We start from the raw sequence: 72,089 nt of genomic DNA, 5'->3' as shown, positions 1-72,089 counted from the left end.
TTTCTTCTATTATTACTCTGAAATGTTAATATAATCAAGCTCACCAGTCTCTGTGTCTACCACTAGAGACAATAAATAAATTAGATACAGAAAAATGATGTTTAAATAATATTATGATTGAGTCATAAAACAATAATAGCACAGAAATTCCAGTTAAGGCCACAGAGTGTTGCCAAAGACATTTGCTGTACATATGGGTGGTTGTTTCTCAGAATCCCAGAAAAGGCCATGCCATAGACCCTGGGTGCCTCATTAGCAACACATTACTGGCCTAATAGAGTCAAGTGAAACAGAAAATCATTTTACAGTGGTCATTATTTTTAATGTCAATCTTTACTGACAGTCCTTATCCTGAAGTATCTAAAATACATGGATCAGAAGATGTTGACAAATGTTGGCTCTTCAGTGGAATCTTCTTGCCTTAATTATCTTGTTTGTTTATAAATTGTTTTAAAATGCTTTTATTTGTGGTCGGTCTTTGTCTAATGGCCTTTTATAAAGGTAGTTGCACCAAATTAATGCCCTCAGAAGACAGAAGTAGCAATCAAAAATAGAATTGCTGTAAATGAGCCATTTCTGTGAGGAGCAATCAAGTCAATATAAACATTGGATATTTTAATTTTAAATGCCCGGAATATTTTTTCTCTTCCTTATTGGTTTTTAGCTACTATCACCACCAGCCCAACCTCAATATGTCACTATTTCCTACATTCAGCATTTTCCTTCTCCTGTGGTGTCTGTTTATTCTGGTCCCTAGTCAGTCCCAAGCACATGTCTGAGTACATGCACACATGGGCACATGCGGTGCTACTTTGACTGTAAATGCACTTGAGGGTGGTCAGATGCATCTCATTCCGCCTCAAAAGCTACAGCATGCAGATCAGCGGGCCCAGCTGAACAGCAAACTTCAAAAGTATCCATGCACTTTTTGTCTTTTCCTAATCTGAAATGTTACCCTATGTTTTTAATGATGATTGTATTAGCTGCCTGGTTTCAGCAGGCCTTTTCAGTGAGAAGTGTAGAAAAGAAGAGCAACAAACACACTGGCCTTACCAGAGACACATGTTGAAAATTTTCCATCCTTGCAGACTGAACCACAGAACAATGTAACAACTAATATTATTATTACCTGAATCCCTCACCTTCTTCCAGCCCTGATCCATGTTTTGGGGCTTGCTGTAAATTTCCATAACCTCAAAAAAAATTCACACTTTGCTTTACGTCTCCTCCAAGCTGGTCCCACAGGCAGAAATTTTATTTTGTTAAGATCTCTTGAGACATCAGAATAAAACATGAGAAGTTTTAGGTTTATAAGTTACTTGAGGTTATTTCCAGATACTTTTATCGTTTATTTTCAGCACCCTATAGTTAAATTCATACCAGCTATAATCAACTTGGTTTTTAAAAATAAAGTCAGTGAAGATTAATGGCGGATTTACAGGAGATTTTTATATCTTGGTGTGAAGGTAATTTGCTTATGCAAGTTGACAAAGACCTTGGAACACCAAGCCATGCTGCTGTCTTCCCTCCCAGCCAGTGGTACTGTGGATGCAGCTGGTACTGAAATGTCCCTCATGCAATGCTGTCCATCTCATTCCCACTGGCTTTCTGTCACATGTGCAGCATTATGAGCTTCAAAAATAACTTTGTCTCCTGAGAGACCTGCATGTCCCATCCTTGTCTCTTGATCCCTTGTCCCTGATATGGCCACAGTAAGTTGTGGGCTCAGCCAACTCAAAATCCTTTGACACATTTGCCAAAATAAATTTCACAGGGTCCTTAGACAGCATTAAGACACCAGTGAAAATGTAGGAAGCAGCAATTGTAGTCTGTCTTTTACAGCACAGACTTTTTTCCCTAAGTAGGGCTATATTTAGCTTGCATGAGGAGAAGAAGAGATCTCTTGGGAAAATTGTACCATATTTCTGTTTCATCCCAGCATTATCAGCCTCTAAATCTAAATGCTTTGGGAAAAGGTTTCTGACTTTAAAAAAAGGGTAAGTGCCCTTAAGACTTGCCTGACCTTTTTCCTCTCACAGGGTTGTATACCATGTGTACCTTCCAGGGACTCCAGCCCATTTCCCACAGCTGGAATCATTCTTGTGGACATGCCACTTAGCCCATCTGCTCCTTAATTTAAGACTGTGCTGCTTCATGAATGCACCAACTATAATAATCTTTAATTAGTATTGATTACATAGATATTACATAGCTACCCCCTATTGCTTAAAGTATATACACTATTTTATGCTTCCTCTTAGAACTCTTAGAACTAAGAATCTGATGTGTTCATTGCTAAAAACCTTCACAGGCAAAAAACCAGCAAAACCCAAAATACAGACAAAAGAACTGAGACAAAGCCACTGGTGTGAGAATTCAGATCCAAGTTTTCAACTCTGTGCCCAAGACCTCCAGTAGTAATAACTGAAAACAAAAATGATAGATCACATAGAAATTAATCCATCTTCCCCAGTAAATGGAGAGGAGGCCAATGCCTTATCCTCAAAACAAAAACAAAAGAAAATTGGAAGAGCTCTACTTTTACAGCAGTTTGTAGTCCAAGACTTGATTTTCATAGTAGACCAGCTGCTAGCTGGAAGAGAGTTATTATGTGATTTCATCTATATAATATTTATAATGGAACAGATGCTTATAATGTCTTTCTATTTATTAAATCTTTACCATGATAGTATACAAGACATGGGGTCATTCAAATGGTAATTGAGACACAATGAAAGCAAATTTTGCAAAGCTTACATGGAAAGTTTATCAGATTAGAATCTTTGAACTACAACGCAAAACACAGCTCTTTCCCTTCCTCCCTGATTTCCATGAATACCTGATTAAGACAGGTATTTGAAACTGCCTTGAAAAATTTTGGCAGACATGAAACCTAATGTTGAAATGAGATTTTGGCTTTTAGTTTTTTCAATTCTAATCTGCAGTTTCTTTGTTTACATTTTCAGCCTCTCTATGATGTAGGGCAGGTTGTCCTTATTAGTCGCTGACTGTAGAAGAAGCTCTTGATGGAAGATACATGCACACTCACTTAGGATAGGTGGGATTATATTTCTTCTTGAACACTTTTTCTCAAATCAATTCTCCCATGACACCAGAGTAAAATGTGAAGTTTACACAAACAAATGCTGGACAGTTTGCAGAAAAGAAAATTCCAATATATTGCTCAAGTCTGTGGAATTCCTTCCACCTTTGGCCTGTAAAATACTGCTACTTTGAGGTTATAGCACCTACTTTGTGTATTACTCAAAAAAAATCTCTAAGATTCCATTATCAAAAGCACAACCATAAATATGCAGAAAAGTAAACTTCAGGAAGTGCAATTACTGCAGCATACCTTTTAAATTCTAGAGGAGCTGGCTGATGAAAGCAGGAGAAAAACAATCAATTTAACTTGAGTCCTTGACTATACATGCAACTATTTTTTATTCCCTCCTCTAAAAATATCAAGTTTCTCCTAAATTAGACATATTAAGACAAAATACTCCAAGTCAGGCTTTCAGAATTTCCTAAGCATTCTGCTGTTGTCTTTAATCAACATTTGTCAAAACGGAGTGCAGAACTACCTTCTGCAGGGCATAGCCACATTTTGTGGATAGTTTGGATTGCATGGAATTGGGCTTAGTTATAACTTCACTGACAGTTGAACATGCTTTAGATTTTCTAAATATTTGTTTTCATTGCTTTTATTTACTTTGAAGTTTTATTCTTTTGTTCAGAATCACAAAAATAACATCTTCTCTAACAGTTGCAATTAATATCAACATCTGAATATTGAATGAATTAGCTGGGAAAGACAATATTCATTTGTTCTGGTCAAGATCTGAATTGTTTTCATTTGTCAGAAGCATCACCTTTATTCCCTTGGAGAGTGCAAGAGAACTGCTGGACACATCTCCTTCATGCAGGATTGAGTAGAAGTTTCTATTTTGCTTGCAGGAGGAGATAGCAATCCAAAACAAGCCTGCACAAGGCTGCTCAGAATTTGAGCCACATGAGATGGGTCCTGTTAGAGAACAATGTGTGCATCTGCAAACAGACAGCAACAGGAAAGCTTACAGAAAACAAAACACCAAATAACATGAAAAGGAAATAGTGCCCTCAAAGAAAATAAGCATTTGGATACAGTGTTGCCTCTACAGAAGCTTGAAATTGTAAATTAATAAATTGTTTCACTTTTATTTTTTCTCTGTTCAGGTGAGATCTGGTGAATATTTTTTCTCAAGAAAGAGGACTGGGCAATTCCTCTTTTCAGGCAGAGCTGCCCACAAACCCTGGACTCCGGCTACCTGCAGGAGTCACAGGGAGCACCAGTGCAACAGAACACGACAAACACCTGTGTTCCTGGCAGGACAATCCAAAGAAATACATTTCACAACCATTCAACAAACAGGGATATAGACTGGCAGTTGTGAGCCCTCCTGCTGAAGTGCTCGTATGGATCTCATGAGAAAAGAGAAAGCTCCATCCAGTTCACTAACTGGTCATAAGTCAATAGCATATCCCAGCTGCAGCCTCTCTGCCAGGCCTAGGCATAGATCCCAGGCAGATCAACAGAGCTAAATTTACAGTGAAACTGCTTGGAATAACAAATTAAGAGAAAGAAATCAGGATATGCTCAAAATTATATTCCACGAACGTAAAGGGAGGTCATGTGTTGCATATGTTATTTTTTGCAGAAAGTCATTCTATCCCAGCTCTAAATTAATCATGTTTCATCAGAATGGTTTTGCATATCAATAAAGCTGCATTGCTTAGGAATTCAGGTATTTCATAAGAATTTCATAAGAAAGTGCAAATTTTTAGCATCTAGACTTCCACATCAGAATAAGATTTTAGAGTTTCATAAGGCAAGATTAAATTTATAATTGCAAGTTGCAATCACAGTGCTGAAAAAAATATCAAGCTTAAAGCCTACCTGCGCTGTAATATTGCAGGAAGGATTTCTTAGCCTGGAGCTAAAGTGCTGAAGTGATTGATCTGTTGTTTAAATGCCAGGGAGAGCTTTGAGGACTGGAGAGAGAACAATAATGCAGGGTGGTGTTTCTTTGAAATGGGGCTGCTCAACAGAGATAATTCAAAATGCTTATCCTTTTGCAACTTTAGTTACATCTCACTCTAAACTTTTATTTTGCTGCTATAGTACAGCCAGAGAGGAAAAATAAAAACCAGAAATGATAAAGTTCTCATTTCATTCCTAAAGTGTTTTTAGGGAATGGTCATAACTTTTTTACTGCCTGGGGCTTCCTTTACTGCATTAATGCAAACATGAAACTCTAAGGTCACGAATGAACAGCACCATCCAGAATATGCTAGTCATATGTAACAGAACATCCTGATGCAAAGGTAGATCACACAGAAAAAGCAGACTGATGACATGACCTCGCTGGATCAATTGTCAAAAATATTGAACTGTCCCAGCTCCTCTTCCAGAAGATACAGATGGAGCAGATTTTAGTCCTTAATATGCTGCCTTCCACACCCCACTTTACTTTGCAAGTTCTATTTCCAGCAGGTTTTTAGAGCATAGTGAGCTCAGATCAGGCTCTTTCATATTTCCTTCTGCTTTTTGTTGAGGAGCTGTTTTTTCCTCCCAAAAAAGAGTTATATTGTGAAGTGGGGAAAATGTCAGGTGCCTTTGACCTCCTAAAGCCTGTTAATGGTGTCCAAACAGCCCTAACTTTTGTAGCCCTGCTGATTTAAAGCAATAGGTCCCATAAAAGGGACACATGGGTTGTAAGCTGAGACACGGGAGAATGGTGGGAATGCTGGCTGTAAGTGTATCCTGCCCAGCATATAAAGGATGGATATTGAAGCTATTAGAGAGGCTGTCAGACAGAGCAGAGTATGCAGTGGTATGAGTATGGGAACAGCTAGGGGAGAGAGGCAGACAGCAAGGCTCAGAGGCCAGAAGAAAGCCAAGGCAAAGGGGGTTCCAGCAGGGCAGCCTGCAGGAGAAGGAGCAGAGTTGGAACACCAACATACTGGCTCACTTTAAATGAAGCCTTCCCATGCAGCAAGACTTAAAACTGTAGACTGCAGCCAAAAGTTACTGCAGATGGGGAAAGGCCACCAGCTGGACAACCCTATGGAGGAAAGACTGCAAAGGTCAGTTAATGTAACACCATCTCAAATTTGCTGTCATTCTGTTCATCTATCAATCAGAATAAAGTTTTCCATCCCGTAACAAAAATATTGGTGATGAAGGCGTTTGACTTATATTTGCAAGTGAATACAATTATTTCACTCATCACCAGGGTATTAGTGTAATCTTCCTAGACCTCTGGTAAGCACTGAAATACTACTTTTATGGTGGAACCCTTCATCTTGAATTTATCCCTTTTTGCTGCCAAGCAAATCCTGAGGAAAAGCGTGCACATGCATGCTGTCCACTCCATCAGGGAGTAAGGCAGTGCACCAGTAACACAAGGTTTCCAGCCAGAAGACAGGTTTTCCTGGCCAGCAGACTGAGAACTGTGCACCTCTTCTGTACTGGCAGGCAGCTGACTGGCAGGTCAAAGGACATGTGCAGGTTCTCCTCAGAATCACAAATTGCCAAGGGCAAACTCCTCTCCAAAAACAGCCAACAGCACACAGCAAGGAACAGGGAAATGTCTCACACTCTAGTGGGAACATGGAAGTGCCAGAGGAGGGAATGGGGAGACCCTGGAGAAGGGAAATGCAGAGGACCACAGGGTAGGCTGGGGTATCATAGGATCAATGAGAAATAACAGAAAAATACAGCAATTTTACAGGAAGAAATTACAAGAGGAATTGGATCAAGGAGGACCTTCACTGGCATCAGTGATCTAGAGGTATGATGGTGAAGGGTGTTTAAGACATGCCAGCATTGAAAGCATAGTGGTGGCGACAGGCTGCATGGAGGGAACAAGAAAATAGAGGTGGAAAAACAGGGGCAAAAAGAACCTGGTGAGGGAGCACAGGGAACTGAAGGTGGAAGAAAAGTAGCAGGAAGACATATGGTGATCCATTTTCATTTGAAATTGAAGCTCCTCTTTGGTTAAATTATTACTTAATCAGTGAGATGTAAGCACTGGTCTCAACTAAAAATGAGCAGTGCTGCTGGTTGCAGTGACATTCCTCACACTAACTACAGAGAGTGTTTCCAAACTAGTAAAGCTCTATCAAAAGAGAAGCTTGTTTATGCCTGCAGCATCATCTGCTTTTGCAAAGCAAGAAATGCCTAATTAATTATGTTTGTTAGCTGTTCCTTGGAAAAGGAAAAGGGTAGAGGAGAAATAGTGCTTACCTTGAATGACCACCTTCTGTTTAGGTCAGCAGGAGGAACTTGCTTATGTTTATCCAGATCAATCTTTAGTTGGCAAAATGAGTTTAATGTGCACGTCAGTACTCTGTAGCTCTGTGGGCTAAACAAGGATCTCACCTTAGACTCCAGGTACAAGGCTAGACTCAATCCTCTGTGGAGCAATGGGATGGGGAAAGAAGGTCTAGCCTAAAACCAACTTGCAAAATGCATCTCTCACAAGTAGGAAGGAGTTCACCAAATACTGCATTCAAAATTAGCTACATAAGAGACATAACACAAACAATCCAGAAAATAAGCATTTAAAATTTAAAGAAAACCTTGCTTCCAGTGCTGTCTAATAACAAATTAATACACAAATGCCACTAGAAGGTGAAAAATGAAGGATTCATCTGAAATCTTAGTTAAATTTGACCAGAATTTAATTTGGTGTCAAAACTATCCAAAAGCTGCTCAACAAACATTCTGCAATGTATATTTGTTTAATCAGTCCAAAACTAAAATTAATATTATGATTACTTTAGGTAGAACATTTTCTTCTAACGATTTCAAGTAAAATTTTGTGGCCATTATATTAACTGAAAAGCAATGTAAATTAGTTTTCTTTAACTATCAGAGACAAGCTGAAGTCCCCTGTGAAGTAGGCATATCTAAATTAATGCTTCCCTGTGCAGTGTCACTCCATGATAAACATTTTTGTTGAAGCTGGATGAAGAGAACACTGCAGAAACAAAAAAGCAGAGGTAGTTTAGCACTCATTACAGAAATGGTACTCAGCAGTTGGAAGCCTATGGAGTTTAGTTAAAATCTTGTAAAAGAGAGTGTAACATTGCACACAGATAAAAATGTTCGGATGTTTATTGACAGCCCATACAGATTTCTTTGATGTGCATTCAGATTATAAAACCTCATCTGAAATACCCAGCCCTTCGCGCTTCCAATACAGTGTCCTGGCAATGCACCAGGAGTTGGAATTAGTTCTCCAGTGCCCTCTACTGGGAATAAAAACAGCATCCTGAATCACGTTTTGCCCTTGGGCACTTTACTGAAATTGTGTAAAATGTGCCATTTTCTTATGTAACAATTTGACAAAAACCTAAAGAGATTTGCTTTCCCATCAATAAATTCATAATCAAGACATGGCCTTGGAATCTTTTGCGTTTTTCTGAGTGAAAATTGAAAACTCTTTTTCTTTTTCTTTTTCTTTTTCTTTTTCTTTTTCTTTTTCTTTTTCTTTTTCTTTTTCTTTTTCTTTTTCTTTTTCTTTTTTTCCTTTTTTTCCTTTTTTGTTGCTTGTTTCATTGTTGTGCAAATAATACTCAGCATTTCAACTCTAACAGAGAAGAAGATACTTAACAGATTGAGTCTGCAATCATTCTTCTTCTAATTGTTAAGACAAAAGGAGAATGTGTATTGGTTCCACTGGAGACAGAGATAATAATAATAGTAATAATAATAATAATAATAATAATAGTAGTAGTAGTAGTAGTAGTAGTAGTAGTAAAGAGAAGGGCAGGTGTTTACTAACAGGTCATTTAAACTGTCTCCTGACAAGACAAAAATTCACTCTTCACTGTAAAACAACATAGGAGGGTAGAGTTTTGAAGGCAATTTCAATTTCCTCCCTAGTCTTAAAGCACAAATAGAATAGAGGAGGTTCACTATGAGTTGTTGATCTTCTGTCTAAAATTTATTTTTAAATGCTAAACCGTACTACAAAGGTCAACATATACTTTTTATTACTTAGCAGACTTAAGGCTTAGATGATCTTTTTAATTTTGTATTGCCTAAATAGAATGAGTTTGGAGCCAGCACAGAGATGCAGGGAAGGGAAGCTCTACCTCCAGCAGCTGATCTCACCCTCTTGGCAGCCTGGCCTGGCACAGTTTGGGTGTTTTTCGTTCAAAATTCTCTTCTTAGTCATGGCTTCAGAATTTAGATGTTAGCGTTCATTTCTTGGCTAGTTTTCTGGATACAGTGCCATTATTTCCAGGTACAAAGCAAAGTGGTGCCATGATGACAGTCAAAGTGTGAATTATTAAAGAAAATTAGTGACTGGACTGGACACAAAAAAAAAAAAAAAAAAAAAAACACCCAAAAAAAAACCACAAAAAAAAAAACAACACTAATGTAAATGCTATTAGGCACCAGTGGAACTAATATAATTACCTTTGTATTAATTCCATAGAAACTGAGGCTAGCTTCTGCTTTGCTTGTTTGGGAAAATCAGTATTATTAATGAAATTCCAGAAACATTTTAGAAACATTTTTTATTGAATAATAGAATTTAACAACTGCATAGAGATGGAAAATTAATTACAGAACAATCCTTGGCTGTCATAAAAGTGGAGGCAGTGATGGCCCAAGAAGGTGTGACATGCCAGCTTAGTCAGATTCAGCAAACCAGATACATTTTCAAGGTCTCAATGGATAAAGCTAGAAAAACCTTTCCAAGCCAGCAACTGCCAACAACAGACCCACCCTTCTGGAGCTGACAGTTTTTCTGCCTGTTGGCACTCGGCAAGACAAAGATGCAAAATACTAATGATGAACATTTGCATTTATTCATTGTATTCTGCCAGTTCTCTGTCTTCCCTCAAATGTTCCTGGAAAAAAATCCCCAACTATCCCCCCCACCAAATAAATACAAAATGTATATATATAGAGAGAGAAAGAGAGATGAAAGAAAGCTCTGAATAGAATTCAGTGAAATCCTTTCTGTTTTCCTGTAGTCCCTACAGCTGTCACAGACATCAGCTGTTTTCTGATCCCAGCATGGACTTACCCACCAGGATTCAACCCCAGTAACCCACACTTCTCCCTGAGTGCAGCCCCCCAGCATGGAGTGTGCACAGATGGATATGTCCATCCTGCTCTCTTTCTACTTACCTGCCTTCAGGGCCATTTGCTGTTCATTTTAATCCCTCAGCTCCTGCCCAAGGCCAGGGGATGCCCTAGAGCCTGTAGCTGCTCTTTGGGGGCACAAGCAGTGCTGAATCCCAAATGGGACAGCTTCTAATAACCCACCTTTGTCCATCACTGAGCATTTTGCAGTTCCTACTAATTCAGTTACCAGATAAAGAAACTCCTGGGCAGAACATGAGCTCCACCTTCACTGCAAGAGAACAGTGACCTTGGGGAGAGTGACTGCCAACAAAAACTACGAGCAGAAGAGCATTGACTTGCAGTCCCCAGCGACAATCACAGGAATGTGGGGTTAAAACACAGCCTGTCCTATTTCTTACATGTGAGACAACCTGGGTCTTGTAGGGCTCGTTCCATCAAAAAACTCAATAACAAAAAATGGTGCAAAATATTAATCGTCTGTTCTGAATTTTTAAAAAGAAGACACTGATGGTGTCTCAGAGTGGCAAATGATCAGCTTGTAAAGGTGTGACCTGGGAGGCTGTGAGCCTGGGGAAAGGGTTGCCATGCTTGTAGAGCACTGGCACACCAGGACTTGCAGGGAATGGGCTTCCTCCTGCTGAGGCAGTAGGTAAAAGACAGTGGTCATCTGCCAGCCTTGCTGAAATGGGATGAAAAAATTGAGACAAGCATTGGCAATGCAGATATACAACCACAGCACCATCCCTGTAAGTGGTACCATTTTTCTCCCAGGAAGTGCCACACAAGAGACGCCAGAAATGTAAGACCAAAGTTCTCCGAGTGGGAAACAGCTCTGCAAGGCAAAGCCTCACCTCTGCTCACCTCCAAGAGCAAACAAGTTCAGGTCCCCACAGATTTCCCACCTTTCTTTAGAACTTTTTAACATCTATCATTTGTAGAAAACAACATGACCTGCAAGCAGCAGCTCCTTTCCTGAACTGAGACCTGGCAGAGATTTTATAAAGATTTCCCACAACACAAAGAGCCACATCCAGAGGAGGAGTTATGTCCACAGCAGAGTATGAACTGTACAGTGGTGAGGGAGAGGCCACTGAATATTGAGATTGAAGCAGCTCTCGTTACAGTTTTCCCAGCTTAGACCAAACTCTTAAATATTTCAATGTGATTTTTTAATGTATGAATAAGTACTGCTTTAATAAAAGGAGTAATATGACCGTAACCATAGAATTTTTTTTGTTTGTTTGTACAGCTCCTCTCATGCAATATTCATAAACCTGTTCCTATTTATTTTCTGATAATTTCACTATCACATTGAAAGAGTGCCTGGCAAGTCATAAAACGCAATTGCTGTTTTCACAGCATATTGTGCACTTGCTAAAGAAACTTTTAGCCTCAAATGAATGCTATTCATTGTTTTGTAACAAATTACAATATGCTGGGAGCACACTGAGAAAACAAATGTCAGCCTCCAAAGTATTAGTCTTCCATTTAAAGGTCACATCTTATCTTAATGGGATAACTGGAACGTCTGCTATGATTTCATATCCCTAAAACCACTCTTCTTTGCTCCTGCAGATGTTCTCTTCTGATAGTCCCTTCCCAGTAATATAAACATAGAGACAAATCCACATGGTGCTGCTAGGTAAGGAGAGATCTTCATTGATTTGAAGAAATCAACTGCTTTTTTCTGTTTTTGTCCTTTTAGGAAGAAAATGACACTACACTATAAGGAAGAACACCTTATCAGTGATGGTTTGGACACAATATTGTATTAGTGTGTAGTGTGGTGTGGTGTAGCTCAGTGAAGTGTCTTGTACTGAACTATGGTCGCTACAGTATAGGTATAAAATCTATACTGGTATAATGTAAATCCTTCAGACCATCTCCTGAAAGCTTTTTACAACTTTCAGTATTTTAAAAATACAGCAGAAAGATTCAATTTAAAGTACAGCTGAGCATTTGCAGCATATTAACAAAAATTGTTATAATTCGGTTTTCTTCTGTTTGAAGACATGAAGTTTCTCTCATCCTGCTCATTTCTGTCCAATCAATATAGTCAATATGTTTTGCAATATGATCTCCTATTTGACTATTTACTTATTGTTTGGGGGGGTTTAATTCACAGTTGCGGCAGCATGCCATTTAATCTGGCTTTTCAGCAGAATTGATAATCTTTTAATAAACTATTTCTCATTTGTACATAAGATTTAAAACAGGTATAATTGAATCTCAGTTCCATGCAAGTAAATCACCATCTTAATGGCAATAGAACTATTACTAACTTAATGGCAATAGAACACAGCCGCAGATAATCTCTGCTTACTACAGACTTCATCCATTGCCTCTGTACATGGAATTTCTAAAAGCTTCATGAAATGGGACATAAAATAAATCTGCCACAAATCCATATCCAGACTCAGGAGATTTTACTTCATAGCACTGTCAAAAATACATAAAATCACAGGAGGAAGAATATATTTGTCTGCACTGGAGTCCTGCAAGCTGCTACAGTGCTATAGTTTTACATGTCAAAGCCACCACTAGTTAATGTTATGGTAGATTTTAGCTTCACTTCAGTATTTCATCTATGGCCTTGGGCAAAGATGTGGGTGCTGTCTCTATTGTCCTCTGGCAAATCTAGAAAGAAACACTTTCTAGTGGATAATTACATATTGACAGCAGAAGCCAGGCCAAGGTAAGGGAAGATGTATTGAAGATAGGTGGATCAACAGATGGAACAAGATCAGATCAATCTTTGTCAAAAACTGGGAGATATCTTCGTAACATTATGGAAATAAAAGAGGTTTGCCATTCTGTGTGTGTATGAGGGTGTGTGCACAACACAGGACTTATGTGCCAATCTTTGATATAAGAATACTTGCTAAAGAAAGAATAACCAGTGCAGTCTGGAAGATAATCGATCCCAAAAAATCCCCCGGGTCATCTTCAGACAACTAAGTTCTAATGCTTACATAGAGATTCAGCTAAGAGCTGAATTACTCTTCCCCAAATCAATATTTCCTGTACCTGGGTTTTAGTTCTCACTTTTAGAATTAATGTAATCTAATTGCAATTTAAATACCTATTCCAAATTCAGCAGAATTCATAGGAAGCCTCTTATCTCCAAGGCACATTCCCAGAAACTGCAGGGTCCCAATGTCTCCCTGACTGTACACATCCTCACACTCAACATCAGCCCTGATAAATAATACTTTTGGTAGCCCTTTCTCTAGTGCCATACCAAACAGAGGGACTCCAGTTCTGGTTCTGGAGCCACCACTACTCACAGAAACTGAAACTAACAACTTCTGAGAGTGGACAGGTAAGTTTTTAGAGCCCCACTTCTCTTCCTGACTTTTCAAACAGAGCTCTAGATTAATGACTAGCAACACTAGTCCACTCCAGCACTGAGTGGGATGAAGAGCAGATCCATTAGTGCATTGCAGAAACGTTTCCAAATTTTCAGTTTGCTACTGAGGATGTGAGCTGGAAAAATCAATCTCTGAGCTAACGTACAGATGAGTACAGCTAGCAATTTGTTTCTCTGTAGTGCTTTTGTAATAAGAGAGAGATTTGTAGGAACAAAATACTTTTAAACTGGACAAGAAATTAAACAGATGGAGCAGATTAAACAGTTCTTTACCTAGAGGCACCTGGGTAAAAACAATAAATACCTTACCTCTGACCTGGTCATAAGCGTGCAAACCACACCACCTAAGAAGATCTTAATACTTTTAAAGCTTGCAGCTTACATGCAGGTGTTTCTGGGTGAAGACCAGGATCAAACAATATCACTTGATTTTGTCTTTCAACTCTTCAGCTCGAGAAATTGCTCTTTTTCTTCTTGTAATGGCAGCCAAAGAAACCACTGTTGGAAAACAACTTAATCACGAAAGACAACTCGGAACAACCCATAAGGTTTGCTTGATCTCAGCAGCTGAGAGTATTGATTAGTGTTCACTCTTTGAACTGGCTGCAATGTGAATGGCAATGGGGGAAGGGAGAGAAATGCTGTTGCATCACCTTGAAGAAGCTCCAGTTACTCGATTCATCTCCATGGCTGGGTGGCCTGACTAACCAGGGAAAGATAAGGCAGGATGTGGGGAAAAACACTATTCAGAGACAGCATCAGTCATACTGATGGGACTGTAACTCAGCCTGGGGAGATTAGTGAAGAAGCATGAATGATAAATGCTTCTTTTTTAGAATTCTTCTAAAGATTTATTTCTTCTTTGCAAGTGATTAATTGCTTTGCTCCTTGATTCTCAGGTTAGCTTAATAAGCACAGGAAAAACTTTAATTCAGTAATAAAAAGAAATAAGGCTTGAAGCCTCATTTCATAAATTGTATCTGACATTCAAAATATGCTAACATATCTGTCTTGTATTTGGAGCAGCTTTTGGAACAAAGTGTGTCCTGTGGATCATGAAAACTCTGTTTGCAGGCTCTTGGAGCTCATCTCAACAAGAAATTTGAGGCTCTAATAAGGGAGTGTGGTGGCTCTCACAGACCTTATGGCCTTTTCCACATCTTACCTACTTCCTTTTCTTTTGCTGCTCTATCCACATCCCTGCCTTGTGACAGGGAAAGAAGTGAATTCATTCTTCAGTGTTACTCATCTGGCCACAAGTGTCAGCATCACAGACCACAGATGGATTAAGTATATTTGTTCTACCATCTATGCAAATTAACTCCTGAAGAATTTGAATTTAATTACAACAATAATTCAATATATCTAGAATTTAAACTCCTTTTTAATTAAGCCTAGGCCAGAGCTACAACACAGTTCCCTACAGACAAATGGAAAGGGAGCTACTCTAATCTGTGCATGTTACATCCCAGCCTAGCATATCCTCTCCTTTCGCAGAAGAGTCATTCAAAAATAAACACATAATCTGACAAAAGCCCATGAGTAGGTACAGCCTGTACCAAAGCCCACTTTTGTTGTCCAGATGAGTCTCAGAAAATCCCAGAGAAAAATAAAGTACCTCAGTAGCTGTTGTTTTGAATCCAATCACACCACAATATCAGTAGTATTTCCAGAGATTCACTTGCTTTGGTGCAAGTTACGATGGCAAAAAGGAAAATTTAAAGGACTAAAAAGATAGTTGTAATGATTCATCTGCATGAATATTACTTTCTTGTTAAGAAGGAAATACCTACATCGAAGCTACTGTTTATACAAGGGCTGTGAGAACATTTCCAGCTGAGAAAGATCTCTCACAGTCTCCACTTGCACAAGACATTTCATACCTCAGAAAACCCATGTGTAATATGCTCTTATTCGCAATAATGTCAGTATGGCATAGCAGGCATTTGGGCTATTCCACCCACGTCCCCTGCACTTCCCTGACCACTTTGGTACCTTGGGGCATTCCTGCATCAACTTCTCTTTGTGACACTACACAGTCAGCATTTCTGCCATCCATGATTAGGCATATGACCACAAAAAATACTCAGTGGCAAGACAGGCAAGTGTGAGAGTTTGATAAGACTGTAATTTCTGATATATCCAATTACCCAGATGGAACTGCCATAGTTATAACCAAGGTCTGGAATTCTTATGTGATTTCCTGCCAGTGGTTTGGGGTGGGGGAGAGCTTAAGCCTGCTGGCAGATATTAGAAGTAGAAGGAGAAAAAGTTGCTAATGAAATGAAAAGTTATAAATGTTGTCTTTCTTTAAATGAAAGCTCACTTACCTGTATAGAATATAATTTTCTTTCTTTCCTTCAAGAGTCGAGTTTGATTGACAATCAAAAATTTGTTCTGTCAAGATCAAAATAAAAAATTAGCATCTCAGTTATATGAAAAGGTCCAATTGCAGTGAGCTGTGGTTTAGGGAGTCCATTTCTGCTGTGACAACCCAATAGTGGTTGGACCCTATAGTGGTTGGACCCTATAGTGAACCCACAAGTGGTCCTCTCAGAGACAATGGGAAGGTTGAGAAGTATTAGTTCATCTTTCAGACAGCAAAGCACAGTTCTTAGCCTGTCCAGGCAAGCACCCACCATCTGCAGAGGGATTGCACACAGACTTGTGCACCTCCCATTTCCCCCTCTGTATTACAGCCCAGACCAGTCGTTTTGAACAGTTTAAGGTCTGACAACTCCAGTTTTGGACCAGGTAAAAGTAATCTGAACTGGAACTTGTTACCAATGCTCTTTCAAAGCAGAGCTTTGCATTAAGTAATAAAAATTGTGGTTTAGGTCCATTTCTTTGGGAGCACGGCCCTACCAAGCCTATAAAAATATAACGATTATAATGCTACTACAGTAATATCTTCCTGTTCTGCCATTGCACAGATGCTTCTGACAATGGCCAAAAGTCAAGAAAATTTTCCTTACTGGTAGTCAGAGATGCAAAAATAACACACAGAAAACATAGTTTCAGATCTCTTAAACTATCCAAAGTGTACAACTGTACATATTTCTTCTGAGATTCCAACTGGATGTCTTTTTCTCAGATAAATATGCAGATGCCCTTATCTCTTTTTTAGTAATTTTCTGAGAATATCCAGAGCAAGAAAAACCTTTCTTTTAATTAATCTTTTGAGATGAAGTTCCAGATAAACACTAATCAAGGAGAGGAACAGGAGAACACACTTTGTCAGTCAGGGGTCTCCAAAGGAATGATCAAGACTTGTTTTGCCAACTCAGCTCCATATTTGGGAAGTAATATCAAATTCATCAGGCAGCCAACTATAACTTTAAGGTCTATGTCCACCAAAGCCCTCCAGAGAGACTCCCAGGACAAGAGAACACATCCACCAATGGGTGGGAAAATAGGCTAATTTTCCTGGGGAAATAATTATCATACATATATTATTGGTTTCTTTCGTGAAAACCAATGAATATGTATGTAAAATACATATAGTGTGTGTATATTTATAGGAACTTTTCTATATCCACATGCATTATATTTTGGTGGAAATATCCCCTCATGTATCCAGCGTTGTAATAAAGAATGCCTGATTTCTAATATGAAAATGATAATGTTAGACAGTTTACTCTCTTGCCATTTTTGGTAGGACTATGAGCATAGAATATTAAACACCAAAATTCCCTGTGATGCTGCTTACTCTCAAAAAAAAAAGTAGAGGGCTGAAATTTACTTATTTGAGAAGAAGAATTGCATGGGGTTTTGGTTTTTAATAAATATCTGAAATTATTACCTTCCACAGGCCCTATAAATATTTTTCTTCATGGATTTGTGGTAGGAATTTAAAATGCATCCTGTATCGCAGGAGCCAGAAAAATTACTATGAAGCCATAGACAAGAGTAACTCTTCAGCAGCAAAGCCAGCGTCAACAATGACTTTGAGAATCCATAGGATTTGATATTCTTTCCATTAGGTCATACTTGCATCACATTAATGCTCCCAATTAAAGCCAAGGAAAAGATAGTCTTTCATAGCTTGTTAATACATTGTGGTGGTAAATTGCATTTTAATAGATGTGCTCTCAGACATCTGAGTTGCAGACCACGTCCTGAGAACAATGCCAGATTCCTCTCACCACAGACTCAGGATGAACAAGACTGAACTCTTAATATTGAGCTATTTAAAGGTAAAAAATTGAGCAGGGAATATCGTTGGATGAACTTGTGATTTCTCAAAACTGACCCACCACTTATCACAATAAAATTAATTGGGACACAGCAGCAGAGCAGCCGAGGAGGGCCAGGCTGGAGGAGAGGGCTCAGTGCATTTTGGTGGGTATACAAGTCGAGGGAAGGGATCATTCTCTTCTCATTATCTGGAATATCTCATCTGGAGTACAGATTCCTTTTTCCTAGTAGGAAATTTTGCCTCCTTAGCCCTCATGTCTTCTTCAAGAGCAAGCCTGGTTCTCCCAGGCACCAGCCCTGGCAAAGTCAGAGGCAGGATCTTGGCTTTCCTTCACCATCACAATTCTAGCAGAGCTTACAGACTTACCACAGATGGCTGCCTCTCTGTCTACACTTAAATTGGTCCCACTATTTTTGTTTACTGTGTATATTGGGACTAGCAAATATCAGAATGGTAATGGGTGGCCAGGGAATAAGAGAGAAAATAACAATACCTTATTGTTAGCATGAATCACAGGTAAAAATAGTTCAGCATGTTATCTGTGTTTATAAAAAGAGAATCCAGCCCCAAAGGTATGAATGTGTGTGTGAGTATAAGCCAAGTTTGGCATCTAGTCAGTGTTCTAATTAGTAATTAATTTCTCTGAAGTAATCACAGTGAACTAAAAAGGATGTAAGACAGTAATGAGGGACTGGTACAGATTTTCTGAAGTTCTGGATGCCCTATCCCTAGAAATGTCCAAGATTGGGTTAAATGGGGCTCTGAGCAACCTGGTCTAGTAGAAGGTGTCCTTGGCAGGGAGGTTGGAACAAGATTATCTTTAAGCTTCCTTCCAACCCAAACCATTCTGTGTTTCTGTGACATTGAGTCAGCTGGACAAAGCCAGTGAGGGAACATCCACCAGAAAGCTTCAGACACAGAAGCAAGCAATGTAAACAGGCCTCCATGCTGATGATGTCCAAGTAACAGCTGGCCGATCTTATTCCCTTTTGGTAAAAGAAAAATCACAAATATGAAACAGCCAGTGCATAGAAAGTTGCATAAAATGCTAAATTCATCAGTCAGCCTGTATCCAAAATCCCAGGACACAAAATGGCACTGTTAGTACATAAAAACTGCAGAGCAAAACCATGAGCTCTGTCCACCTCTTGCTGAAACAAGGTCTGTGTGAAGCCAGCCAAACCCAAGAGTTTTCTGGCACTTTCAAATAGGTCAGATCTCCTGGCTGCTGCTTTGGGATCAGATTTAGGGGCATCTGAACTCTGAATACCAGCTGGGCTGACACTGCTAGCCAGCCATTTGTTGTTGAGACAGTGGTGCCAAGTCACTTGGTAGTATGGTTTGGATCACAATCACTCAAGTACTCTCTGTTTTGCTGTTGTTTACCCCGGTTTTCAGACCAAAAGCCTTTCACATAGGTCATATTCAGTCACCTCCCATTCTCTTATGCTGTGAGACTTGCTAGTAAACTCTGTTTGTAAAATAAAGCTGAGTGACATTTCTGAAAACCTTTCTTAATGGACCAGACTCATCATTATAACCTCAGCAGCTGCATGTACAAAGCTCTGAGGGATTTGGGAGCAGTGATCAGCCACTCATTCTCTTCTGCAGAAATCCCTGCAGCCTTACTGTTCCCAGAATGTCAATATCCCTTCTGCTACTGCATTAAGCAACACAGTGTTTGGTGTTTGCTCACTCTCACTTCAGACAAAAGGCACAATTGTGTGCCTAATGCAATAATTAGCTGTGCTTGTAGGGCACATAATGGACTTTAGATGAGGATGGAAGAAGGTAGCAAAGGACAGGTTACTTCCACAGACACTATAATGCTAAAGGAACTGTGTTTACAAACACCTTCTGTCTTTAATGTTCGCACAATCTTTCAGATCAGCTTAAATCCAAGCTTCAAAGAAGCATTTTAAAGATGAGACCAAATATATTAACCAAGATTCAATACATGGAAGAAGTCACTGTGAATATACTGAATCTCCCCACTATGCTTGTGTTAAGCCGGAGTGTTAGTTAAATCATTTGAGTCTGCAGTCTGCAGCAATGGAAAAAAAAAAGTTAATTTTGGTCAATAGGAATGGTCTTCTGCTGTCAAGTCACGGTTCAAATTTAGTTCCTCAAATGGGACAGATGCCAGTATAATTTTGACTGAGATTAGACAATAAAGATATATCTGAGACACTATCTAGCCTTACTGTAACTCTTCCAGTTCCACACTAGTAAATAAATAATGCATGTTTTTTCTTACTTTGATAATTCTATGCTATAGCCATTTATGTTCCTCTGGGACCTGAATCTGCAGCCAGAAGATGCACATCAGCATGAGGCTCTTGAGACTATTGTTACCAAACTGAGAGCTATCCCAGAGCCCTGATTGCTGAAATACCTGTGAGTTTCAGCATTGCATTTAATAGGAAAAGTTTTAGATATTGTACCACAGAAAGCTTGTACCAGAACCAATACAACTGGGTCATTGGCAAACCTCAATAAAGAAAACACAAGTGAAGTCAATAAACAGTTGTTACAAGAAGGAAAAACCACAGCTCAGCCATTAAGAAAAAAATAGATAAAATTATGAGATTCTTTTGGTTTATATATTTTTTAATTAATAAGTCATTAAATGAAAGCCCAAGAAGTAAATAGCATGATGGCTAAATTACTTCATCATTGATTTTTTAATAGGCTCTGGTCATGGCCTTCATCCTTGAATCACCTATTGAAATAACTTATGTGCCAAGTAGGAGGACTTATCAGTCCAAACTCAGAATTATGCCTCACTTACCATGTTGGGGTTTTTTTCTGCTTTTGAGATGCTTGATTTTACTCTGTGCTTCAGTTTGGACAGATGATACTGAATTTGCCGAGAGTGCACTGAAAGGAGTGAAAGATGTCATTGCACAGATATATCTCTTTATTACCACGCTTCTGAAATATATCAAAACATTAAGCACATGATTGAATAGAACACCACTGGGAAATGAACTATATAGCCCTGCTGACTTACGTTTGATTGCACTTGATACTTCAGGGCTGACTCTGCCAGAGACAACTGTCTGCACAAAGCCGTGTGGGCTTCTGCCTGTACAGAACCAAGCCAGCCTCAGGTCAGGGCTGCAAAGCAGAGAGATCTCTTTCCTCAATGTCTCTCTCCAAGGCATTTGGTCTTCCATTGTCCATCAAAGCCAACTGATGGCAATTTGGAGGCACCTTCTGGTGCCAAATGCTTACTTCATCCTAGCTGAGGAGAAAAGTAATTGAATGAGCAGAGTACCAGGGTGGAGGGAAGAAAGGGGGTATTGATGTCAAAGGGTTAAGAGTGACTCTGCTTTCTTGTGAAAAGAGCTCCCAGCAAGCTCCCAGACAATTTGGAAGTTTTAAAGGGTAGCTGAGCTGAAGTTATGGGTGATTCTTCCCAGGAAGTTTTGATGTTCACATGTCTTAGGTGTGCAAAAAAATTGTGGGATGATCAGACCTTAATGTCGGGTGAAAAACTGCAAGACCTCATTCCACAAGCTTCAAAGGATGGAAGAATCAACCAGGAAATTTTTTGTTAATTCTTTCTGATTCTCAGGTCTTTTATCCTCCCTTCTTTGACAGGATGAGAGGCTGTGGATGCTACACTATTTGTGATCTCCAACCTTATGATTCAAACAGAAGCCTCTGAGAAAGAGTTTGCTCATCCCGTATAGACAGAGCTGTCATCAGCTACCAGCTGACTCAGTAGGTGAGACTACTTTGTTTCCAGCTTAGTCAGCTTCTGATTTTACCTAATGTTTGCAGTTAGACAAATTAACACCAAAGAAGGTTTGCTTGCCACTATTTACTAAGTGCACAACTCACCTGCTGGTCTGGAATATTCACCATATTTTACTAAAGCTATGAAAAAGCTCCTGTTTTGTTAGGAATATACAGGTCACAGCTGGGGTTCACAGACAGTATTACTCATTTCAGGACATTGGATAACAAGGCAGGCAGCTGCCATCTAAAAGTACCTCTGAAATCAATGTACCAAATAATACTTCTGCACATTTACTGCAGCTATGCACATACAAAAGGATTCAGCTAGGTTTCCAGCCAGGATCTTGTGCTCCATCTTTTGGACAGTAAACCTTCCTTTCCATCTATTAGCACTTCTTTATTCCAACAGGAAAAAAAAAATGAAGTCAGGTTGTTTTGAATGATTCACTGTGAATAAATCTGACACATTTAGCCATTAACCTCTTTGCAAACAATCCTGTCTTGTCAGTTATTCTTGAGAACAAGAGGAGAAATTTAATACATAAATAAATGCCTGTTTCAGGTAATCCATAAATAGGTAGTTAATCTCTGTGTGACATGTGACTGGCTACATTTCACATGATACTTTAGCTGCTCCCCAGGCAAATCTTTTTAGAGATTCAAGCACAACAGTGGACAAATAAAATCCATCTAAAATAAGCCAGCAATCTTCTTCCTCTGCAGCTATGACTATTTTGACATGAATTCAGACATAGAAAAGACATTTCTTGGCAAGTATCCCTTCTTTGGGTAAGTAAGGAAACCCTTTGTAGGAGCAACCACTTGAAATTTTAAGGGATGTTCACAGTATTTTTTTCCCTATGCTTCTAGTGTGGGCCATTTTTACTTGCTATCATATTTGCTGGTGCATTTTCATCTCTGCTTTTGTTTAATAATGTAGGAAAGGATGTCAGGTGTATTTTCAGTCTGGCCTATTACACATTAATAAGCTGCAAATGCTGACAAATGATGAGGGAGCAAGTACGTGCAGTGTCTGAGGACAATGCTGCACTCCCCAAATTCCTACACTCTTGTCCTGATGAAGGAAATTAATCCCTATAGAAACAAATACTTAGGATGCCCAAATCCTTACATGTGGGGCTTTCTTTGCTAAGACCTCTCAGTGTATCCAGGTTTCAAAACACCACAGAAAACACACCATGACCTCAAGAATGCAGGAGATGACTTTGCTTTTCCAGAGCATTATTTTCTAGGCTCAAATGCAACCTCCTAAAAATTTTGGATGTTTAATTTAGGGTGCTATAAAAAAGATGCTGAACTGAATACTATCAGCCACTTATCAGTCTGAGTAGTGTCAAATGACCTTTATTATGTTCTACTGCCCTCTATGTTCAAGCACCATGTTCTTTTATAGCCTTTCTATTACTCTATAAAGTAAGGGAAGATAACGTGTTTGCAGAACTTTATCCAGAACAAAAGAGTCAGGTGCCTCTAATACAGTCCTATATTTTTTTAAACAACAGATTTTAGAAAGTATGAGCAATTCTCCACTTTCTAAGTGATTTGACATTTTCAATTTCACTCAGATGCACATGAACTTTGATAAGCATTATGATTTAAGAATACTTTCCCACATTATAGCATGTGATTTAATGCAGACTAAAATACTAATAGTTACACTGTAGCTAAAAGGTAAGCAGCATTAATATCTGATATAGCATTATTGCTGCCCTTTATTGGACAGCTGTTTAACCACTCTTCTGTTTGACAACTACTGAGTGTAATTATGTGTTACTATTACATGTTTCTTTTGCAAAGTGCCTCTACAAAAAAAAATCACATTTTTTTATTCTAGAAATACTAGAACACCTAACAAAAAATCAAAAATATCTTGATGAGCTGAATGCTGTATTACAATCAAAAGCAAATCTGCACACTAACTGAATGAATATACAGGGATTGAACTTGGAGAGGAGAAACAATGTCTTCATCATCATTCTCCTAGTGGATGTGGTGGGACAAAGAAGAGAGGAAATGAAGAAGAAAGCAGCATGCTCTGCAGGGCTGAACTCAGGGCTGGAGGCAGAAAAGACAAGTTCTAATTCAAACCTTTCCACTAAATCCTCATGCACGATTGGAGAAAGTGTAACCTCACTGCTGCATCTTCACCAGTTCTGGAGTGGAAATAATAGTTTCTTTTTAGGAGGGTTTTAGGAGGAAGAGCTGGCTAATCCTGTGCCTGTACTAACATGCACTTTTCCCAATTTCAGTCCCAAAAGGCAATTTGGGAATCATTTGAGGCAGGACTGCCTGCAGGCTGTACCCATATCTTTGAGAACCAGCTTATTTGCATGAGCTGTTGTCCAGGGCTGAGCTTGTTCTGCATCCCTTCCCCAGGAGGGAAGTGGAGGCCAGCTGTGCCTCAAGGTACTGTGCTGTCCTTCCTCCAGCCTGAGCACAGCACCCCAGGGACAGAGCTCCTCTGCATTCAGCATTTGGTAATGGGGAACACGAACAGAAATGGAGGAGACCTTTCAGATGCAAAGCAAACCCACTGGTAAAGGTCAGAAAATAAGGTCTGAATATGGTTATTGTGAGTTTCCCTGATCTCTCACTCCAGACCCTTTGCTTCAGGGCTATTTGCAGTTTTTTCTACACCATCTGGTATGAACTGCTGTCTCCACTGGCTTCCAGAATCTCAGCCTCTCACTGATTCTGAGCCTAGATGGTGACTGTGACAGAATGTTGGACAAAGTACCCTGGTCTGATCCAGAAAGAGAATTCTCATTATCCCTACTAGAATTAAATGGTAGCAATATCTAAATTCTAAAGTACAAACACTGAATTACCAACTTGCTTATAGACACATTCAGACTACAGCCCAAGAACTACACTACCTTGAACAAAGATTGCCAGAGCCCCAGGTTTATTTGGTTGAAAAGCCCTCTCCAAGAATTCAAGACAATAAACTTTGGGTCTTTGAAATCAAATGATTATGTGACAGCACCCCCCCTTATTGTATATCCTAATTGAATTTAACATCACACTGCATGTCTATAGAGAAAGACAATGATAAATTTTATTTTGCTGCAGAATCCTCAGAAATATCTTTGCTAGATCGCAACTAGATTACTCTCTTGACAGCAATGATAAATGGCTGTCATTTCCATGTGATAAAGAACTTTTAAAGTAATAAACTAGTGATCCTAGTGCTCCAGTAAATAAGTGCACATTTTGTTAGTCCTCTGTCAAAGCTAACAAAATGGCCACACCAGGATTGCCTTTACCAGAGGCAAAGCCAAGTGGGAAATACATCTGTGTTGGTTGTCACTTTAGATTCCTTGACAGGACACATCTCTCCTAGGAAATTTAAACAGTTATATGTTTTCTGGATGCTTGAACACTGAGGGCAACGTCTATGGAATGGCTTGTCAACATACTTCAAAATTCTCTTTCCCTTATAAATAAGGTAGCATTTAAACTGCATTGGAAATGGCTTAGGCTAATTCCCAAGTGATGCCTGGGGATGGTTCAGGACACTGATACTAGTCCCAGGCCAAACACATTCAAAGGACTATTCCAATGATTTAAGAGCATGGACAATCACAAATTGCTTGAAGATGGCTTAATTCAACTTCCTCTTTGAAACCATCGCCCTCACTTTTTCAGGTCTGTCATTCCTTTGTTGAGCCACATCTTGAAAAGATCCAAGGTTGAAGTCTGACAGCCGCTGTGAGCTGCTTCTCAATGCTTCCAGTGAAGTAATTTTTCTCACAGTTTTACCTGAACCTCTGAACCCAATCTACAGCTATTAACGCACACTGCACTGGCTGGAACTACCGTGAACAGATTTTTGGCAACTGAACACAATTTCACTTACCAATCTATTTACTTTAGGAGATTAGCAGAAGCTCTGGGCCTGGGCTCCAGAAGATGGATGAAGAAGAGATGGAACCATGGCAGAAATAAACTGGGTGCGGTTTCGTGGCAGTTTGGCATGATGTGAGGAGAACACAAACCCTGCCAGGAACAACATCAATGTCCCAGGAAGATGCAAGTCAGGATGTGCAGGATGGCCAGGTTTAGGGCAAGTCAGTGCTCACCGCTCTTCCATCAGCCACAGGCTTTGGCATTAACCCTCCTAGCCCAGGGATTTTTTCAGGCACGTGAGCTATTGCAGTAAATTGATGGGGTGAAGAGAAGAGAGGTCAGACAGAGCAGGCAGCTATGGGTACCCAGCCCTGCACCATGTTCCAGCAGTGCTGAGAGCAAGGAATAAATCACAGTGCTGTCTGGCATGGAGCCTGCTGCTGTAGGAGTTGTGCTGAGCAGTGAGTACTAAGAGCTTTGAGACATGGGCTTAGCTCCTGGTCTTCATATTTAAGCTTGAAGTCATTGCAACCTGTGCATCTTCATGCTGAGGACACTCACATGTGCACACATCCCTCCCCTCCACTCTGGCCAGGGAGTCCTCACAGCCTGCAGGCACTGGGGATGCCACCACTTCTGGTCTCTGGAGCTAGGCCAAGCAAACCCAACACACCTCAAGCTGCTCCCATTCCCTCTGAGCCTGTTCAGGAACCAGGCATGATCTCCAAGAAGATGTGGATTCCTTAGAACAGAGAAAGAGAAGCCCGGGGGCTGGGAAGTAGGGGGGACATGAATCTCATAGAAAATAAGGGGTCAGCAAGACTGTTTTTAAGAACACTGGGTTGCTGATCTTTTCTCTGGAATGTTTACACTACAAAATACCAGTTGCTACTGCTGGGCCTTAGGTAAACATGTCAAGTTCTCCCATATGCATATGTACAGACTCACTTACTGCATGAATGCCCTTTAATTTTATGTAAATACTTCTAAAATTATATAAGGCTGGATAATTTAAAAAAGAAAAAAAAGCAATGTTTAAGCTCATACCATTCTAAATTAGAAAATAAATCCCTTATATCTGCATTTTGGCATCAGTTCTCTTGCTGAAAGTTAGTTCTACACATCAGTCAGTTGGGCATGAGAAATAATGCCACATGATCTGCAGAATTAAACAAAATAGTACATTTCATTTTGACAATACTTTCAAAGCACTCATCTAATATTTCAGGCCCAGTGGACACACAAAAGTAATCTTTGACAAATACAGAGGAAAGGTTCACAGGGCTTTTTCCCAGCCCTTTGGGAACATAAGGAAGAGACAGTCATTAGCTGTTAGCCTGAAATCATTTATCCCATTCTGCCTGGCCACATCAATGAGCTGTACGATCTTAATACACTGCTAGTATGAGTGATGTGAGCCTCAAATCTTGGAATAATCATATTCATCCACAGAAAACTGAGCTCAGATGAAAAATACTCACAGCCATGCCTTATCTAAAGCTATTAGTTTGGTTTCCTATCCTCTTATTTCTGGCAAATCTGTCCATCAAATTTCAGCTGCTGCATAGTTCTGTCTTCACCAGGAGATGAGCAGCACAACATGGGAGCTGTCATTTGTCTTTCATTTCTAGATTGTTTTACAGATGTGTGATTACAGGAGAACAAGTGGGTGAACTCCTGTTTCATTTCCCTGGAGGATGCAGGTCATCTTTACATAAGCTGTCACAGCTCCTAGGAGTTCCTCCTGCTGCTGGTTTTCACCCACTGCTGCAAATGGATCTCCCTTGTCCCCAGAATGGGATATCCCACCCAGGGATATCCTGTGTGAGCACATGTCCCCTGCAGCCCCAAAGCACTGGGGGAAGAATTCCCATTTTGTTCTCCAGATTCAGATTTTAGGTATATTGGACAGGGCTTCCAGCATTGTACAAATTTGGTGAGATTATGATATTCTGCAGGTGAACTGTGAGCTTTTATTAGGCCTATTTTAAAAATACCTGTGAGCAATGCAAAGCTGAGCCAAGGGAAGACAAAAGCCAAGCAAACAGAAATACTCTTTCTCCCTTCATAAACTCTCATGGGGAGGAGCAGTTTCAGGTGTTCATAAAGTTGTCCCACCAGAAAGACAGAGAAAACCAAGTTTTGGAGACTGGTCCAGCTGAGATCCAGATACAGCTTGCCTGGCTCCTGGCCCTGCTCCTCAGCTTTCCTCTTCCAGTTGTGTGGTGCAGGCCAATGAGCAGCTTAAATCAGGATAGATGGAGATAACAGACGGTGCCTCCCCTCAACACACTCAGACATGGCTGTCACTGACTAACGGACTAACCTGTCCCACAGCAAGGAGCAGCACAGTGACCCTCCTTTTGGCACAGCTGTCATGAGTGGGTGGTTTGGGAGGCTTAGAGAATCACCATCAAAAGCATCGGTGAAAAGCAGATTTTAATATAAATCTGTGAAAGAGCAACATAACAGAGTTCAGTGGCAAGGTTCACTCTATTGTTTACCATATGGATGAAGCACACAAAGGGAAATCAATACAAAATTATTTACACAGAGACCAAGAAGGGTGCAAATTATATGGATGAAAAAGATAAGGGTACAAAAGGGTTTAGCAAGAACTTAATCATTGATTACTTTGACATTCATAAAGTGATTAAATAGGATTTACTATAATTAAAACAGTGACTTAATTATAGATTCAAGATAACATTCATGCCATAATCAATTCACCCACATGCACCCAGACAGAAGTGCATACATCTATATCTATGCATGCAAAGGTACCTGCTGCTGTACCTGTCCTGAGCCCAGCCAGCCCTGGGAGCAGGTCACTGGACCCCTTTGGGTCTCTCCACCTGGGTGTAAGTCACTGCACACTACTGACATCTGCCCAGTTTGAACTAACTAAGCACAATCACACCTGAGCAAAACAGTATGAAATCATTTCCACAGGAGTTATTTGAATTTGGGTCTGAAAGGCTACAGGACCAACCTGCCAAACATAACAATTTATTAAGAATGACTCTTTCATTTTTATACACACATTTAAATATGCATATTTAGTAGTTAGTGTAGCACTGCAGAGGCAGTCTCAAGTAGAATGTCATCATTTTTTAATTAATTCCTGGAAAAATTCCTTTCTGAGGAATATGAAGAAAAATGGGACCATAAGAAAACAAGGAAAATGAGCTCTCCATATCCCTTCACCAATCAATTACAGGATAATACTGTCCATTCCCTTTAGTAGATATCCATGGACCTGTAACTGCATTCCTTTATGTCTAGTTCCTTTTTGAAGCTGCTGACACCTTCTGCCTCCATTCTTTTCCAAGGCTATGAGTTCCAGGTTACACCCACTACATAAAGACACAATTTCTCTTATATCCTTTAAAATAGTTTCTCACCAGTTTCAATGACCTCCCCAAATTTTTGTATTTGAGGAAAATAACAGCTCTGCAGTCACCTTAACCATATCTCCATGATTTTGTAAGCCTTAGCCATTCACCTCAAAGCCTTCCCAAATTGAAGTCCCAAGGTAGTCTGCAGCTTTTTCATCCCCCTTACTGATTTTTGTAATTCTCCCTGTACTGCCCTGAATCAAACAGCTATCTGAAATTTGTAAATGAAGACTGTCTTCTTGTCCTGTGCTTTCACCATGTTTATGGTCCTTTAGGCTAATATGTTTGACTTTGCAAATTAGATTGACTAAGAGACGTGGTTCAGCAGACAGTTGGTAGCTCAGCAGGCTCCCATAAAAAGCCAGTCCCTCTGGCTCCAAATCTGCCCAGGTTTCAAAAGTTAGTCAGTGACAGAGAAGAGAATCAACCTCTTGCTATGCTTTACACACCGTCCATTTCTCCCAGAAGCAATGACCTTCTGTATTTTTGGCTTTAAAATGTTCATCCTCTTCTGAGCTATATCTAAGATCAACTGAATAAGTATTCATAGCTGGTGCCTTCAGAATATTTGTTGCCAGGAAAAAAAAATTGAAGAAGAAACTTTAAAGTGTGTCAAAAAGGATTGAGGGGTTTGCATGTATGCATAGACACATGCATATGCAAATTGAAGAGGATGTAAAACTTTGAATATTGGGATTTTAAAGATGCAGTTTATCTTGGCAGCAGAGATATTTGTGTTTACAGGTCTTAAAGGACATACATTGGTGAAAGTCACTGTGGTAATAGAAAGCCTAGGAGTAACAAAGGATGAGGCTTGAAGGAAAACAAAATTGTTTCCAAGCAAAGGAAACAATTAAGTTAACATTTCCTGCATAAATCTTTGAAGGTGTTGAGATTTTTTTTTTCCTTAAGATTTCACCATAATTGGAGAACGAGGCCCTAAGACCCATAATATACCTTCCTATTTCTATCTAATTTTTTGAGAAATAAGTTAGTCATGATGGCTTTTCACCCCTCTTTTCAGAGAGGGCTTCTGGAGTGGTACATTAATTATTAACTACACATAGGCATTGATCATTCCTCCCCATACCAATCAATATTGATATTGAATTTATGTTTAAAAAAACTGTCAGTTTGTGACTTGTGTTTCATAAGCAAATGCACAGACACCTACTTCAGGATTCATGTTTTGCCCTCTGTGGCAGAAGGCCAGGTATAAGTAAATTAATCAGGTTATTAACTTGGCCTGCACTACAAATTACAACTCTGCACGTGGAGAGCAGAACACCTGAAACTTGGCCTTCTGATCTGCACAACAGCTAGAGAACTGGCACAGGAACTCAGAGGCACAGGCACATTTTCCAAGAGCTTTGAAAGTCAGCCAGCACAGCAGCACAGAGCACATGCCTGAATCCAGTCAAGTCAAAATATTTCATCAGAAACCCACCAGTAAAGGCTATTTGACATTCCTCCCTCAGACAAGAACTGTGTCCTATCACTGATCTCTCCAAACCCTAAGAAAAAGCATAACTGACTATGAATATTATCATATCAATAATGAAAGTATCACCTGGTGTGTCAGATGCTTTTGATGAAAGCAAAGTTAAAGGGAGACATGTGGGGCAATTATGCATTGTCAAAACATAATGAATATATTTGAAAAGCAGAGCTGAAAATAAGCTGCTTGAAACAAACCAGCCAAAAGAGTCAAAGGCTTCACACTAATTAACATCACATTCAGCACATTACATGGCACATTTGGCATCCCAACAGCAAGGCCACCACATGGACTCACCCAGCCTGTTGCCCTGGTCCTGGTAGTAATTCCTGGCTAAAAGCCAGAAGAGGTTGGAGTCTGATGCTGAGAGTGACTGCTCTGCCATCAGGAGAGAAAACGCAACTGGTCTGAAAATTAGAGCAAAATGGTCGTGGTTAAACACCACCCATTTATCAGGTGGAGAAAATATAAAATGGAGATCTGGGAAGTGCAGAGCATTTCATCTTGGTACTTTGTCACTGGCCAGCACTCAAGGGGACATAGCTGTAGGGTCTTCTGCATCCCCTTTCCTTCTTCCTTGCTGCAGGGTGAGTGCTTGAGGAAGTCACTGCACAGCAGGTGCTCAGGGCACAACTCACCACTTCTTCGCCAGTGGACATGAAAGTTACACTTTGGTCCACACTGTGGAAATATTTATTTGCAAAGAGGGATAAGAGCTAAAATAGGGATCTATCAGCAGCCGATGGAGTCCAAAGACATTGAAGTAAGAGGAAAGATAAAAGCTGTGACACATAATGGAACTTAACTACAGAATGTTTCTCCTTGTTTTTGCTTTTCTTTCTCCGTGCAAGTTCAGAAGTACTACACACTCTATGCTAGTTGAAATCACACAACCTTGAAACTGATTTACTGTGGGGCCAAAGCATAAGTTCAGTAATTTTAAATGACAACTTTTAATTAGTTTGAAATTGAAGTAGGTGAGACTCCAGTTTTAAATAGGCTGTCATATACAAGCAAATATAAGTGATTTACTGTTTACTGTTTTTTATGGTATAGTGCAAGAGTTGCACACAGCATTTTGATGTATTAAATGAATCATTTCTGCCTTATAATTTCACGCTGAAAAATGAAATATGTGTAAATATAAATAAATATATGTATGCATATACTTTTAAGCACATAGACTCCATGGCTGACAGCATAGAAGTAATAACCTGATTTCAAACCTGTTTAAAACAGCTGTCAGCTTCGGCTGGTTTTAAAAAAAATCAGGAAGGATGATGAAAAAATGAGAAGCAAATTGATAAAAAATTGAAATCTACATTGGGGGAAGCAAATATATCAACTGAAAAACATAGTTTTTGACTTCTTTAAATGAGTTGTTAAATAAAACCACAGTCAGTCAACAAGCCATTCTTCAGTTTCACAACAGAGAGCTCAGCATGGTCACAGCTCACCTTGGCCCTCACGCACTGGCTCAGTCTGTGTCCCAAGACATTGCTTGTGCAAACACACGTGTGTTCTACCAGCTGCCTTCACCAAATGAGTGCAAACAGACAAAAACACTGAAAAGATCAAGGGAATCATAAGAAATCATTAGCTTACCTTCTATATTTCCATCCAAAGCACAATACAGGAAATTTGTGTATTCCCTCTCAGATGATTGCCTAAAATGGGAGAAAGACACTCTGCCTTTTCTGATTCAGCATCAATTTCCATGTGATTCAGGTCTGGTGGGTTACCTCCTAGCCAGACTCTTATTAAGATGCTGCGAAGAGCACCCCAGTCCTGGCTCCTCCTGTATGGCCCTTTGCACCAGAAGTGTGTGCTGGGCTGTTTGCTCCATTAGCAGCCCTTGCAAATTCCCCTCATAGTTGCTCCTCCAGCACCATGAAATGGGCAAAACTACAATCAGTACTTCTTCTGGGATGGGAACAACTTCAGTAACTCATGTCCTTCTTCCAACACCACTAATCCTGGCCAGTCCTTCAGAGGAAAACTCAGGATTACAAGAAGTTGCTCCAGATTACATTATCCCATGATGTGACTGCCACTCCATCCTGGTGTTCCCAAGGAATTAACTTCCTGAGCTCACTGCAAAGGCAGGCAAGAGTGAGACTTCTCTTGGAAGCCTTCCCAGAATTTTCAGGCCAAGTGTAGGATCCTGTGCTGTTCACAACCTGATAAATGAGATGAGAGATCAAACTAAAGCAGATTACCCTTGGTCAACTTCCATACTTTCCAACATCTCCAAGCTATGCAGCAGCTGGGCAGAAGTTTTCAGAAGGCTATTTAGGATGCAAAATCTAATGATAATGAACCATTCTGAGCACTTCAGCTCCCTATCTTTAGCTCACTTTCTTACCTCAGAGAGGTACATGCAAATAAACAAAGAAATAAACTGATATCCAGTTGGAATGTTTATTTTAAAATTATGAACCCATTACTCAGAAAAGTAACTAGCATAAATAGTTTAGCACCAACAAAGGAAAAGAGAGAATAAAAATCAAAAGCTCTTATCAAGATTATTCTCATCCTTCTCTAGAAATATAAACATCAAGAAACTTGAGTCAAAGTTATTTCCAGACCTATTGGAGACTAGTACCTAGGATTTCCTAGGAAGGTATTATTTGGATAGAAATGCTATTTCAAGGAAAATTTAGATCCTCAAAGGAAGACTTCATCTCTCATCTAACCTACCATTAATTTTACTTCCCTAGTGAGAACATAGCACATGGACACCTTGGGAAGGAGTTTTACATTGCAGAATGGAAAACAAATGCAACTTCTGTGAGATGCCCTTATTGTGAGAAAAATATCCTTTTAAAGACCAGAGGAATTCTCTGTTCCTTGGATACCTAACTACAGAAGGTTTTTATTAATCAGTAATCTTGCCCTAATCTACTCAGCTGCATAATGATTCCTATGATTAGCAGTACAAATGGGGTACTCATACTGCTTCAGATAGCACAAGCAGCAGGTTCACAAGCCCACAGGACTGGTCATGACTTCTACATCCCTATCATTATATAAGAAGAAGGTGCTGAAGTGACCCTGCACACTGAGATTATTGCTTTGTCATAATTTGTCATTCAGCAACTTATGTGAGGTACATTAAGTCAGTTCTAGTAACTCATTTCCCTCTAATTCTTGAGTTTTTCAAACCAGGATTTGCAACAGGTTTTTCTAAGCAGCAAATCTGGATTTATTCTTAGAAAATTTAATTTAGTCTCTGAATTGCAAATGTCAAGGCCAAGAATCACTGCATTATCAGCAGATCCAGAAGACAGTCTACATATGGAGAACCTGCTATGTTGTCACAAAAGGGACAAGGGAAATAGGCACAGTTCCTAAACTGCAGCTTCCCACTGAGGTTGAAGGCCAGCCAAAGTAAGGTTTGGGCTAAGTCTCTTCTACAGGTACTTCTGGGTGATGATTCAGGAATCCAAATTAGGCTCCAGCTGTGAACTACTGTCAGAGGATCCCCATCTCTCCACCAACCATAGCTGGAGGTCTGGGAAACTACCCTAAATCTCCCACCTAGGCATGATACATACGTTTGGTAGCTTCAGTCAATCTCCACATGTGCTATCCTTGGATATGTGGAAAATTTACAGACACTATTCCTTTCCCTAATTTGGGGAAGGAAACTACTCTTTGCCTCAGTGATTTGGACCTTTTTATTTCAACACTGTTCATCATCACTCCTGTGACCCAAGAAAAAGTGGAATTCCGAAGAAAGTGAACTTCATTATTTAAACCAGAGATTTATTTTTTTTCCAGAATTGTTACTGGAGTGCATGCAATAGAAATTGTAAGTTATCTGTTGCATGTCAGGAGACCTTGCCAAAATATTTTCAAAAATAATCATTTCATGATGCCTGAATAAGTAACACAATTTAAACATCCCTTTCCAAACACATGCTGTGCCTTTTTAGATATATTTTTTCAGCTGAATTAACTGCTTCTCTGTCACAAGCTCCACAGTTGTTCTAAGAAATTTCTCTACATAAAATGATCTTATCTCTCTTCATTGGGCACATATACTTATTAGGCATATATTAATTTAAGCAATATGTCTAGTTGACAAAATGCAGTGCTGCACAGAGAATCCAGAGAAAGAAGTCCCAAAGAAATCAGAGATACCTGTAGCTGCATCAGCTTGTCCTTTCCACAAGACTAAGGTATCCAGCTTTGCAAAAGTCCTCACCTTTCTGCTCTAGGGCTGCTGCTCTGGCTCTGGTTCCCAAAGTAGGTCATGCATTAAACCATGCTGCATGCATATCTTCTCCCACTTGATTTCAACGCAAAGTTTTTGTCTATGAAGATAGGTGGGAGCGACCATAATTCACAATGAAACCAAAGCCAAGAGTCCAATATAATTCAAAGAAGCTGGTGAGTAGGAGACAGCAAATCCATGGAAACAGCCTCCAGCCAAAACATGGCATCTGGTGTTTCTGTGCCATAAGGTGGTAAAGGCTCCTTCCTCTTTCATGTTAGAGGCTGGGATGAGGCAGCCAGGTAGCAATATGATACTTGAAACTGAGCTGCAAGAGAGAAATGTGACAGTGAGGCATAAGTTAAACTAAAGTGAATAACATTCAATTACATTGAGAAACACTAACCTTAGCAGGCTGAAAGTTTAAGGCTAACTTTTAGCCTAAGTTAGGAAGCTTCCTCTTCTATGGGAACAATTGTGTTCTTTAGAGACTAATACTCATCCCAAGGTAAGTTTCTAAAGTAAATGGAATTAATAATTTATTCCCTTATTTTTCCCTGGTAAGGACTGCCGCAGATCTTTCAGATCCTTATCACATGGATCTGTGATAAACTTCTCTAAGACCAAGACAGAAATGTCTGCCTGCAGGTTCCCTTCTATACTAGGAAGCATCACACACAAACAAAATCACTTCTTATTCAAAAGCCTTTCACTGAAGCCTCCTTCAGTCTTCCCTCATGATGTGAACTGAAGAAAGATTACCTTTTTTATTTCAATTTGCTGATTTCTATTCATCTGTGGTAAAATTTTACAATGTCATTAATCAAAACTAAATTTAAATAAAAATCCTGTTTCATTATCTTTTATTGTTGATACTATGGCTCTCATAATGCTGAATAATGCTAATGATGTGCTCCTGTGCCACCAAATGATAAATTAAAAAGCATCTCAGGAGTGGAACTTCTTGTTTCGCATTGATCCCTGGAAAGATTTTGCTGGATTAGGTATGGTATGGTCTATTTTATTGCAAAAGACTTCAAATTTTCTTTTTTATTTGCTAGAAAGGCTACTAACAATTATTTTATGCAGAAGACCAAAGAGCTGTAGCCATATACATACCTACATGACCCAGTTATTAATGTAGTCATGAGGCAGGTACAACACTTATGCACATCAGTCCTTTTGCAATTAGTTTGTACATTTTGAACAGTGGTGCTGCATTTTTTGCAAAGCCTAATTCTAAGAACTGCCACCCTTTTGTATCAGTGCAGGCTACTTGGCCACACATTCTTTTTCCACTTTGCTTTTATCCACTTCTACATGCCTTTTGTATTTCTGTTTGATCCTATTAGTACTGAGATCAATCACAACATTCCTGCTGGGAGCAGAATGGGATGCTATCTTTGTGATGTCTAAATCCAATATTTGACACCATTTTTCTCTACACACCAGTTGCAAACAGGTATCTGTTCTTCTAACTCCTCACTTTAAGTCTTCCATTGTTAGCTCTTTTTCACCATTTAAAACAAATGAAAATTTAAATATGCAGAAATTTTTAAATAATGCTACCTTTTCTTAGTATGCTAGAATTTTTGTACAATTACTTTTCTAATCCCAGTTCATACATACACAAGCACACTACTGGTTTATTTACAGAAACCCTACTGGACAGAAAGTCAATTTCTCAATGTTTTTCACAAAACTTGAGCAAGCTACCTACATGTTCCCTGGATGCCTGTGGGCTTTCAGAGTGAATAGCATGCATCCACTTAGAAAAATATATCAATATGGATAGGAAAAAAATCCAAATTCAGCCCCTCGGATGGGGAAAAACAACTCAAAGATTTGCAGATTGTAAATAAGTCTTTCTTGAACATTTCTTATTGACAAACAGCTCCTTTGTCACAATACTCTGAAATGTCTTGGGAAATGGACTTAGAGTCTTTACACAGGGCTGAAGAGAAAATTATATTTTTCCCTTTAATACCAGCTCGTTATTAAAATGAAAATAATTAATAACTATGCATAGTCTCATATCATTTTTGCTGTCAAAGAGGGCATGGTGCACATACGGTTGCTCATCTCACTGAACATACTAGGAAAATTATTTTAATAATGAATACTTGCCACTGCATTGATTTTAATCCAGTTAAGATTGATAGTCAGTGAAAGAGCAGCAAGGTAAATGCCATTTTAATAAAAACAACTGTTATAACTGATTTCTGCTGTTTCACTACTGCAATCCCCTTCAGCAATACAGAAAATGAAAGCTGTTTCTCTGGTGCTGTCACACCCAGATTTCAAGACCATCACTTCTTTAAAACAAAACAGAAATATTTCCATTTGCTGTTTTCTGAAAAAGCAGTAACTTTTGTTGTGAAACAGGTGCATCTTTCAGGTATTCCATCTCCCTTTTCCAAGAATTAAACTCAGGATTTCTACAGATTCCATTAGGCTTACTTAGAATAAAGCCATTGCACCCAGTTAGAAAATAAGCCATGAAGCCTATCTGGGGATATGAATTTGATAGAATTTGGATCACTGAAGCACTTTTCAGAAGATTGGAAAATCACTAATTTTACACCATTATCCCAAAGGGTAACCAGAAATACAGAAATAAAATGATGCTCAGCAAAATGACAGACTCATTTAGGAAGGAATGAAATAATAAAAAACCAGATGCAGAAGAAATGTCCATCAAGCTGGCTTTATGAAAAGCAACTTGCTATCAAAATCAGTTTTACAACTCTATTACACCATTTGTAGATTAAAGTAATTACACAGACATAATATGTACAAATTTTATTATCATCTTTGATTTATTATCATCTTTGATTATCTTCAGAGGGGAAAAACCTCAGATTCAGAGGGTCCTGCAAAACTCATTCACAAGGTCCAAAAATAGAAAATAAAGAGCGAACTACAGAAGATACTAAGACATCACTTAGTCCATCCCTGCCCAAATGCTTCACTGTCCCAATGTCTTTCCTGCAAGGTGTTTGTCAGACTTGTTGTTATAATCTTTCGTGATGGGGGTTCCTTCAGATCTTCCATAACATTTCTATCCAAGTTTTCTGAATTCTTCTGCACAACAACATTTAGCCTCATTTAGTTTTCAGTCTATACATTTCTTTTTTTTAAATCTTTTTCTTGAAGCTTCAGCACCATTAAATGAAACTAAAGGATTATCCCATACACAGTGTGTTTCCCTAGGAGGGACAGACAGATGAGGGGGTTTGGTTAGAAATGAAGACCACCATCTACAAGGAGTGTGTGGTCCTGTGCAGCACTATCCCATCAACATCAGCCTATCAATTAGAAATATTCAGACTGTGAGGCAGGCAAAAGACTTTGTTTTTATAGATATAATTCTGTTTGAATTTGGAGTTGAAAAAATAAAAACTGCATAATTTTTACTTACATTCTAATTTGCCATTGAGGTTATCTGAGTAATGACTTTTGAGTTTTTCACTGCAACCACTAAAACTAATAACTGTTTGTGGGTTGGATTTTTCTTTCCAAAGTAAGTGAATAATCTCCTGTAATGACTTGTGTCCAGGTGCAAACTTTGTTTCAGTCAAAGGAGCAAAATGTGTTTCAGTCAAAGGACTTGTGTCCTTTGACTGAAAAACAAACCACTGCATAATTTGAAAACTACTGTTCTTTAAAAACGAGCTGGCAATTTTGAAATGCAGTGCAGCTTTCCAGAAATAAGTGGGAACTACACAGACATTTTATCACACAAGATAGAGGAAAACAAAAACCATCTCACACTTGTTAGCAGGCACAGAGGAGAGCAGGCACCACTTGGCAGCCGAGGGACTGAAGCAGCTTCCTTGTCTCAGAGCTGTCCAGCATCTGGAGCTGCTCCAAGTGTCAATGTCGGTCACCAGCAGTGCTGGACCTGAGCGTGTTCTAATATAACCAGGCCATCAGAAATTCAGGAACCAAGATGTGTATAGAGTGAGTCAACATCCAGGAAACAAGAGCGTATGTAAAGCTCTCATCTCTATGCCTAGGGATCATAGAAAAGTTTGGATTAAAAACAAATGGGAAGGTGTTAGGAGCTCTATGTCACTGAATTTCATACAAAGTCACCCTCTGGGATGATGAGGAAGAGGGTAGTCACTGAGACATCACACTGTGTCTGTGTATGGTTTAATTCAGCTTGACTGCCATCAAAAATGCAGCTTGTGTGAGATGCTAATGACAGCCTTCTGCAATGCAATGCTTTCAACAACAATTTGTTAGCTTGGAAGGGATCTAGAAGTAAACAAGGCATTATATTCATGAGAATAATTGAAATAAAGGTTAAATACTGTCAAAATGCAACCATGCTGTTCTCATAACAAATCTGTGGGGGCTTCCACCTATTTAAAATTTTAATACATTTTTAGAGCTCTCAGCAATGCTTGTGACTAAAATGTTGGAAAATGGCTCCTGGGAGGGTAAGGTAGACTGGTTTGTGTATTATTCCAGTGCTGCGGGCATTTAGCAGCCTCCTGAAGTAATCAATTATGATGGGAAACTACTTCAGTGTTTTTGCTCTGTAAGACTTAGGCAGAAAATCTTAAACATGTAAATGATTAACCAGGTCTCATCAGATTTCCTTGGAGTGCCTGGCTTCTCACAAGTTTTCTGATGGAGCTCCACTCTCCCAGTGTGCAAATACACACACACGTGCTGTTAATGTAATGTGGTTGCCACAGAATTTATTTTAAAAAGCAATATGCAACACAACCCATTAGAAAATACTGGGGGATGGTGGGTGAAAAAATCAACCCTGGTTCAATTCCACTCATGTTGGTGAGTTCTTGATGCAACACATTTGCTGAAACCATCCACAGTCAATTTCTGAGACAGAAATAGAAGCGTAGAAGCAACTTCCTTTAAATAACAGGCTGTTGATGCACTTAAAACAGCTCCTTTTTTTTTCCCATAGTACAGAGCTTCCTACAGCTTTTCCTATGGGGTCCTGGGAGCATCTCTAAGAACAAGCATTGAGCTCTTTTCACACTGTGGCAGAGTCCTAGTTAAATAAAAGGTGTAGGAAGGTTGTCATGAAACATGCCTAACATCTCTGCCCTTCAAGGAAAGGCTTGTGTAAACAAAAACTGCTAGTGAGAGCAATGAGAGGCACTCAGACAATGCCAGGTCGCTCAGGCACTAACTCATGTTTGTTGTGGTTCTAGCCTCAGGTAAAAATCCTGAAGATTTAGGAGTGTTACTGAGGTGTTTTGGAAATGCTGTGTTAGCCTTTCCTATCAGTTTTTTCCCCCATCTCATTTTCTATAGCTAAAGCAGAAGAGGTTGTGACAGAGCAGATCTGTCCTGGCCATCCACGATGCTGCCTGCGTCCCACTTCTGCCTCCATGCAGGGGTGGCACCTGCCCCAGCCCCACATTTCAGCCCCCCACCAGAGCTTTGCCTTGGCACTACTGAAGGCTGCACTAGCCAGACTAACACAGCTCATTTTCCTTCCCATCACACAGCTCATGCCATGCATCAGTTGAAACCAGCATGCAAAACAAAGAACAACTATTATGCAAATAGAAGAAGAAAGCTTATGGTTTAAATTTAAATCTGTAAACAATTACAGATTTAAAGAAGAAATCATGTTCACTATCAGGATGGATAACCTTAGAAATAATGATGCTTGTGTTCACTTCTTTGAGTTACATATTGCTGTAATAAAATGGTAAACCAAAACATGAAATAGATACTGGCAAATTAACGGGTTATTTAATATTAAATTGACTGAATATTAATATGATTTCTGCTTTTATTCAAGTGCTACTTCTTTTTATAAATGAAGTTTTAGAATTTTCAGAGTATATGATATTTCCAATCCTAAACAGTTCTCTTTCATCATCTAACAGAAAAGGCAAAGTGCCTGGGAGCACAAGCACAGGAAACCAGCACTACAGAATTCCCTCTCAGAAGGCATTTAAATTTTATGTAGTAAGCCAGGTCTATGACAAAAGCATGTGTAATGTAATGTAATTGTATCATTTCTCAAAGTTTTACATAATGACTTTCTGTTTCTAAATAATACTTCATTATTGGGAGCAGGAGAATGTAATTGTTCTCTGGGTGCTGCTGTTAGCTCCTAAGGGCATGATCAATCCTGCTGAGACACATAATTCATGCACTGTTTGCTTCTGATACAGCTACATTTACGAAAGCAATGCAGTGATTAGATTCCTCCAGAATAAATGTGTCTATAAATCCTTGTGTTGTAAATATTATTAACAGCTATATCCACCAAAGGACTTGAGCCACTGGCATGAGGCTGAGGCAAAACTAACAGACCTCCAAACAAACCATAATTTTCAAAAAATTTAAAAAATAAAATCCTCTATCTGCTCTGGCTTAATCCTGGACACATTTACCATCACAAGGCATCCTCCTATCTACTGCAGTCTACTCAGTGCCTGAGGTGCTGTTCCAGCTTCTGCTCAGCAGGAGCTTCTCAAACCCCTTTCCCACAGGAGGGAAACCTGAGTCATGGCATTGAGCATGCTTCTGTCACTTTTTCTTTTTTTGAAAGACTGAATCTGATAGATATTTAACACAGCAGGAACAGAATGAGATGCCTTCACAAAAGCAACCAAGGACACTCATAAAAAATAGTGGCTATTTTATCAGCCAGTGAGTGCTCATGAAGGGAGATCACTCCCAGCAGTACTTCATGCCACAGGAGAGTAGTGCCTTCAGCTCCCTCAGGCTAGACATGATTATAAGGAATGATCCAGGTGCTCATAGAAATTACACTATCTGAACAAAGGGTAAAGTTCATGTCTACAAATTAAGACATCTGGAACAGATCTTGCTGGAGGAAGATGAGTGTCTTAGGGCAGTTAATCTCATTTAAGCAATGAACCTAAAACTCATGATGTGCATCACTCCTTGGGATTGCTTTTCCCCACACTGACTGTAAAGGAAGCCCTAAAAAGCTAAATCAGATTTAAATGTATGCACTGCATACTGCTAAATTTAGTTGAAATCAGTTTTCCACCAAGTGTTTATTAATAATTTAACTAACAAGAAACATGGATGAAAGTGAGTCAGTGCATTGTTTAAATATTATTTATGCTACCATTGGACTGTGCAGAGAGCAGAAAGATGAAACAGGGGCTGAATAAACATAAATCTTTCCTAATCGTGGAGAAAGTAATATTTATGTATGCCTTTGTATCCAGAAATACCATATTGATTTTCCATCATTTCCACATATGCCATTAATATACAAAAATTAAATTCTGAAGGAAGTAATTTTTAAAAGAGAAAGAGAGAGAGAGAGGGAGTAGGACTTCAATAAACTTATAGGATTCCTGTAATAGTCTGAGGAGATTTTCACACTCAGCTTTGTAACTACTGTTATTGGGTTCCATGGACAGTGTCAGGGAATCTTCTCAGGACATCAATATAATCAGTTTGTCTCAGCACATTTCCAGATCAGTCTTGAAGGAGACTGGTGCTATTTACAGTATAGAAAGGCTGATTCTTAGATCTTACTTCCCATTTGCAACTAACATGTGCAGTGCTTACAACTGTGCCGAGTTTTTGTTCCACAATGGTCTGTTTCCAATGCATATCATTTAGGAAAAGACCACCTATATGAAGGCATATTTCCAGGGTTCCTGTAGCATCTAGTAACATGGAACCTCAATCCCATCTTTGCTGAATTAAAATCTAAATTTCCTGCCAGATGACATAGGAATTACTATATTTAAAAAGTAAATGAGAACTACACATTTACTGAAAAAAAAAAACCAACATAATTAAGCCACACATCCACTCCTGTTGACACTAGTCTAAAATCTGGACTATGGCCTCACCTATCCCATGAATCTCACCAAAATATGTTTTTGCTTTCTTTGACCCATAGTCTGCATTTAAGAAGAACATCACTTACTGTCTTCTGAGTGTTCAATTCACTGGTACTTCAGACAGGCATGTATTGTAATTTTCCTGCAAATGACCCATACAAGAAGAGGCAAAGATGTTAAGTATGCCATAGAGAAAAAAAGACAAGAAAAACAACAAAAATCAAGGGAAACTGTTGGTAAATCCCCAATCGGGCTTTGCAGTCTTCATTAGAAAAAATAAAGATAAGAAATAATCCTTAATTGAAAGAAAGCAGGACTGAGAGATCAGCACTCATAATTCATCTGTTTCAACTTTGCTTTCTCCCTGAGCACAACCAGTTGTGGCATAAATAAAATGTTGACTAGGCTGCCTGTGGTCTTTTTTAATTACTCATGCTTTAACTTTCCTGTTTGTTACCTATTTCCCATATTAACCACAGCTTGCTACCTTTCTTTTTTTCTTTCTTTCTTTCATCTGCTATCTGCTCTTAAATTTAATTTTGTTGGTGTTTTCATGTTCCGGCTTCAGCTAAGCACCACCTCATTGTCATGCAAGCCCTCAGTCCAGGTGGTGTCTCCAGGATCAGCAGAGTTCAGATTCACAGCAGAGGAACACCAGAGTGCCTTCTACCGCGGTGGGTGAACGGGATGTGGCAGCAACAAGGACGAGCCTGTGGACTTAGGGAAGAGCTCGGCTGCTCTCAAAAAGCAGGAGAGGATGACTGTCCATGCAGGAGGTGGGAACAAGGCAACAGTGTTCTGCCTGGAAAGGCACAGGCAGAGCAGGCATCTTGGCTACCTGCCATCAGACAAGATCTCTCTCTGCTGGCTCTCCCTGTGCCTTTCCAGCCACCTGAGTGTGCAATTCCAGCTGAATTGCAGAAGGAATTAATATATTTGATTCCCAGTTTGACAGATTGGGCCAGCTCTAAGCTCTGAGCAGTTTGCTGTAGTTACATAGACAGTGCCTGACCAGGAGCATAAATATAAACACATGCACTTGCATGGTCCTCAGTTCTCAAATGGAGATGACAACAATTTACCTCACCTTGTGGACAAACAACATTAAAAACTTTGAAGGAGTACATGTGACCCCACCCAAGTAAGATTCATAACCTCAACCCCTTGAAAACACAGTCACAGAAAAGCTAATTATGCTGTGCTAGTTCAGATTAATGTGTTGCAACAGCAGGTAGCACTCTGAAGATTTAGGCTCTGAACTTTCAGGCAGTAATTTCCCTGAAGGAAAGGGAATAGTTGTGCCAGCTCCTGCAAGCCTTCCACTATCAGCAACACGCAGCAGCTCCAGGACCATGCCAGAAACAGTCAGGGTCTTTAATACAAGAAGGAACCACAAGGGAACACAAAACCTTCCTGACCTTCCCTTTCCCTCTCCTGAGGGAAGGCAGCCTGAAGGAAGCTGAGGGGTGACACAGTTTCACCAGAGATAGCCCAGCCTTGAAGGACACAGGATAAGAGTCATCCCAAGGTCTCTTCCACCCCTGTTCCCTGTGATTGCTGACTGGTCAAATTAGAGCATTCCTGAATGCAGGTCTCACTTCACACCCTAACCTCTAAACAAATTACAATGCACAAGAAAGTTGTCTTAGCCTTACCTCTAACTGAAGGATGTCTCCCACTTTAAAAGGATCTATTCACCTAGCACTTAGATGACATTCCTAAGTCAAGTTCAGACTTGACTGTATGGATGGCACTGTTTCCTTAAAAAAGTTTTCACTTTTCACTAAAAATTGGTATTACTTTTCATTTTCACAGGGATTTTTTTTCTGAATCTCAAGGCTTTTGGCAAAGGTAAATAACCAAGGCAAAATAAACCTTTTGAAGAGCACAGTTCTAGCATCTATGTGTTCTATGAGAAATTGGTTATGAATGTATAATTTAGGGCTTCAAGGAAAATTTTAAAGCCAGATATAAATTAAAACAGACCTAATACTGTACTCACTGAAGTCTGTTAGAACATGACTGGACTTTCAATGACCACTGGAGGTTACTGTTTCCCCACAGAAATTCAATGAGTCAAGCATTATGCTAATTCTGTTCAATTATTAAATACAGGCATCCTTAATATCAGTGGCTGCAAATTGCTCCCACACATAGCAAGCTTTGTTAAGCATGTTCCAGGGTGGCAGAAATCAGGGGCAGGGGAAGGGTATTTGAGCACACAAGCATAGAGATGCAAAGAAAGATTTCTCAATGCTTATTATTATTATTTGTTATTATTGTTTGTATTACTTCAGAACCTAGAAAACCAACATTTACTAGGTTTCTGTTGTGTGAAGAGCTCCACAGGTTGGAAGTACTGTCCTGGCCACCCGCAAACTTAGAAAGAGCCAACAGGTCCTTACAGGCAGATAGGAATCCACCAGACAGTATTGATTGGTCAGACAGACAACAGCATCCACTCATCAGCAGCGCATCCTCATCAGGGCTTGGCAGAAATTACAGACACAGAAGGGTATTTTGAGGCAGGATCCAAGGGAGGGACAATAAAGCTGTTTTGCACGTATTCACAGAAGTTACTTCGCAGTGCACTGGGCAGCGTGAGCTTTATTGGTGTACCCCTGAAAAGAGGTGAGCAAGTAATATTGATTTTTGGGTACCACGGACAGCAACCAACATCTTAAGAATAAATGAGAGCTACCAAGCTGGTTCATACGACTAATGAACTCTTTGCACTTGTTAGCCACTGTGGGTATCTTGTTTTATTGCCTTAACACATCATTTCACCTTAAAGCTTGCAAGAAGGTGGGGTTTTTAGGATAGGTGTAATATAATTCCCCTTTGCCCATATTATTTCTATCTGGAGCTTGTAGTGCATTTTTTTTTCTGTGCAGCAGTGAAAAACTTTCTGCTGTAAATTGGGGATAATAATTCCCTTTTTTATGTCTCACTCATTCAAAGGCAAGTTCTGGGAGACAGGGGCTGCCTTTTAATTTCCATTTGTGCAATTCCAGTACAATAGGTCTGGATCAGGGCCCCTAGAAACTCCTTCAGTAAAAGTAGTAAAAACAGTAACAAGGTAATCCTAACCTCTCAAAATATCTTCAAAGAGTCAACACAAACTTTAATGTTTTAAGTCATGTCAGGAAAAGCCTAATGGCAGTTTACCCACAAGAACCTGATATTCCTCACTATTGGCAGCCAGAGGCACCTAATGGCATGTTAGAGACAGCACAACAAGAGAAGATCAATGTGACACAAAAAGAAAAGAAAAAAACCCAGCCCAGTGGTGTGTGGAGAAAGCATTGTGAGGCTCAGGGGAAGCAGCTGCTTTGTAATCTGTAAGACTCTATAAAATACCACAATCTGAAAAGAATAGAAGAATTTTAAAAATAGTACTCCATTTTCCCTTCTTTAAAGATTTGTCACCCCCATCATTTTCTCTTCTGCAAAGTTCTGCTCTCTCTCAAGCCTTTTAACTTTAATATTAAAGTGACATATCACTTTTTTCCTCTTTCCTTTTATTAGGGGGGTGTGGGGGAGGATTTGAATATTTTCCACCATTGTTGGATTAATTTTTTCCAGTCCAAAGCTGGTTTTGAAATTCTAAGCAGGGTTAGAGACTTTGGTAGAAATTCAACAACATTCTGTTTATTAAAAAAAAAATAAAACCTGTGCTTTAAATCTCTGTCACACTGTGAAAAGGCATTAACATACTCTTTTCAACTGTTTCATTGAAAGTCTTTCAGCAGGTAAAGCAGGACTAGGCACAATAGAAACCTCACCTTCAAAGGTTTTGGGTCTGGTTGTCTCTCAGATGTGTTCCCCTAGCATAGACTGCCATCCTCAGTTTGGTAGAAGGATACCAGGTTTTTCTCCTTCCAGCTGTCACTTTGAGTCGGGGTGAGTCTGGCAGTCCACACTGGCCATCACCTCTTAAACAGGCACTGGATAAACACTGGGCACCACACTGTGCCAATCCTTCACCATTCTACCAGGACCTGAGTGGACATGGCAATAGGTGGGTTCACATTTAAAGTAAATCACTGCTAGAGCAGCACAAGTCCTCACCCAGAAACCAGGGAAAATTATCCTGATGCAATGAGCAGAGCGAAGGACTCAGGGAACAAACTGTCCCCACTGGCAGAAAGGAAACAAACGGCCTCCCAAGGAATACTTTTATTAAAGGCAGAGAAACAAAATGCCTTGCCCAGGCAGAGAAACAGGGCAACAATAAGTCATTCTCAAAGCACAGCTGTACTTTATAATTTTTTCTTCCAGAAAGAGAGCAGCCACGGCAGCTGGAAGCCTTTCCCTTTCTCTGCCAATGTTCACTGGCTGTGCAAGGTTTTACAGCTTTCAAGGCCCATCTCAGCTGAGCAGGGTGGCCCTGGCTCTGCTCCATCACCCACCACCTCCCATCAGTCCGTCTGCACAGCCAGGTGTGTGTGTGTGTGGGTGTGTGGGTGTGGGTGTGTGGGTGTGGGGGTGTGTGGGTGTGTGGGTGTGTGTGTTCCCCACACAGCACAGGGAAAGCTCCAGCCTCCCTGGAGTCAGTTCTGCCTGCTGCTTTCTGACCAGCCCATAGAGGAGAGCAGGTGTCACCCACCTCTGAGAGCAAAGAGGGATGGCAAATTGTCCTGGAAGCATGGGGAGATGCTGACAGCTTGCCCATTTCTCAAGAAAAGTGACTTCTGGGTTGGGCTAAGGAGGAAGCAGGCAGGGGTGAGGGAAGGAAGAGCATGTGGGAGTTGATCCCCTGGCAGAAGTGCAAACAGTCAGATCCAGATGCTCAAGCCCAGTCACGATGCTGAAACTTGAAAGGAAACAAGAAAACTGAATTAGTGCAATGCTGTTTCTTTTTTTGTGGGTCTGGGTGCTCCCAGGGAGTAAAAATGTAGCCTACACAAAGCCTAAAATACATTGTGCTCCATCAAGGGCAGAATGAAATAAAATAATTTAAGGCTTCCTTGTTTCCAATGGGAAAATCATTCCTCTCTTGTACTGCAAGCACATCCTGACAAAAAAGATGCCATTAAAAAAGCTTATGCAAAATTTTGAAGGGATGATTCCCATGATCCTTAAATATTTACTTTATAGGACTCAGTTGACATCTTTGATGCCAAGAAATGTAAGGTTGATGGAGACAAGACCAGCAAGTTCTGAACCAGCTCTTGTAAAAGTAGAATTCTCTAGAGCAAATAGCATCATTATCCATAAAAATGACATTTCATTTTTTGTAGGCTTTGTAAGAACCTCTGTTCTACTCTGTTCACAGAAATCTGCTGTTGATTGGAAAAGACACTTTTCAAAGGAGTGACAGAAATTACCTCCCCTTCTCTGCGTCTAGCATTTACTTTTCTCCCTTCATTCAGCTGCCTTGATAGCTACACTAAATTAACTAAACTACTGTGGTCTGCTCAGGCAGAGACAGTTATATCAATAAAGAAGTGTTAATATATATATATGTGGTATCAGCTAATGCTCACATCAACATAGTGGTTATACAGATTTAATATATTTTTGTTTCTCCCCCAATCACAGAGTAAAGTCTTCAGAATAGCTATAGGAAGCACATACAGCAGTTGGTAAACTCTGAAATCAGTTTGATATGATTGATTAAATTGAGATGAAAAATTTCCTCTGGGGTACTAACAGCCAGAAAAGTTTTTAAGGTATAAGATGTTATTTTACTGGTGGATTTATTTCAGCTCTAAAGCTAGACAGATTTCAGAGAGTGCACACTGACAAAATGACACATTCAGTGGTTCCGCTTTGACTGTGACCATTACAATATTGCTTGATCTTGTCACTCTTATTCCAGAGATAATTCCTTTTTCTTTTTTCCAAGGAGAACAAAACAAAGTGTGAGCTTGCCTTTTTGTTCCACCTTTGGGCAGCACTAGGACAGGGGAAGTTGGCTCACGATGATGTGAAATAACCAATAATTAGATAGATACATGGCAGCAGAGCTGGTAATTATCAGTTGATAACAGAACTGTCAAGGAGCATGTAAGAAGGAAACATGCCTGGCTATGCAGAGTCCTGAGTAATCCAGAATTTTTTGTTGCCTCGTCTCCAAACAGTTTAACTTGTATTCAATCTCATATAAAACTAAGTTCATAGTAGAGAGGCCATGAGTCAAAAATTCTTCAAAAATTTGGTTTTGAAAGTTTTAAAATTTCTTGATAAATTATGCAGTTAATTTCGTTGTTTTTCCTTAAAAGTGGCAGTGCTGGAAGTCTGAAGCTCTGAGCATGCATGAGCTCTGAGCCATTCTCATGAAGATGAAAGGAAGAGGAGAGAGCACAAGTTGCTGTTTCAGAGAATGCTGTTCACAGATGCAATCAAAGCCATCTAAGACTTCTTTTTGGAGCAGGTGAGAAATTTTTCAATTAACAATTCCCACCTTGACTTGCTAAAAATTGTTGTTAGGTATTATTTGAGGAAAAAAGTTAAATTTTCTGTGTTCACAGTACTTTGCTTTAAAATTTAAGCAAAACCATGCTTTCATCTGAGTTGTGTGCTCTAAAGATTTATAATCCCAAATATTTTTGAGATTTTAATTTTGCTCTGTAACCAAAACAAACATTTTTAAAACTTGAAAATACTCCCACCTACTGCTCAGCTTTTTTTTTTCCTCTGACAGCTGAATTTTGAATAGTTTGGTTCAATGGACATAGAAGTCACAGGTGGAAACAACTTGCAATGTGATATTTTGACATGGCACTATCTTTCTTCTCCAAAATGAGTTTTCTGTAAAATAAATAAAATTCCAGCATTCAAGGGAAAACTTCCATCTGTTTTTTTTCTTACCAACTTTAACCATGTTATTCATCTTTCCTTCCACTAACATATTCCCTTTTTCCTACCTCTATTTTGATCTCCTGAAATTTGCTAAAAAAGGTCATCTACAAAAATACTGCATGAGAGAAGTCAAACATCTGAGCAAAAGATAAACTCAGCTCATTAATAACTTGTTGCGCAGAAGAAGTCGCCCTTCCCTTGCTGAATCATTGCCAGGTGCCACAAACTTACCGTGAATATCTCAAGACAGAAGAAAGCAATTACTGTAGAATTTTGAAGCCTCAAAACTTTATGAAAATTTTAGATATTGCTTTTTATTGGTTTTACTGAGTCTGACACCATGAAAGCTGAAATTTTGTCCAGTGAGAACCACAGAAATATATCCCCATAACTCTGATACAGTAAAGCTTAACTGCCACCTTTTTCCAAAGCACAAGTTTGGGACTCTATTAAAGTAAATTCATTGCTATCTTCACTTACTAATAAAGGAATAAAACAAGTCTTACTCTTTAACACATTCTTCCACTTGGAAGGCACTGGCAGACAGTAGATTTTAATCTGAGTTTTCCAGAAAGACAGTATCTACTTGATCTCTTTTGCAAGAGCTTTCAGTGGAAATAGACATTATATCAACAAAATCACTTATTTTTATTTTCAAATGATGTTTTGAAAAATATGTGATGTTAAAGGTTTATTTCTTCACTGAGAGAAAACGTAAGAAGGAATGGGACTATTATTCCATAGTAAATTTGAGTCTATATAATTTTACCTTCCTCTCTGGGTTATGACTTTCATTTCTGCTGCCAATAAATTTCAGGTTTATTGTGGTTGGTGTTGGGTACCTCAGCTCTGTTATGGCTGGTTATCTCATTCTCACAATCCATTTGATACAACCTAATCCATTAGTGGTCATTTTCCCTCTTGGGAGTACAGCCATTATTTCCTCTCTGATACTTGAACAGACATAAAAAACAGCAAAGAAAAATCAGGTTATAGACTCCACATTGTAGATGTCACAGTCAGAAGTTTTCTATGCAATGAGCAGCATCAACAAAACCTAAATTAATCATAACTGACGAAAGAAAGAAAGAAAGAAAGAAAGAAAGAAAGAAAGAAAGAAAGAAAGAAAGAAAGAAAGAAAGAAAGAAAGAAAGAATTCAAATGCACCAATGACACCCTGGGAGTAAAGAAGAGCAGTTCAATGTTTCTCTCAGGAGAAACAAATTAAATCCCTTGCTCTATAAGCAGCAGAGATGATGAAACATGGTGTCCTGAAGATCTGCATCTCAAGTCTCTGCTGACTCTCTGGACTATCTGATGTCTAAGAAACATGATTTCACATCAGCTTCTGCCCTGATAGGGCATGAACACTCTGCCTCCTCTACCTGACCAGATATTTTCACATAGAGGTTTATTATTTTCATGGGTGGTTATTATTTTTCTTATCTTTACATTTCTGACACACTTGGATGAAATCAGCTTGTGAAATCAAAACATTTGGGGCCAGTGTTAGCAGGACTGTGGACAGCTGATCACCAGACAATGCAGAATGTTTTCATATTTCATATTTGCTCAGAAAGAAAGCAAGCTAAAATAAAACCTGTATTTGAACCAGAAGTTGGACACACCTGTTATTTTCAAGGAATAAATGGGTGGGGGAAGGGGGGGTAGACAAACAATGAACTGGGATGACATATGAAATTATTCAGAAAGAATTCAAAGAGCTAGTGTTTTTGATAGCGATTAGGAATAAAAGAGGGAAAAGCCCTTTATCTAATGGGGGAAAATAAACCACTGCCATATTCTTTGGAAATGACAGCAGGACTCTGCTTTCCAGCAGCCTGAACACAAAACTCTGTGGCCTCCAGCCCACAAATGGTCTGAAACACATTTGCTGAGAGTGAGAATGGGAGTCACAGGCACATTAGATGCCTTATGCCCAAGTTCTCTTGTCACTCATCTGTTAGCACAATTTTCATCTAAATGATTCTCAGGAAACTTCTGAAGCTCACAAAGCAGGAAAAAAAAAAAAAGAGGCAAAGACACTTGCCATTTAAATAACATCTCTCCTTCAGCTGTTCCATGAAAGAAGAAAACAGAGAGCTGTTGCTTTTATTTACCAATAAACTAATATGAGTAAAGAAAGTAACAAGCAGCTTTTATGAACATGCATTCAGTTGAGGTAATGGACTTTCTGTACAGGATGTGCACCAACCTTGGAAGTGTTCAAGGCCAGGTTGGATGGGGCTTTTAGCAACCTGGTCTAGTGGGAGGTGTCCCTGACCATGGCAGGGGGGTTGGAACTGGGTGATCTTTAAGGTCGCTTCCAACCCAAACCACTCCATGATTCTATGATAAATGTGTGTTTGAATGCTACCACTGCTCACAGTGAGTAGAATCATTGCCTCCCTGGGCTATGGTGCTCCAGAGTTTCTCTCTATTGCACCATGCTTGACTGTAGTTGCTCTTGAATAAGAACAAAGAGGAAGACTTTGGAGGACTAGGAAATGACTGACTCAAGTCTAGCTTCTGTTAGTGCCTGTCTGCTGGCCTGTATGAAGTTAATCTATCTACATAACATTTTATTATCACTTTAAGATCAATCTCACCTAGCTGGGTCTTTGAATAACATGTGAACCAGAGAACCACCCTAGCCAGAAATGGGCCAAACTAGTGCCAAAATCTGTAGCACACTAAGCTTTCAGCAGACTCAATTTCAAGGCAAAAGTCTAGACTAGTCTAAATAATATTTTACAGCAGAGGAGCAATCTTATTTCTCAGTGAATCCTGGTAGGCCAAGCTCAAATGTAAGAGTTCCATTTCCTCTTGGAAATGTTGAACTCAATCTCTCCTCCCATGGAGACAGGGAGTGTAAGGAAAGGCCCCCACTTTCACCTCATGATTGCTGTGGTGATAAAAAAGTTGTCCCTAAATCCTTCCTTCAGCAGCATGAGCAGACGTAGGTTAAGGTATAAAAGGCTAGATGTGAGCCCAAGTAGATCTCCTGCCTTTGTCCACAGAAAGGAAGGAATGTGTTACTTATAATCCCTGTCCTCAGTGATAGCTAGGCACCTGCCTTGTACCATCCTCAGCAAGTTCTGTAGATATTTACCTGTAAAACTCTGATCCCTAAAGCTGTACAGATGAGATCCTGCATATGAGATTAAAAACACAAACCCTATTTAAAAGAAAGAAATCAATTTTAAAAGAAACTCCTGCCTGCTCCATCCATCTCTAACTAAAATTTACTACCTTGACATAAAAGTCAAAGTTTTAGCAGGGATTTGGAGACTGAATTAAATCAACTTTTCTTCTTGAGATACAATCCTGTAAGAACAGCCTACATGTACTCTGAAAGGGTTTTTACAGACCTAAGAAATCAAGCTTAGCCAAATGGTGTTTTCCATTTGAAGTACTTAAAAGCTTTGCCATGGATCCAGACTTGGTGATTTGCTGCAGGACTCACACCAGTTCTGCTTGTCAGGACTGGCAGCACCAACCTCCTCAGGACACTCCCATGACTGCAGTTTGCCTTATGTTATCCTGAAAAACACCCCAAGAACATGCTGAGCAGGGGAATTATACAGCATGGCCATGACTCATTTATACACAACAGTTCTCCAGAAAACATGAGGCAACTATTGGAAGAGTGAGCCCTTGTGGGCTTGTGTACATGGCAAATCTCTCAAGCTTTACTTTCATCCCACTCTCAGTGCTGTGGGTCTCTGAACTTCATCAGAAAAAATGCTTATTAATGATTCAGCTCTGGGAACTCCAACTGATGTAGAGGAGAAAATGAACCTTTGAAAAAGATCTGATAGAAATCTTCTCTTTCAAATCTCTCCTCAAGACCTACCTCTGCTGCGACATCTATCAGCCAGGTAAAGATCCTCACACATTAACAGCAGTCAGGGACAACCCACACTTCTTATTAAAGGTGTTTTGTAATGACTCATAAACACCCTGCTGAGCCTAGAGATAATTTATATCATCTTGTGCTTTCATTCCCACCTTCTTTCCTCCTTTACTGTCTCCTTCCTCTTTAAACTTATTTGTTATATTCTTTTGTTATATTCTTTAAAAAGCCCTGCCCTATATGTATGTGTGTGTATGTATATATATACACACACACATACTTGCCTTGCCCCTCCACACATACCCTCTCCATTCTCAGAAAAATTACCTGGACCTTCCTACAACAGAGCTTACATGCACAAAATGATTCACACTTTATTTACATTTTAAAGCCTTAGAAATTAAAAGTAGACAAGGCAAAATTACCTTAAGAAAGTTTTTAGTATCTAATGAGGAGAATATTTTAAGTGATTTTAAGTGATTTGAATTAGTTCCCCTAAATGTATGGAATCACATTATTTGAAAAAATGAAATAGCAGGATCAAGTAAGAGTTTACATCTGTCAGAGAAACTCTCTTTAAGGAAAATGTTCAAACACAAAACTTTTAATGCTTTTTCCCCCCTTGGAAGCCACACAAAATAAAACTTAGAATGATATGTCATCATTCTAAGTGAATTTTAGGAGTTACAGAATCACTGCTTGTTTTACTACCTCTATATACATTGTAGAATTGCTTACAATATGAAAGATGTTTGATAATAAAGTGAAAGGTAAAGCATGACAAGTTAAGCTAAAAATGGTTTTAGTCTATTAGTGCTAGGGATAAGGGTAGTTTATTGCTGTGGATGAAAGCCAGCCCTCTTTGAAATCTGATGGAATTTTGCTGCCATGACCTCGTCCAGGCCACTGTTCTGGGACACAGACCAGGGTCCCAGGTCTCAGTTTCATTATCTGGCTTGATTACTTCAACCAGAAACACTGGTGCATGGAAAAATTAAACATAAACAATAATGAAATATCAGCTCATTATCACATTTGGGACAGAAATCTTTCACACAAGTGGCCCCATGTGCATATGGGACTCCAATAAAGTCACCAGTATCTTTGAGAGCAGTTCTGTTGATGACACAGCAAGCTCCCAGCTCACTCACAAGCGCAGAGCAGTATTCCACAGGCTACTCCCTGCATGGAGCCTACTGCAGTCAAGCTGCAAACTTCTCCTGTTGGATGTCCAGCTTCCCATGCTTCCTTAGGAAGCTGCCAGTGGCTTTTCTCCTGTGCATGAACACATCTCCTTTAGGACAGAGCAGCACAGCCTCAGCCCCATTATGACTTCAGGCTTGGTAGACTCCTGGTGGCAGTTCTGTACACAATACTGCTTTCCCTCCTCACCTGAAAGCTCTTTAAAAGCATCACATCCAGCTGAATGCTACATCAGTGGCAGTTTTTTAACAAAAGCAGCCAAGTGAAGCTGAAATGTGTATAGTTTAGGGGTTACAGCAGAGATGTAGAAAGTCTTTGGAACAGCCCTTCTCCCACCCCCATACACATCACAGCAGCCTCCCTTCTCACCCTTTCCAAAGCCACCCTGGTATCCAGGGATTTCAACCACCTATAGGACTGAGGGCCACAAAGCAGCAAGCAGGAGGCAGGTAAAGGTGATACAATGCTTTCATCCTGTGCAGAAGTTCCCTGAACAAACCTGAATTCCATAATGCCTTGGGGAAAAAAAAAAAGAGTGAGTTTCACGCTGTCCAGATAGCAGGAAGCTATCACCTAGAGGAGACACCCCTGTTCCCTACTGCCCCTAAGATTCCCAAATAGCATTTCCCTTATCAGATACAAGGAGTACTCTCAAAATTCACCATTATCACAGTCCAGATGAGAGAGTATCAAGGTCAGAGACAGCCAATTTGTAAAGCTAAGTTATGCTAAAGAGAACACCATACTGTATGCTAGATTGTGCTAAAACCTTTACTGCCTCTCAACATCTTACCCTGTCTCAGAACTGATGCGAAGGTGAGGATTACTTGTCATGTTGTGGAAATCAGGCAAATTAATTGGGTGCACACAGTAAAATGGCTTTTTTATTAGTACCCCTCAGTTGTCCCCAAGACTGAGCAGCTGCTCAGAGGACAGTAGTAGCTGCTGTGGCTGAGACATTGTCATTCTCAGCTCGTGTTTCAAGTAATTTGTGGTATTCTGGAAACCACTATCAAAACTATGTGGCAGAAATCATTGCAATATACTCAAAGAAAACTAAAAAAAGGAACCGCTGCATCAAGTTGATGATCTAAAATGTATTAAAACGATAGAAATTGAGTTATTCTAGTTGTCTACTTGCTTCTTGGAGCATACGATGTATTTGCAGCCAAGCCTCCTGGCTAAGTTGTTGATTTTCTTTAAAATGGGTCTCATCTTCCTGACTAAAATCTGAGCTGGTACCTTGGACACATGAGCCATAAGCCACCCAAAAGCCCCTTTCTGTGTCCAGTGACACACAAAATTTAAACCAGTAAACTATTTACTACTGTTGCTGAACTGCAGACCAACTCTAAGTTTTCACACACACACACTAAATATTTTGCATAATAGAAGAGTTCAAATACTCTCTTATAATAGAGGGGAAAAACTCCTGACCAGAATTTAAACAAGCTCATTAAACCATACTTGACACGACTCCAGAACAAATCAAACCAAGGGATATTCCAAAATATGTCCTGGAAAATTGCTAAAAACAACAGAAATTGTTTCAAAATAAAATTATCTGTGCAGAAATCTATCCATCCAGAATGAATTAGATCCCCATTTAATATAATGGCATAGAATCACCACCTTCATCCTTTATCTACATAGAGACAGATGTCAGTGTCCTTCTAACTAGCACGCTTTCCATATATCCCTATGCCCATAATTCACCTTCAGCACATCTTAAGTATTGCTTTCACTGCCAAAAAACCCCAAACCAATAAACTGCCTCTGTTCTATGAACAAATTTACCTGAGTGTGTCAGTTTCCACCTCTTTATACTATCAGGAGGAGGAAGGCCATCAGACCCCTTCAGAGGCAGTGAATGGCAAGCCAAGGCTGAGTTGCCCAAAGCCCCTGAAACTGGGATAAACCCAGGGTGTCCCAAGCCAATCTCTGAGGTTTACCAGCCACCACTCTCATTATCCTTTGTGCAGCTTATTTCACAAGATATTTATTTGAGGGAGAAAAACATCTGTCAGCTTGCAAAAACTGCAAAATCTAAAGGAAACTGAAGCATCCACCTAGACTCCCTCTAAGAAAAAAAAAAAAAGGCAATAAACACCTACCATTTGGTGCAATGCAGTGTATTCCAAGGGCAAGAACTTTTGTTCTTCAGAATTATTTTTATAATGTCACCTCTGCCAGGGATGATTTAAGAGCTTCTAGATAAGGGAATGAATTTCATCAGAGGCAGCAACATCACCTCAAGTCTCTCTTTAGTTTCTTGATGAATAAAACACTCTCCCCAGCTTTTTCTAACACCTCACTGCTACATTCAGAAGCAGGACTTTAAAGCAAAAGGAAATTATTAATGTCTCAGTGTAAAAGCCATCTTTAAGAAATTATGAGAGCAAATACAAGTGCAATGAGTACATATGAGTTGACTGAGCTTGAAGGAGCTTTAAAACTCCCTTAAACCAGGTGTGTCCAATCTACTCCTCTGAATAGCTGCTACGACCACATAGCAACGCTGTGCCTGCTGCGGGTGAGAACAAATAGTACCTCACATTTTCAGAAAGTGAAGGCTGATGTAGCATTTCAGGTGCCTTACATGTAGGAATTGCTTCTAGCCATTGCCAAATTGCCATTATTACTTGCATGTAGGAATCTGCTCTCTTAAACTAATTTATACCACTTCCAATAATAAATACAGCAGGGTATCATGTAAAAACATAAATAAAGCTTCAATATAAATTTCCCTCTCTATTCAGGGGAAATTTCTGACTAGTCTCACGTACCAGACCCTTCCTTTTCCAGTATCCACCAGTTCTCCTTAGTGAATGCCAATGACCAGGCAAAGGAATACAGGAGCTGGGAAATCATTTGCAATTCACTCCTTCTGCCAGCAAAAGTAGCTGCTAGAAGAGGATGTCAATCTTTCCCCTTGTAATCCTTCCTCACAGCTACAGTAAGGAAAAAGAATACTGCGCATTCCCAGTCATGAGTCACCCAAAACAGCACTGTGCTGGGTGGCCACAGTCTGGGCTTGCATAAGCCCCTTGGACAGGAACAAGGATGAACCTGAATTGTCCTACATAGGTTCTTCCAGTTCATCTCTGGATACTCTACTTGTAGAGTATTTTGAATATTGAGGTATTCTTTCCTATTCTACCAGCATCTTTTCACTCAGTCGCGCTTGATCTGAAAAGATATTTTGCACAAGTCTCCATAATCTCCATAGGATTCATAGTCATCCTACTTCTTATGCACAGACAGTGCAGGAGCAGCATTGTTGGGTTAAGTCCAGGTAAGGAAGGCCCCAGTTCACACAACACATACATTTCCTAACAGCCAATGTTAAAGAAATAAACTCAGACTGTCCCATGTTCAGAGAATAGGGGCTAGAACACTGGAAAAATGGGGAGTCATCTTATTACACTATTACAAAATTACTTATTCAGCTCAAAAAAAGCAAAGGTGCCACATCCAGATAGAGGGTGCAGCTGTACTACAAATGCTTCAAGGAGAAAATACAAGAGAAAACCTTTCCAAGTTCATATGTTAGTGCTGACATATGAAAGAAATGGTTACTAAGAAATGAGATTTCCAGCCATCTGGAGACTGAAGTTCTGGAACAGATTTCCAGAAAAAATGTACTAGGAACAAAACAAAAATCCCCAATCAATTTTCAAGATGGGGCTGGATGTGTTTGCAAAAGAGGGTTATTTGCAATGGTTTCTCACACAGAAATCCACCTCAGCACTCTGCCTGGTGTTTCCAAGCTAGGAATAATTTACAGACATTTCTAGGGAATCAGAGCACACAAAGGCTGTTCTAGCAAACCTTTTGTAACATCACCTTTCTGTGAAGTACAATAAAGCAGTATGCAAACAGTGAAACAAATTTGGGAGAAAAATGTATCTGAAATCTTTAGGCATGAAGAAGCAGAAAAAATTAAAGCTTTAAATGCTCATTTAGGGAAAAGAGCTATCTACAGTGCACAGCATATTGAAGGGCAAGGAATGCAATTAGTGCTTGCTGCTGTATTTCAGGAGTGCTTGATCATTTCTTCTTAGCATGTAATTTACATATTAATACTGGAAATGTCATTTGTTTTTTCCTTGCGTTATCACTCTTTGATAAGCACATGTCATTATTGCATACAAATAAGGAGCTTCCACCTGTCTGACAGTAAACACGGCCAGAAGTTATTTACAAAGGAGCCCTAGTTAGTCTGTTTCATGCCATAATGAATCACATGTCTCATTAGTGGGCACCTTTCCTTCCTCCACAGCAAGCAGGCAGAAAAAGATCCTGACAGGAGAGCTTGCACTGCTCACTGCATGCCAGGAAGCACCACAAGGTATTTTGCCACGAGACCAACACACAGATATACCCGAATCGTGTTTATGTGCCTCCTCAAGGCATCACCTTGTACTTATACTCCTTACAAACAACAAAACTTAAAGCCCATCTTTGAAGAAAATCCAGGCTTGGGAGGGAAACAGAAAGTCCAGGAGAGTGACAGAGCAGAAGTGTGGGGAAGCCTGAAAGCAGGGCTCAGCTCAGCAGAGCCACGACCTCCTGCTAGTAGAAGGTTTTGAGTCACAGGAGCCACCTGAGTCCTCTGACACAGCCCAGCCTTTGATCACCCTGTCAATAGTGAAGAACAGCATTAACTCCATATATCTGATGGAATGGCTATAAGCATAAATATTTTAAGATACTTTGGTCAAACCAAAGGTCCATTCATTCCTGTAGCCAGTGTCTGGCTGTGGCTATCAGCAGATGCTCCTGCCAGGAACATGGCACACACAGAGCCCGGCTGACCACAGCTGATATTCCCAGCAAGCAGGTGTTTGAGGCTGCTCTGTGCCAGAGTGTGTTCTCAATGGCCTTGATTCTCCAGATCCATCCAATTTGCATTTCTACTTTTACATCTGACACATCCAGTAGCAATGAGCTCCTGAGCTCTATTACAGGCTGTGTGCAAAAGTATTTCCTCCTGTTTGTTTTGGGCCAGATGTCTAATAGCACCATTACACTGTCCATACTGCACAGGCTGGGAGAAGCAGGGAATGATCACCTCCAGCTGGTCTGCACCATATCCATCTCAGTAGTCTCTTTCCCAGGCTAAAAGCCATAACTCGCTTAATCTCCCCATGTGCAGAAGCCATTTCAAACTTCTGGTTAACCTTGTTGTCCTTCTCTATCTTTTCTACATCATCTTGAAACTAAGGGATCAGAAATGAGCTCTCTGTTCAACACACCATATATGTAACAGTGACGAAGAGATATTTTATCTTCTATTCCTTTCCTTATAACTTCTAACATCTCATTTGCTTTTCAGTTATCAATAATCATTATCATGATTTTTTCCTGGAAATTATGTATAATAACTTCAAATTCACATAGCTAATAGCTAAATTACACATTTGTACATATATTTGAGACTGCTTTTCCCAGGTGCATTATTTAAAATATCTGAGCCCTAGACTTCATCTGCCATTTCTATTTTACAGTCAGTTAATAATAAGAAATCCTACTAGAGCTCTTTGCAGTTGGTCTGACTTTTGGTTATTCTGAAATATTTTGTCTGATCAATGAGCAGTCATCACCACATCACTTACCCCTTTCTCAGATCATTAATGAATACACTAAACAGAACAGAGGCTGGAGCTGTGCATACTCCTCTCTATTGTGAAAGAGTGATCATTTACTCCTACCCTGTGGCTTCTTTCATTTAGCCAATTATTTATCTGTGACGCCTTAATATCATCAAGACTCTGCAGTTAAAAATAGCATGGAAAGTCTTTTTTTTTTCATTTTTATTAACTGCATCACCCTTACACACATATTTTTCACAGAGTTAGAATAGATTTGTGAAGGATGACTTCCGTCTACAAAATCTGCTTTGACCCTTCTCCTCTATGCTGTATTTCAGCACTCTCTACTCTTTTCTGTCATTTGTAACAGCTTCTACCAATTCGTCCACACAAAAGTCAGAGGTACTGCTCTGTAGTTCCTTGAATTCTCTCTGCAACCCTTTGATAAAAACTGGTGTTACATTTGCCACTCTTGAAACATCCAACAGGAAATATCATTTTAAACAATCAGGTGGACTAATTGCTCAACAAACTCAACCCTGAGTTCAATAGGTATGTGCTTGGCTCATACTGCCTGATACCATCAGTTTGATTCTTCCTTTTCCACTGAATTTTCAAAACCTCTCTGGTGTCTTTTTATATTGAGACACTTCCTCAGACTTGCCTCCTATAAAGGAAGGTTTTATGGTTGGGCATATTCCCCAATGAATAACAATGAAAAGAATTTATTTTAAGCTTAGTTCCTTGCTTTCTCTGGGCTCCCTTTAATTTTCTTCTGCTGAATTTGAGGTGTCAGTATATTCATTCAAAATCAGTTACTCTAGTTCATACCTCTTCATTTTAGACTTTTATTACTGGTAGAAAAGTATTCATATTCATAGGAGTTTTTAAAGCACACTTTAAAAACTTGATTGAGTTTTCTGTCTCATGCTTTATGAGATTTTTACTTTTAATATTAAGCAGTGAAAAAGGGACTGTATTTGTGTACACATGATCAGTTTCAAAGCCTCATGTTTTATAGCATCCTATGCCTAAGTGCAGGAATACTGCATCCCAGAAGATTTAACCACCCCAAAGATAACAGCCACAAATTAAAAATTCAAGACAGTTAGCTCTTTCACTCTCCTGTAAATTAGTTGCTCCTTCCCCCTCCCCTCAAAACTAAAACCAAAATATCACCCCATGCATTTAACTGAGAAGGCAAGACTACATTATTTAGGTATAGTCTTAAATGAAGAAGGAAGATTTATGTGTCTGCTCTGGGTTTATCATGGGTCTCTGAACAACCAGTAAATGTTCAATGTCATATTTATACTGCCACATGCTGTGATTTTTCCTGCCTGAGAGAATCCATGGCATATGCCCTCGGCTCATCTGCAGTTGTGAAAATATTTTAGCTGCCATTTGTAGAGTGAACCAATAGACAGGAATGAAAGCATTAAAGAATCCTTTTAAAACTACACAAAATACCCTGGCTGAATTTATCACCACCATTGCAGCGCTTACATACAAAAAAAAGAAACACAGCATTATCTCTCTCCAATGACACTTTTTGTTTCACTAGAAAGCAACATTGGATATTGCTTTAATAATGAAGCTGACAAATGATTCCATTCACAATTCAGCACCCCCAAATATTTTTATATTAAAAGCATCATTTGCAACCATTTACTTCTAAGTACATACTTTCTAGCAGCCTAATGTCTAGACCTATCAACTCTAATGGTCATTTTACCCAGGCCTCTTAAAAAATAAGATGATGATCATTTCAGACATATTTTTTTATTGAGAAACTTCTGGGTTTAAACAGGCCTACTTTGATATTTTTATTTGATATGTTGTTGTATAACACAAAGCCTGTTTTGTTGGGGCCTCTCCTCAAGAAGTCCACATCGGGTTGTGCTCGTCCTCAGCAACATGAGGCACAAAACCACCAAGCTGATTAATCCCCTGGGTCACCACTCAGGCATCGACAACTCAGAATTACAGCTCTTACTTCTTACCCTAATCATACTCAAGTATCTGACTAATAGCATTGGGGGGGAAAAGCATATATATAGACACACAAATATATACACAACATATGGAGAAACTGAAAAACAAAGTTCAGCAAGGAGTGCATGCATTGGCTATAATTCACCAGGTACAAACTGCCTGCACACCTTTGAAGCAGGAACACTGAGGAAGGTGGGTGTGTCACTCCAAGGAGCCCTGAAACAAAGGATGGAGTGACACAAAGGTGCTGCAGTCATGCTCTGTTGAAATCAATGCACATATGAAACAAACGAGAGAGCAGTACAGCAGCTAAGGGGAACTAAGCCAAAGGAATTATCCAGATGGTAATCAAAAGCTGTGCTTCATTAACTCAAAAATACATAGTACTTTTCATGCCCTGCATAAGCTAATGAGCAAAGTCACTCAAAATCCACCTAAACATGAAACTGTAACTTTACATTTTCTCCTCCCACAACAAAAATAATATAAATATAAATTAAATAGGGGGAAGGTTAGAGAAGACTCGATTGCAACTTCCAGGATCCATTGATGGGCTGAACCTGTCTTGTCCCCATAGGGATGCCAGTTGGGTAAGAACTTACTATATGTTCACCAAATTATTATCCTCAGCGAGTTTTCATTGGTGATTAGAGCTTGTCTGTATATTGCTTCAGATTCATTTTTGCAGTCAGTATACTACTGATGGCAATCTCTGAACCTTACCCTGTCACAGCCTTCTTTTACCAGTGTGTTTGATAATAAAGTGTGCTATTCCATAAAGTGTGAGCTTGAGTCCTTCAAGGGTGCTGGCAGCTGCTGGCAGGGGATGACATGCTTGACAAAACTGATAATAAACCCACAAAGAGTGGGGACACTGTCAGTGTGTGACCCTGAATTATTGGTCAAACCACCCTGTGACACAGTTGCTGTTTAGTGGGGTCCACAGAACAGAGCCCTGACAGACTAGACGTGCACAAGGGTCTCATCTTCCCTGGGGGCACTGACAGATTGCTCAAATATAAAGAGTTCAAGGAAACATCTCCCTTTCTCCTGACAGTATATCACTCTTACAACCCAACAACTAGCATGTTGCTTGCAGGTTTGGTTTGAGCTAAAACCCTGAGGAAGATTGTCAAAATTAATACAGAGAAAAGCTATCTTGAAAGCAAGTAGAGTCTGGTGACCACTAATAACAAGTGGTCACCTTGTGTACCTGCAAGCTTTTTAGACAGCTCACAGGAAAACCACAAAACCAATATGAGTGTCAGAGAATTTATAGAGAAAGCTTGCACATACTTGGCATCACAGGAACACAAGTTTAAGTGCTCACTTCCCTTGAGATGGGTCAAAGACATATCCCAGGCACTGAGAGGGTAGCTCTGCTGCCCATCAGCTGGTATGTGGGATGGGGAATCCCATTTCCTTAATGAAAAACATTGTCTGAGCTAAGCCTTCAGAAAAAGGCCAGAAGTGGGGAGAAGGGCCTCCATTCTCAGTATCTCATCCCTCAGCAGCATGAGCAGACAACAACCAAGCTTGGAAAATTCTGGGAGTTCACAGAGCTGCCAGCACTGGGGGAGAAGCACTGAGATGTCTCACCTAAGTAAATGCTCCTGCAGATGTGGGCACTTTTTGTGACTCACCTCAGCACAAAAATAGCTGTAGCTGTCACAATATATGATTCTATCTCACTGCTAACCTAAATGGGGTTATTCACACAATCAAGGACTAATTGCATGAGAAGGGATTGCTTGATGAGGTTCTTAGACTTGTGTGTTTCTGGTCAAGTCCTCAATAGTTGCAAATTAGCACAGCTTCAAAGAAATTATTTCAGTGATTCTGAAGGTGTGGCTTCCAATATTTGTGTGTTTGAGAGGAAAGGCAACAGAGACAAAGCAATTCTGCAGGAGAAAGTTATGTCTCTACTAGCATGCTAGTGATAGATAAAGCAAGTTTGTATACAGTATAATTTATTTGTATTATCATTATGTTCTTTTTAAGACTGCTAGGCAAACAAATTAGTCATGGGTTAAATGACAAACCTCTGTAGTGGGATTTGAAACTGACTAAAGGGTGAAAAGGTAGAGAATTTAGGCATGTAAATGGTAAGAATTTAAAGGTAGCTGTAGAGGGCCAGTACTATTTAGTACATTTAAGTTATTACTAATCAGGAGATGATTGTGTGGAAGTCTTTGGAGGACACAAAAAGTTGAGATGCATTAAGTCTGAAAGAGGTTTGAGGAATTAAAAAGGTTGTAAGTACATAAGCAGATAGTCATCATCTCTAAGACAAAGTGATACTTCCACAGAAAACCACAGTTTGCCTGGTCATTGCTAAAGCACAAGGCAGCAATGGAGAATCTCTCCTATGAGAAAAGTCTAGCAGAGCTGGGGTTGTTTACTGGGGCAAGAGAAGGCTCCAGGGAAAGCTTTCAGAACTTAAGGTGCTTATAAGAAAGACATTTCAGTAGGGCCTGTAGTGGTAGGGCAATGGAGAATGGGTTTAAATTGAAAGAGGGCAGGTTAAAATTGGATGTTAGGAAGAAATTCTTCATGGAGAGGGTGGTGAGGCACTGGAACAGGTAGCCCAGAGAAGATGTGGATGCCCCATCCTTGGAAGTGCTCAAGGCCAGGTTGGATGGGACTCTGAGAAACCTGGTCTAGTGAAAGGTGTCGCTGCCCATGGCAGGGGAGTTGGAACAAGGTGGTTTTCAAGGTCCATTCCAAAGCAAGCCATTCTGTGATTCTCTTCTCTTCCTCTCTACTTCCCTCTGCTATAAAATCTCTGTGGGCTGAACCACAACCGTTTTGCACCTGTTCACAGAAACCCTTTGCAGCTGCAAGTGTCATTCTGGGAGAAGCAGCAGTCAAGGCAAACAGTAGTTATTTTAGCAAATTTCCTCATGACCATTTCAGACTTCAGGCACGACAGCTTCAGAAGATGAAGGACTCTTGCATACCAGCGTTTCTACAAAAACTTTTGTTCCCCACTGACCTTGAATCTTGTATATCTGTGGGAGACGTATGGCATATAATAACAGCAGTGCTGGGGGAAGCTCAGTCAGTCACAGCTTACACACACAGGTAAATGCATTTCATTAACTGAAAGCTTTCATTTTCTCTTGTGGGCTCATGGGAGCCCCTGATGGCATTTTTGTTAGGAGAAAATGGAACTGAATAATCTTTCAAGAAAAAGAAAAACTAAAGCTTACAATTAATTCAGCTCTATAAATGCCAAACGTGGGTTCAAAAGCCAATTTAAAATCTTCAATGTAAGATCAAAAAATACTACAAAAGGATGTAAGTATTTTTTAAACAGGAATGTTCTCTTCAGGAGTCAAACCACTTCACAAGTAGACAACTTTCTGTATTCATAACCAGCAGCTTCCTTTTGAAGCAACTTTCACATTGAGATCTGATGGAATAACTCAACATTGCAAAACAGGCAAGTACTATAAATCATGCTTATTATTTTGAGTGCTACAAAAATAAAGTCACAGATAAAAATCTCAAGATGTGTGCAGCCTAAAAAACTTACTGGTCCCTGCCTTTACAGAGATTCTAGCTGATACATAAGTGGACAAAAATATACAGGAAAGCAATGCAGTAAGAAAAATTAAACCCATTAATTAGCAGCTTGTTTTGTGGAGTCTTGTATAAAGAAATAGCAGGTCAAACAAGTATTTGTCACAGCTCCCCCTTAAACCAAATTATGGTTCTATTTGGGCATATTTGAAATAAAACACATGCACTGGCAGTCCTTGCCAAATGCTGCCATCATCATCTGAGAGCAGCGCAAGGTAGAGAAGGAAGTAAAATTCCAAATTTAATCAATATTGTCTGTCAAATGGCTGAACTATATGTGTATAAGCATACATTCAGATAGTGATTCTTCTTCATCAGCAGAAGAAAAATCCCAGCATTTTAACATTCCTGTGATATAGCACGCAGTAGGTATATTAATTTAACTAAATTTAAAATTGCAAGCACATAGTAAACACAAAGTTCAAGTTCTCTGTAACATCAGAAAAGAAGTGGTATTTAGGCTTCTCATTAGGCTTCTACACAGAAGTGAATTTTATACACAAAATTTGTATCATATCCATATCTCCATTTCTCCTGCAGGTTTTACCCACTGCAGAGAACATTTTAAATGATAGAGCTTCCCAAGCATAATAAATTCTTTGCAGCTAACTCACAAAATGCATTCCTAAGTTTGTGTAGAATATGTGCTGAAATCGTGCTGTTATTTCTTTGTCATTAGTTAACAACTCTCTGCAGCAAAACACACAGTTATGGCTGCTCATGACACCTGTCATGCCACTAAGCTCTCTGATCTGTGGATAAGTCAAAGGCGTGAAGTTATCAAAAGACCCATAGCAGCTATTTAAACATTAAATAAGAAATGTTTTGTATTAGTACATAAAAAATTTAAAGACAAAAGTATAAAGTAATAAAAATATTAAAACAACTGTTGTGAATTCTACTCTTGTCTCTAGAACCTCTTTATTTTCACATTGGACTTGCACTTTTTTTTTTTTTAAATAAAAGAGTGCTGGTGTGTCAGAAAAAAAAAAGTTCATTATCTGGGACTATTTATGTGACTCCTAGAACTTGCATTATGGGATTAGCTGCCCAAAAATGACACTGGAAATATGGGTCCTGCAAAAGAGAGCATACTTTTATCTAGGTCCAACAGCATGAAATGTTTTCTGCTTGGAAGGAAGGATTTGTTCAGTGAGGCTATTGCATCTGATTATGTGACACTGCATGGTACCAGGAATAAACAGACATCAAAGGCAGCGCTGTGAATGGAACAAGAGCTAAAAGCTTTAGCAGAGACGCTGAAAAAACCGGGAGAAAGGACATGGAAGAGACCTATGCGGCCTGTATCTCCAAGAAAGGTGTGACAGAAAAATGGAATGACTGTAAAAGAAGCTGTTAAAGTCTTATTATCTTTTAACTATGAGGAAGTGGATATGTTTCACAAGTTTTCTGAAATTTTCATGAAACTACAGTGTAAAAGAACTTTGCCTTTCATGCAAACACGTGACTCCTGGCTGGACAAGCTGCTTTGCTCTTTCCCTTGACCCTTATCCTCCAGAAACATCTTAAAAATTAAGTCACTCCCACTCAATTTTAGGTAACTCTTAAAAAAATGTAACTACCAGCCCTCTTCCTTCTATTCTTCTCCCTGCTCCTTCCTTTAACATCTGCCAAAGCATCTACACCTTGCTGGCTGGGACATTCACCTAGGTGGTGGGAGGCAATTGGAATTCTTTCAGATGGAGAAGGGAATGAAATTGTATGCCATATAGAGTATTCTGCCCACCCAGAATTACATTATATAGATTACCTGTAAGGAAGTCATTGATACTTGTTCTGGTTTTGTCTTATACATGACTACTACTGCACTTCTAAAGAAAATTTCTGGGACAATCTACTTACTTCAGTGTGTTTGGAAGGAAGAACTTTTCAGGAGGCACAGGTAGGATGGCTTTGAGTCCAGACAAGGATGAGGATGTGTAAGAGACTGTCCAGAGTTTCCTTCATTTGCCTCAGAACCGTCACACGGACAGAGACTAAGACCCTGAAGACCCTGACTGGAGTTCTGGCCTGGTTGAGGTGGATGCTCACCAAGTGATTGTTTGCAGGTGTGCTTGCTGTGTCACCACAGTCTTACACCTGCTTCACGATCCCCACTCATCACAACAGCCCATGATTTCATCTCCTCTTGGCCAGATGCGACCAGCTTTAGAGAAAGACTAATTTTCTGAGGTAACTTTGGTGATCCCCCATGTAAAATCCCTCATCTGCCTCATGACCACCATCAACGATGGAGATTGAAGGCCCTATAGAAACCAGTCCTGAAACAATGGTTCCTGCTCACTGCTGAGACTGGTTTGTCCTGTTTCACAACTAGACCATGTGTACTTCCTCTCATCAGACTTATTCTCCACTGTCCTGTACCTGTTCCACTCCCAGTGGAGGGCTATGGAAGACCCCTGAGTTAACCAGAGACTTTGAGATTCTCCCTGACATGACAAGACGGATCTATTGGCTGGACCACAAGGATCTCATCTCTCCGTTGGTAGCTATATTCCCCCCTCCTCTTTCTCCCTCTCTCTCTATCCTTTATCTCCTTTCTAATTCTTCTATAGCATTTGCTGTGAGCACTCAATAAAAAGTGCATTCTGTTTTGATTTATACTGAAATCTCCTTCTGGGTTGTTTTTGCCTCTGAGATCAGTAAATGAACCATCATGACCCCCGCTTGTACTAGTGGATCATGACAGGATGTGAGATGGAAGCTTATTCCCCATAGCCCCTCAAAGTGATTTGAGAAGAACTTTCCCCTCGAAGTGCTGACTGTGAATTCCTTATGAGACATGAGTCCTTGAAGGCGCAGAAAGGACAGGCATTGTAAGGCTGTCGATTCCTGTATGGCAGAAGGAACCTTAAAGCTGGACTACACACAGAGACACATGGTTTTCCAGCACCCAAATCTGCTGGTGGACCCAGACCAATGCTTACTTCATGGTGTTGTGTCTCCTGGAGAACCCCGGAGGTTGGCACTGACACACTACAAGTAGAATATACAGTAATCTACATTGCTGCTGGTGCCACGTAGGAACTGAAAGGATTTCTGTCACCACTGGGACCAGAAAGTTTCACATTGTTTGTTAACTCTATGTTTTCTTTCTTAAAAAATGTTAGGATACTGACATTTAATGCTGCCTAGTTTGCATACAACTAAGCTATATGGTATGGTAATTTTTGCTTGTTTTTTTACACATTATTTCTATTGTTGTCATAGTCTTTTGAGATTTGCCATTTATGCCCTAAGCACTAAACAGTGCACTAGGATGCCACTTACCTTAATTTTTTTTTGGACATTTTTCATATACAATGTTCCCTGCATAGTGACAGGCTCAGTACTATTAAAAAAACAGCAGGAGGAAAACCCAATTAAACTTGCAATTTTCCACCAAGCAAGGCACATATGCAGTGTGCCCACCAGATGACTTGCTCTGTCCTTGCCTGTACAAGACATATCTACAGAGGATTTTCCCCTGGGGTCACAGCATGTCTCATTTCCTAAAACTGCTACCTTTCTGCAGAAGATAAATAAGAATAAAACATAACCATAATGGCTTTCTTCACCTCAAATATATGCACTGAATTTACATGAAGGGCTAACACTTCAAAAGGCTCTCCAGACCTCTGAAAGCTGCCTGGGCTTTCAGTTGCAGCTTCATTGTACACACCAGAATTGCTTCCCATATTGTTCAGGCTATAGTGGTGTGCAACTCCTCCATACATGAGCAATCATTTAACCTTCACATATGCAGGAGGAAGACTGGACAGTTTTATGCTCACAGAACTGGACTCCTCCTTTGACATCCCATCTGCTCTTTAAAATCAATCCCTTTAAGGATTAATCACACTGTTGGTGTGATTCACAGGGAACCCAAACCCTGATTTATAGCAAACCTAGGATGCAATTCGTCTCCCATCACTTCATCTGTCCTCAAGCTCAACAATTTTGGCAAGCAAGTCTTCCTGTTTCCTCCATACTCAAAGGAGCATTTTTAGGTATAGATGCAGGTATCCTTCTGCTCAGTGATTCATCAGCATCTCCCATTTCAGGATGGGCTGAGTCATTTGTCTCTATGTTCAACAATTAAGAGCCCTAGATCACTTTCTAACTCAACAATTAACTCCCAAAGCAATTTACATTATAAGAGTTGAGTCTTATCCCCAGTTGAATCATTGCTCTGCAGTAACTATTTTTATGTCAGGATTGATGACACTGTGACATAAATCCCAGGGAACGTGAGTAAAGTAACACTCCTTTGAGAGTGTCCCGCTTTTGGCTTTGATACGGTTGATTTTGTTGGTAGCTTATTTAGTGCTGTGGTTTGCGATTTAGTATGAGAATAATATTGATAACACACAGATGTTTTGGTTGCTGCTAAGTAGTTCTTACCCTAGGTCAAGGACTTTTTGCAGAACACATTTTCTGCATTTACAAACAGTCAAAATATTACTGATGGCTATAAAGATGAAGAGACTTTTTGACTATGTAATGAAAGACATGGAAATTTGAGAATCTTCAGGACAATGGGTAGTTTCATCTTTGTCACCAATGAAAAAAAAGCTCAATGTCTCAGGCTTCTCAGATTTCTTGCCAGAACAGTTCCATCTGGAGCGTTATGATTGCAGAGCAAACATTCAGAACTCTATATAAATTCTGTCCAGCAGAACGGACAATGGAAAAATCAGCTGCCTCAGTGGAAAGCTTTAAATGCATTGACAAAAGCAGCTCTGCCATCTGATTGTAAAGAACACAATCACTCAACCCTTGCCTTCCTTTGGATCTGGAGGACTGCAAACATCAATCTTTGGGCTGCCAAGCTTTTCCATGGAGAGCAGCAGTAACAGTGCTACCAGTTTCTTCTTTACAATGATTTCCAATCTTGCCAGTGCATCATCATCTGGAAATTCTGATAGTTTTGAGAGCATTTCTGCTGCTTGTAATCCTCCTGCTTTTGAGGCTACATCCTTGTCTAGGAATTTTTCTGCTGTGAGCTCTTCAAGCGCCATTGTGCTTACAATCTTTGGAACATTTAATGCAGCAGGAGCAAATTCTGCCTCACAGTCCAGCAGTATTTTATTTGGATAGACTGCCAGTGTCTCTGGACATAACATCACATCAGCAGCTTCTGCACTTACAAAGCAGAATACATGAAAAAAGTTGTTTACACCAAAGAGCAGCTGAAGAATTGAAACAATTTGAAACAAATAATATTGTAATGAGAAAAAATTCCTCTTAAGCCATCACTAGTAGAACTTTTAAATGTTTAGGACTTTCTAAGTTATTTTGAAATACTCTCTTTTCTCTGATTGCTCAACTACACATTTTTGTGGTAGTATTTTTCAGTTCATTTTTGTTTCATCTTTAAGTCTTCTGCAGTAATAAACTCTCAGGTTTAAAAAAAAAATCTTATCAAGGCCAGATTGAATGAGGCTTTGAGCAACCTGGTCTAGTGGAAGGTGCCCCTGGAACAAGATGATCCTTAAGGTCCCTTTCACCCCAAACCCTTCTGTGATTGTGTCTTTTCAGTTTCCCATGCTCTGCCAGTGAGGAGGGGCACAAGAAGCCAGGAGGCAGCAAGGCCAGGACAGCTGACCTGAACTGTCCACAGTGACATTCCATACCATAGAATGTCATGTCCAGCATCTAAACTGGCGAGAATTGGCCAGGAGGGGGAGGTCTTGGGAATAGAGTGGGCAGCAGTCAGTGGTTGGAGAGCAATTCTGTTGGGCATAACTTATTTCTCTTGGGTTTTATTTATATCTCTTTCTCCTTTTCAATAAAATTTTGTTCTTATTATTGCTATTATTATCATGTTTATTATTAGGAGTATTATTATATTTTACTGTATTTGAAGTCTTAAACTGTTCTTATCTCAACCCATGGGTTTTACCTGTTTTTCTCATTGTCCTCCCCACCACACCAAGACTGCATGGGGGAGTGAGAGAGCACTTGTGTGGTTGATGCCGGGGGTTAAACCAGAACAGAGTCAAGAGTCCAAGAGTCCTAAGTAATAACTTCTATTCCAACAATATTTACACACATATAACTAGAATACAGTTATATAAAATCCATGAGTAGTGATAGAAACATCATCTTTCTGCCAATGTGTGGCTCTTACCATTACCCAACTGTGTCAGGTCCCTTTTTCCCCTGTGTCCCTAGAAGCTTACACTCCTGGATATCCAGTGGTCTGACTGCAATGGGACAACTGCAGAGAGGATTTGGTTAGAGTGGTTACTGGCTCAGCAGAAGGGTGCTTTCCATTTTGCCTGGCTGAGAGCTGAATTTTGACGAAAAGGAAAAGCACCTCTATTCCTCCCCAATAAGCACCTATGTTTCTAATCCAACAGCTCATTACCTGAGCTCATGAAATTGTTCTAGGATGCAAATCCCACTCCTACCCCAGCATCAAGAGGGTGGGGAGGTAGACAATTCAGTTTCCACAGTCTGTTTCAATGTATCCCTATGGGCTGTCTACTGCAAATACCTATTTTACATACCCAAGGGTCCCTATTAAATTCAAAACAAAATCAAGTACATAGCATGGGCTTAAAAATTATATTTCCAGGTACATAACACTGGGTCCGTTGTAAAACATGACACAGGATTTGGGTGCCCAGCCTGTTCATGAACTTCTGAATATCACTTCCCTGGGCGTCTGGAGACACCTTGTGTGGAGATCACAGATAGGTACTGTGTTTTACAGACAGTAAGTGCAAAATCCATGAGAGAAGCCATAGCAACCGGCTTTC

General features: G+C 39.7%; 1 pseudogene; it reads left to right on the top strand.

Annotated features, from left to right (window-relative positions):
• Positions 1-41,502: 41,502 nt before the first annotated feature.
• On the top strand, positions 41,503-70,488 carry LOC128938727 (nucleoporin NUP42-like; annotated as a pseudogene).
• The last annotated feature ends 1,601 nt before the right edge of the window (positions 70,489-72,089 follow it).

Source organism: Melozone crissalis, unplaced genomic scaffold, assembly GCF_028551555.1.
Source record: "Melozone crissalis strain CALT ecotype California unplaced genomic scaffold, PUWL_Pcris_2 ptg000027l_1, whole genome shotgun sequence".
Classification (NCBI taxonomy): Eukaryota; Metazoa; Chordata; class Aves; order Passeriformes; family Passerellidae; genus Melozone; species Melozone crissalis.
This window is presented reverse-complemented; position numbering and strand designations above follow the sequence as displayed.